The following is a 72,089-nucleotide window of genomic DNA, read 5'->3' on the forward strand; positions in this document are numbered from 1 at the left end:
TAAGGCACTTAAATGTAATTATATATGTATACAAATACTTAATATCAAGTTTAATATTAATACTCTCCCGTACGATCTGTGTATAATTTAAAATTAATTTACTCGGAGTTAACATGTATAATGCCAAAGCAAATTGAAATGAAGTGCATTACAGCAAGGATTACTAATTATATAAAATTATGGTTGACAAGGCAGAATACATTTCCATACAATATAATTTGCTCGTTCAAAGTACCAAGTAGCATGGAAGCAGACGTTATTTATTGGCCCCGTAATTTGGCGCGACCCGTTTTTAAGGAATACTGTAAACATATTGAATGTTGCTAATATGCATAATAATATCCGATTATTAGTAACGGCAATTTACTCGTAAATAAAAACAAGTGAATGTTAAACTAAAAATAGTTACTCTTTTAATTACTTATTTTTTACTTTAAAATATATTAAACTAATTCAAAGCAAGCAAATTTTCCTAAAACTCTCATCAGGTGGAGTCACATATGCTATATGATACCAACTTTGTGTGTGTAACTTTAAAGACAATTAATGAATTAATATTTATCAAAATTAAAAAATTATCTATACTATACTCTAAATATTACTGCAAAATACGCATATATGACATATTTGAAAGATTTCAAGGAAAATGCATTTATGTTTTTATCACCAATTCTGTGACAAATGTTTGAAAAAAGGATTACCTGCACTTATTTTTTAGAATACCTGCGAGACGATCGATGAAGAGTGATAAAACTTGAATTAAAGTTAATGATCTAGGGAATTTGATGTGCTTGTACAGGATCTAAGAAGTTTGACTGCCATTACTTCAGCATCAGTTTTCAAAATACAGCGAGTATTAATATTGGGGAGATTCATCACAACGTGACAACGGCGCTACACAGCTGATGCACACTACGTGTGCACGCGGAGGCTTGTCCTACGGAAAAAATGTAAACAACTACTATTGTGAAACATTTAGTAAATTTCAAGACAATTGTTTTCTAGTTTTTAAATAAATTAAATAAAATGTATCGATTTTGTAGTACGAAGTGCTTCACTTTTAATCAAATTATGTACATCAAGTTGGAGATTTTGATAATTTTTTTCTCCGAAATGGTTAAGTTTAGGGCCCATGTCTTATAAGTTTTTTTTTGTTTATTTTAATGTATTCTATCGTCTGTTAAAATTAAGACCGACAAACTTCTAATACCCTGTGTTTTCTTATTTTATTGTAAATAAGTTCAAAAAATTTTTCCAAAAAAATCCTACCAAATGAAGCCACACAGTGTTCTTTGGTACCAAAACTCTAGGTAGACTAACCCTACAGACAAAATTCCTAACTGTTGATATAACAGGAAACAATTGCTATGGGCATGTAACCCATCATCCCCCAACTAGCATTGATTTGCACTAGCAACATTCAGTAAATAATTATCCAAAATAAAAGTTAACATTTTAATTACATCATCGAAAACATATATCTGACATAGTTAAAGAATACAATATTTCTTACTTCCACATTTTATCAGGATTGTTTCTTCAGGTGGTCTCCTCAATATTAATACTATTAATAAAACGAAATTAGATGTAAAAAACACGTTTAGAAAAAAGGACATTTTTGAAACGGCACTGTCAAAAGTGTCCGTTCATGATAAAAGGAACAAATTCGTTTAAAATTCAGATAATTATTTTGTGGAGAAACGTCCGGATACGTCGATTAGTATTTTTAGTACGTAATATACAGGGTGTTCCATTAAAAAAATCAATGATGACTGCGTATGTTCTTCTTGAGACACCCTAAATACAATTTTCTTATGTCAAAAAATAATTACCTGAATTTTATACGAATTTTTTCCTTTTATCATGAACGCACTGTATAACTAGATTAATGTGAATTGTTGCTACCAACAAAATAAACAATTTCAATGACAGTGATTAATTTCCATGATTAAATTATATTTAGAACCTTACTTTTAGAAAAAAAAATATGAATTTTTATTGAAGAAGAATTTGCTTGCGGACGTTAATATTTGTTTAGTAAAACAACTCAAAGTACAGGGTGTTAAAAAAGAGTGTAAAATATCTAAGGAGATAATAGTATGAACCAAAATAAGCAGAAAAGTCTCAATAAATATGGGTCCGCAATGTAACGGTTGTGGAGATATGGAATGTTTTATGTTTTTTAGCCCCTTTTTTATTTTGCAGAAACGTTGTGTATTTTCTTATAATAGTTGGTTGATGTTTAGTGAAATAAACAGTACGTATTTGACAGTTGTTCTCAGTGCACAAGTTTTCTTTCGCTATGGCTGGTTACTCTAACGCAGAATTAACAGACATGCATTTCATGTATGGTCGTGCTAATGGGAACGCCACCGAAGCGCGACGTCTTTATGTTGACGCTTATCCAAATCGCCAGATTCCTTCACAACGCATGTTTGGAAGAATTCACCAAAGATTGCGTGATACCGGTTCCTTGAGCAAACAGTGCCATTTATCCGGAAGACCAAGGTCGGTATCCACTCCTAGAGCAGAAGAAGAAATTCTAGCACTGGTAGAGCAGAATCCAGGTACGAGTGTGCGGAGAATATCAGCCGAGGTAGGAATTAGTGGTCCTCTTGTTTGGAGAATCCTTCACGAGCAACTGCTTTATCCATACCATGTGCAACGAGTACAGGCCTTAAATCCAATAAATGATCATCAAGCACGTTTGGTTTTTTGCCGCTGGTTTCTACGTCATGATGCTGAAGACCCTCGTTTTCTTGCAAACATTCTTTTTACTGATGAGGCCGGGTTCACAAGAAATGGAGTGTTTAATTTTCACAATACGCATATTTGGGCCGACGAAAATCCTCATGCTCTAATAGAATCTGGACATCAGGCACGTTTTTCATTAAACATTTGGATGGGTATTGTAGGTGACAGGTTTCTAGGTCCTGTTGTTTTACCAAACCGATTAACAGGCGCTGCTTACCTCAACTTTCTGCAGAACACACTGTATGAGTTTTTGGAAGACATTCCTTTGAATCAGAGGCAACAAATGTGGTTCCAGCATGATGGTGCTCCAGCTCATTTTTCCATGGCCGTTAGAGAGCATTTACACCAAACTTTTCCACATAGATGGGTAGGAAGGGCCGGACCTGTTTTATGGCCTCCAAGATCGCCTGATCTGAACCCTCTAGATTTCTTTGTTTGGGGATATTTGAAGACATTAGTGTATGGTACTCCTGTAAATAGCCTGGAAGAGCTGCAGCTACGGATTAATCAAAAGTGTCAAGAAATCCAAACCAAGGAGGGTGTTTTCGAAAGAGTTCGAATATCGTTGAGACGAAGATGTCGTGCCTGCTTGGAAATGGACGGAGGGCACTTTGAACATCTTCTGTAACTTTGTTTTTTGTTTGTTAAAAGCTTCCTTTGTCGGTTTATTCCTAATAAAATAAAATGTTTGAAAAACGAATAGTGGTCCATATCTCCGCAACCGTTACTTTGCGGACCCATGTTTATTAAGACTTTTCTGCTTATTTTGGTTCATACTATTACCTCCTGAAATATTTTACACTCTTTTTTTAACACCCTGTATAGCCAGTGGCGACGAATTTCTATGTTGTTGAATACTAACGCATCCTGATTAGAGTTAGTTTAAAACAGAAAAGAAATAGAACACTAATTTTTTCACGCTTAAACATTGACAAGAGATAAACCATCAGTTCTCAATATCTAAAACAACAAAAGCACAAAATTGTTCAACTAAATTTTAACAAAAAAAACGAACTAAGGGAAACAATATTATGCTAATTCAATTAAACAAAATCCATAGATATGAGTCTTCTGATGCTTCTGATGACCCTGAACATATTCAAAATGTTTATGTTTCTTCTAAATGTGGAGATTGTCAATGATTTTTTAAATTAAAATGACTTCTAAATGTTATTTTACATTTAATATATAACAATGTTTATACTGGCAAACACAGTAACAACAAAAATCGTTTATATACTGGATTGCAACAAAAGTTTTCTACTTTTTTTTTAAATTTCAGTTTATGTTAGCAGTATTAAATTAATTCATATAAATTCAAAAAATTGGTTTCTTAAAAAATCCCAGCAAGTCAAATAATGTTCTTCTATACCAAACATCTAGGTATGCAAAAGATCTCTAACTCCTTGTCAAGATTTATGGCAGAATATTAAATTTAAAAAATAATTATCTACCTACCAATGTTACTAAAAATAAATTCTTTTTCTCTGCCCTTTTAAAGGTTGCAGGTCCCTAACAAAGCATTTTAGGGCATAAGAACTTGTATTATTTTAACCAGAACTATCAACTTTAAAGTCCCATACACCATTTTTTTTTCACTTTGTATGGGGTTGCTCACATAACATTCTAACCCTTTATTTTTGTCGATTTCGCGTTTAGAAAAAAATTATAAGGGCCAAACTTGTGGGAAACTTTCTTGTGATTTCAAAACTATATTTAAAAAAAAAACAATTTAATGTTACTAAACCTGTGTTTTCCTTTAAAGAACGCACTGTAGATATTTACAAATTTAGATAGAACGCTTGCTTCTAATGAATACCGCAAAAAGTCCCCATATTCGGTTTTGATGCAATGTTTTATTTATTTTTTTTTATTTTACATATCCAGTATATTTACCCTGAAAGAGCAAACTAGGTTGGTTTTACTCACAAAAATATCTCTTGAACCATTTTTATATGTGTCTCTCATCGATCTACTTAAACCACATTGTTATTTACGTCTCGGACATGATATGTAGGGCATAAAAACGACTTTCATTTTTTATTTAATTTTCTGGAGTTTGACGACTCAGCCAACAACTAATCTCGGGCATATGTCGCTCCCTAGATGCAAAGGTTGCGGTTAGCTAACAAGGCTCTCTGCTTGCTTTACCCATTATACTAAGACGCAAGCAATTTATGTTAACAGAAGCGCAATTATCCAGGAAATCGTTATTATAAGCACCGACATAACTGAACCAATTCTCGTTGCTAATTGTCCCCATTTACCTGAGCAACCTTTGCCTTACGAAGAAACAAGTTTCCAAAGAATATCTAGATAGCGACAGCGTAATTATCATAAATGCAGGATGCTCATTACGATTGTTTTCTCCGTGAAACTGTGTACTTACAAAATTACTGTTAATTTAATTTTTACGGGGCGAATGTAAGAGAAAAACTCCAGTACAGGGCGCCTCAATCTCGATAGTATGGATCTACTGTGAGGATACAAAAAATTTTAATAAAATTTGGGACACGCGGTGTTAAATGGGATGAGGTAAGCTCCATTTTCAATCGAAAGTATTTTGGGATTTGGCAGAAACGACTAATGACGTCATAAATTATATTTTTTCCAGAAACATACCACATTTTTTTCCTGTTAAAAAGCCCTTTTTGCTAATAAACTTTTATTCTAGAAATTATTCAGTATTACTCCCTGTTTAAAAGTTATAAGCAATATCGTCCTAAAGAGTCTCAAAGGAAATACCACCTAAAAATCACATCAGCGATGGAAGGATCAAATAGTCGTTGGAAAATAATTGAATCTTTGTTGTTTAAAGTGCATAAATGTCACAAAATACTTGTCTTTACTCAATACGAACGTCAAACGTATAACTTTTGTGCTTACAAAATGTTTTCTCATTCAGAAAAAGTTGATATGTTGCTAATTTACGGCAAGTCACAAAAAATTCAGGAAGAGCTGTAGAGTTATGGCGAGAAAGGTATACAGGGTGGTCCGAATTTTATGCAGGAAACTTCTAGGGCAGATAGATCTCTTTAAAATAATGTGTTTTCCTTATAAACATTGGTCTGGAACAGCCCCGTTTTAAAGATACAGGGTGTTGAAGTTGTTAAAAAAAATTGACTTTTTTTGTGTATATCTCCGGAATCTATTAACCGATCTCAATAAAATTTGGTACAGATAATGTATGATAGTAGGCCTTACATTCCATAAAATATGAGCTTTAAAGATTCAACCAGTGGTGTACAACTGGACAGGGGTCACCCTTTTCTTTACAAAAAAACTACGCCACTGCATTTTGTACAAGTTATTGTAACGGATTTATATTCTAATGCACAAAATACGTAAAAAAGATAACTTGAATTTTTTCCCTAAGATTCGCCGTTTTCAAGTTATTCATACCAATACAATCCCCTTGTGTAGACATATCTAACCATAATATTACAAGAATATTTATGTTTATTGTATAAAGTGCAATTTGTAAGCACATCAACAAAATTAATTACACTTGTTTCCACACCACCTTAGTTCCTTACGCATTTTAATTTAATTTTAATTTAATAATAATAATTAATAATAATTACAAATAAGGACAACTTAAATCAATATTGCATATTTGGAAGAAAGAAGAAAACGAAACAAGAAAATCCTCATGAAATTTGGACAAGATCTTTTCAACGCGAATTTTCTGTGAACGTGTGGCTTGGAATAATTCGCAATAAAGTTTGTGGACCTAAACCCGTCCAAATTTCCAGTCATTTCTATACTTTCTAGAAAACCATCTATTTGAATTATTAGAGGATGTTCCATTAAAACTGGATACAATGGATAGTGCTCCTGCGCATTCTGGGAGAATAATATATGAATGACTTAATTAAAATTATTTGGGTCGATGGATAGGTAGAAGACTAAATGCCAATGTCAATCACAATTATGCAGAGGGTTCAGTGTCTTGACCAGCCAGATTGACATATCTAAACCCCCTGGACTTCTGTGTTAGGTTGGTTATCTGAAAAGTAAAGTTTATTCTACTCCAACAGATACAAGACCACAACTACTGCAACGAATAGAAGACGAGTGTAATACAATTGTTGTAAATACGTAACGTTAATTTTGTTTCTTGTTTAGTCGCTGCTGCTTGGTAAATATATTTTTATTATTATTTTGATTTATTTGTAGAGTATTAAGCCTCCAGGGAAAACTAAAACACGCCAGGAACACTACCTCACAGGTTGTGTAGAAAGGAGTGTAAATAATTTTGTTGATGTGCTTACAAATTGCACTTACTTTTAAGCATAAGCATAAATATTCTTGGTAATATTATGGTTAGAAGTGTCAGCCACAAGGCAAGCATTGGTTTGAATAACTTGAGAACGGCAAATCTTGGAGAAAAAATTAAAGTTACCTTTTTTACGTAATTTGTGCATTAGAATATAAATACGTTACAATAACTTGTAAAAAATGCAGTGGCGTAGGTTTTTTTGTAAAAAAGGGGGTGACCCCTGTCCAGTTGTATACCACTGGTTGAACCTTTAAAGCTCATATTTTATGGAATGTAAGGCCTACTATCATACATTATCTGTACCAAATTTTATGTAGATCGGTTAATAGATTCCGGAGATATAAACAAAAAATCTATTTTTTTTAACAACTTCAACACCCTGTATCTCTAAAACGGCGCTGTTCCAGACCAATGTTTATAAGGCAAACACATATTATTTTAAAGAGATCTATCTACCCTCGAAGTTTCCTACATAAAATTCGGACCACCCTGTATAGAGCGCCTCATTCCTAATCACAGAACCTGTACAAGATTGGAGGCGACCTTGCGACGAAATGAAGATGCATTTTCTATTCGGAAAAATCAAATAATTGACCGAAGTGTAAGAAACAAAATTTTACAATTTGGAGTATTTGCCTGTAGTCCACAGTACAGGCCCCCTCTGGAAAGTTGATCACCACATACTATATAACTCCTGAGGCGCATCCTTTTGATGAGTCTACCACATTTTTCCTCTGCGACTCCGCTTTTCCACTCGAAAAAGTCCAAAAACATGGAAATTTCCCGGGGTCTTGAAAAGTCAAGACCACATCTTTTATTTTTAGCTTAAGTAACTGGAAATTTTGTTGCAAATGCCGATTTAAATTTGTCCGACAGAAATTCTTCCGACAGTGACGTATCTACCGGTCGAAACATGCCAAAATTGCCACATAGGTAATTTTTAGTAAAATTAATTGTAAATAATTAATTAAGTCAAAAAGTACTGTTGTTCGACAAATTTCAAGCCGCGTTTTTTCAGTCCGACAGCTGGAAATCAGAATTTTCACGGGGTATGAAAAATCGATTACCTCATCCTAATTTTCATTTTTTCCACTTTTAAATTTACAAAATAGTGATATAAGTGTCCGACGATTTAATGTCCGCAAATTATTAAAAAATCAATAAATCAATAAACGTGATGAAATTTAATTTTTTCACTCCAAAAATTTCATTTTTATAAATTATTATTTATTATTATGTAAATTATTATTTGTTTCAAACAAATAATTATAATACTGCTTATTTTATGCTCAAAAATTTAAAGTTATAAACAAATGAAGTTATTTTTGAGGCGATTAATACTATCTTAGTGCATAATGCATTATTTCTAAATAAATTAATATTATATTTGATATAAAAAATCTTTTTTTTTCTTTCAAGTTTTCATTCGCGTTTGTTATTTTTCTTTACAAAAATTTTCCTATTTTTCTAAAAGAAAATCCCAAAACTTTTGTGCATAATTTTTTTACACCATACATACTTTTTTGAAATCGTTTATTTATTTTCTCTATATTTATTTGGCTAAATTAAGCATAAGAGATTTACAATTACAAGAATAAAACGAAAAATATATACAGGCTGTTTCAGAAAGACCTCCCGTAAATAAAGGGGGTGATAGTACGATAAAAAATGAGATTTTTTTGTCTTATGAACTATATGTCTACCTCCTCTCGTTTTCGAGATACAGAGACAAAATAAAATTTTTTAAATAGAATTTTTACGAAATATTTTTATCAAATTTGGTAGTCCGGGGTTTTTAAGGGTGCTAAATACGCTAGTCTAATTATTTTTTGTATATTTCATAGAGGGCGCTAGTTATGCTACATTCTTATTATATTTTAAGTTCTATTTTTTTAAGGTTAGGTTTTTTACCAATCGAGCCCCAATTTCTATTGTACAATTTTATTTTCTAAAAATAATGTACTCTTGTTAGAACTTCCTAATGTGGATGATTTTCGAGAAAAAAGGCTTTCAATTAAACTCTTACAATAATACACTATAAAATAAGTGACTTTTCTCAAAGTAAGCTTGAGCTTTGAGAAAAGTCACTTATTTTATACACAGTAATATTGTAAGAGTTTAATTAAAAGCCTTTGTTCTCCACATTAGGAAGTTCTAACAAGAGTATATTGTTTTTAGAAAATAAAATTGTACATTAGAAATTGGAGCCCGAATGGTAAAAACACCTAATCTTAAAAAAAGTAGAACTGTAATGTAATAGGAATGTAGCATAACTAGCGCCCTCTACGAAATATACAAAAAATAATTAGACCAGTGTATTTGGCATCCTTAAAAACCTCGGAATACCAAATTTCATAAAAATATTTCGCACCGTTTGGAAATTTTCATAAAAATGTTATTTAAAAAATTTTATTTTGTCGCTTTGTATCTCGAAAGCAAGAGGAGATAGACAAAAAATTCTTATTTTTAGTCGTCCTGGCCCATTTACGGGAGGTCTTTCTGAAACACCCTGTATTGTATAATTATATGGAATTTTGCTTCATACATGAAAATACCTTATTAGAAATTATAAATATATGTGCACATTTTTTAAGAAATTTTTTTCATCATTTTTTGTCAGACTGACGATTTGCGGATATATTATTTTTGTCGGACATTACAATTTTTACTTATAAAAAAACACTTTTCGATCGTGTGTTATTTTTGTCCGACATATTATCATACCCCGTGAAAATTCCGATTTCCAGCTGTCGGACTGAAAAAACGCGGCTTGAAATTTGTCGGAAAACAATATTTTTGACTGAATTAATTATTTACAATTAATTTTACTAAAAATTACCTATGTGAAAATACTGATCAGAACCTTTTCGGGCACGTTCTTTGAACGAACGAAAGGCAGTTTTACAGTAATGGTTTACCAAACAAGCGTAACGAACACTACTGGTCCATTGAAAATCCCCACATTGTAAATCCAGTCCAAAACCAAGGCCATTTTGGAGTAAATGTATGGTGCGGCATCATCGGTAGGCATTTAACGGGCCTTATTTTAATGAACATACATTGAACAGCGTGAGTTACCTAAATTTTCTACAAGAAAAACTTCCTGCACATCTGGAGAATGTGCCTTTTCAGCTAAGGAGAATCCTATGGTTTCAGCACAACGCGACGGGGCTCAGCCCCACCAGGCCAGGATTGTGCAGCAATATTTAGATAACACTGTTCCTGAAAAATGGATTGGGCTTGGTGGACCTATTTAGTGGACCGGAAAGTCACCAAATCTAACACCCCTCGATTTTTTTATGGGGGGTTTTAAAAATAAGGTTTACAAAACATCTTCGCGAGATATTAATCATTTGAAAGAAAAAAATCACAAACGCTTATAATGAGTTAAATATATAAATAATAAACGTAGCCTACAAAGAAGTCAGGCAAAGATTGGATATGTGTATTGAAATAAGAGGTCATATAGAGAATAGATTGTAATATGTATGTAGTATGAAAGGGTCTGTCCCATTTTTAAGTATAGTTATTGTTATCATTACATTTTGTTTTAACTGTATTAAAGAATTATCGAGTTTAATCCTTTTATTTATTCTTAATGACATTTATGCACTTTAAACAACGAACAACGACTACTTGATCCTTCCACCGCTAATGCCAATTTTAGGTGGTATTTCTTTTGAGCCTCATTGCGACGATATTACTTATAACTTTTAAACGGAAAGTAATGCATAAAAATTTCTCTAAGAAAAGTTTATCAGAAAAAAGAGATTTTTAGCAGGAAAGAAATTGGGTATGTTTCTGGAAAAAATATAATTCATGACGTCATTAGTTGTTTCTGTCAAATTCCGAAGATAATATTTTCAAAACTTATTTAATTTTTCTAGTTCCACATCTTGGTTATATTTTTGTAGAAAACGTTTCGTTTTGTGGCTATATTCATCATTTAAAAAAAAATCGTTCACCTGAAAATTGTTCCCAATGTTTCTTGTAACGCACGTACTACGACCACGAGACAATTCAATCAACTTTAATCATAACAAGCGTTCGTGAAAAACAGAACACGTCGTTGCACAATAAAGGACATCAGTTGACTTTGAAAACGACGACAGATGCTGTAAATAAGTATACAAAGTGCTTCAACTTGATTGACGTATTTTCCCATAGGCCCTTTACGGATACCATTCAGTCCCTAAGAGGCTGCCCTGATTCAACGTTGCGTTGTCCTCGCCGCTGCTGTCAATCAAAATCCGCAATCAGAATGCTACTTATTCGAACTCATAGAGGCGAGCGGCGGCGTTTGCCTTTTAGCGCGCATTAACCAACCCCGTATGTTGCTCGATTGATCTGTCAGAGTTGTTATTAAATTTCGCTCACCGGGAATGTAAATATTAAGCCGGTGTGGGTATTGGCGTAGGTATTTTTGGAATAAAGGGACAACTGGATTACAACAGATGTTAACGAGGTGGGACATTACTTTTTCATGTAACAGAAATATTTTTAGTGGTCCAGATGTAGCGCAGAAACGGTCAATTGGATTTTGGAAAACATTCCAATTTATCTAGATCAAATTAGTTAGTCATTAGTAGAGAGCGGACAATGTGTGTCTTTAACCCGAAGAATAGGTCAAATTTTTGTAGAGATGTGTACGCGTTCAAAAATGTATTGTGTATAAACTATGCAAAATATAATTATTATGTATAGCAAATATATCGTATTATCCTCGCGAAGATTTGTACCCTTTATTTGAAATCCATAAATCATGTGAACAGGTTAAATAACGAGAAAATAATTAAGTTAATTTAGTTCTAAAGAAATGAAATGACGAGCGAAAGAAGAAAATCTTTCGAAACGTCAACAAGATGCATTGTGAAAGTCTTTGTATATTATAATATGCGAACATTTATCTCCTTCCGTGATGAGATTAAAAAATTATAGGCAACAATACGTTTGTTAGGAAACTACCCCTGACTATTAAAATATTACATGGGGCAAAATGCAAAAGACAAAATAATGCTGTCAATAGGATTTACGATTTTATTTTGTACCCACCCCCACCATACAAATATGTTTTAATCCTTGCTTTACCGTCTTTTTGAATAACAACGATTTTTGTAGGAACAGATTGCCAGACATGCTTTATCCTTTCATAATGCATACAAAAATTATTCAATTTCTATACCCCTTAAAACCGTACTGCACTGGATCCCTTGACATGCAGGTTGCTGAGAGTATAGGAACGTCAATTCGGTACCCTGGTCAAGAATTGAGCATTTCGAGAATCTCTCTATAGCGTATAATCTGCGTTTTCTATTAAAATTACTTCTGGCTTGAATGTTGAGACGCCCTTTAAAGCAGAAATATTACAAGGCGAGTAACATAAAAAACATTTCATTATGCAAATTTTGCATCTGCGTTGATTGCAGAGACGCCCTTTATATTCCGAAATTAATTTACATTCGCATCTTAGGGCTTTACTAGTAATCTCTAGATACTCCATATAAATGACGTGTATATTGGAAAAATGGATTAACTCTATATATGCAGTTAGGCCCAAGGGAGGAACTATCGCCTACAACACTCGGTTCGCCCGGGGGAGTTATCCCCCTCGCCAAAGGATTTACTGTTCTGTTTTACACTATCCTATCTTTCACATACATGCGTATTACATTTTTCCGTGCGCACACTGCATCTGCGTTTTTCATTTAAAAATGCTTTCCGAATGCTGGACCCTATAGTTCACTTTGTATCAAACAATTGAACACGTAAACCAACATTTGGAATACAAATGTACGTACAGTCGTGGTAAAAAAATTGCATCTAAAATGTTACCGATAAAAAGTACAAAATGGATAGGTAATAAATTTCTATAAAAAAAACAAGTTGATAGACAACAGATGTCAAGAGTGATATACAGTTATCCCTTTCTATTGCAATTTACTTCCTTTTTATTAAGATAATTAATTTGTTATTAAAAAATAAACAGGGTGGGCCCTTGGTGTGAGAAAGTAAAATAACTTGTTATTCATAATACAGAAAAAAAGTTTATATAAAAGTTGTACAGAATCGAAAAACCTAAAGGACAAAATTAATTTGAAACACACAGGGCGATGAGTAAAAACGAGACACGCCAAATATTACATTTTTTAAATAGAACACCCTGTATATTTTTAAACATATTGATTTCTGAGAAAATTCTATATATGGCAATATAAGCAGTTTAACATTTTAGTGCGGGGTTGCCAAGTTACGTAGGATATTCTTCGTATTTTTGAAAAAACATGACCTCGAAGAAGTTATATTAGCTTTGTTCCTAGTAGAATCCAAAACAGTTTCCAACAGTCAGACGCATGCGCATATGGATATAATGCTTACATAAGGTTCAAAATTCATTGTTTTGAATCAAATGCGATTGCGTTGGACTGTTGGAAACTAATTCTAATGCACTTGGAACAAAGCTATTAACTTTCAACTACTAACACTTGGAGCAAAAATATTTTACAGAGTTATAAGCAAATGTTAAGCAAATACTACTATGTTAGCTAATATCGATATTTTATTCAGGGCATTTTTATAATACGATCATTTTAAAAAAGTTCAAACTTGATTTTCTAAAATTTTCCAAATGGAGCACCCTGTATTTTATTGTTCTATTTTGTTCACATATCGGTCCACTTCAACTTTTATTATGTTCTACACCTAAAGATGTTAGTTTTTAAGATACAGTAACATTTCTGGAAAAACCTAATTTTTATTTTCGGTAGCACGAAATGGCTTTGGAAAAAAGTGTCACATTGTGACAACTTGTCAGTTCATAATTTAACATTCCATTTTGAGTTAGTTTCATTAGTTTAATTTATTTGTGGTATTCTATAAAATAATAAAAATTAAGTTTTTTCAGAAATGTTGCTATAAAAACTAACATTTTAGGTACAGAACATTCTTAATAAAAGTTGAAGTGGACCGATGTATGAAACAAATAGAACAATAAAATACAGGGTGTTCCATTTGAAAAAATTTAGAAAATCAAGTTTAACTTTCTAAAAATGATCGTATTATAAAAAATGCCGTGTATAAAATATCGATATTAGCTAATATAGGAGCCTTTGTCTAACATTTGCCTATAACCTTATCTAATTATTTTGTTCTAAGTGTTAGTGTCTGAAACTTAATACAACTTCTTTGAGGTCATGTTTTTTCCAAAATTCGACGAATTTTCTACATAACGTGGTACTAAAATGATAAACTGTTTATATTGCCATATATATCGAATTTTCTCTGAAATCCATATGTTTAAAAATATACAGGGCGTTCCATTTAAAAAATGTAATATTTGGCGTGTCCCGTTTTTACTCATGGCCCTGTATGCATCAAATTAATTTTGTAGTTTAGGTTTTCTGATTCAGTGTAACTTTTGTATATACTTTTTTTCGTATTATGAATAACAAGGGAATTATTTTGCTTTCTCACACTAATGGCCCACCCTGTATATTCAGTTATTACCTCCCGTTTTTTACTCTATTCAAACTATCTAGTCCAGATAGAAACATTTGGCTTGCAAAGGGGTCCTTTATACTCACTGGTAACAATTTTTTAAAAAGCTTTATAAAACATGTTTCCAATGTAATTAAATAAGGTAACTCCAATGTTATGTCTTTATTTTTAACGTTATTGTTATCCTCACTGCATTTGTTGTTGTCGTCTTTGTCGTTGTCTTTGTTGTTGCCGTTGTTGTTATCTATGTTGTTGTCGTCGTCGTTGTTGCTGTCGTTGTTATCGCTGTTATTGTCGTTGCTGTCGTCGTTGCTGCCGTCGTCGTTGTTGTCGTCGTTGTTGTTGCTGTCGTCGTTGTTGTTGCTGTTGTTGTATTTGTTGTTATTGTTGTTTTTGTCGCTACTGCCGTCATCGTTGTTGTTGCTGTCGTTGTATTTGTTGGTATAGCTGTTGTCGGTATTGTCGTTGTTGTATTTCTTGTTATCGATGTTGTCTTTGTTGATATCATTGATACTTCTCTTGTTGTCGTTGTTGTCTTTGTTACCGTCGTTGTTGTCTTCGATGTTATCGTTATTACTGTCATCGTTGTCGTTGCGGTTGTCATTGTGGTTGCCGCAAAATAAAAGATCATATCTGCTTAGAAGTGGTGGTTATGTTTCTCATTTCGATAAATGCATACGACTTTCACTTAAATCGTAAACAGTGTTTCAGAGCTGCCTAAAGAATTAAAATTGTTTTCCAACTTTGATGTCCTCTAGTGGCTAAACGAAGCAACTTTACTCCAAAAGGATGTGGTAGTTCCATTTATTCAGAGTATAGGAACACCTCATTATACGACTATGTTTTTTTCACAGTTCACTTGATTTAACTTGAAATAAAGACAAGTTCAAGTCAAATCAAGTAGGTCTTCAAGATAATGCAGTTGTTAATTTACTAATGGTTGACATTAATTTAATATATTTTTTATTTTGATACTTGGTGTTGCTTGTTTTGAACAAATTATAAAAATGTTCCGTGATTTTATTGAACTTTGACATTTTAATAACACTTTTTGGTTAGTCGTAAATGCATTGTAATACTGAATGACGCTAAGCGTAATGGGGTACACTAAAATCCTTCTTAATGCAGTATACAAATATTTGACTAGTTTCGTCTATTATACCACCATCAGGGAAAAAGAAAATACAAAAGACATTGTTTGTCCTCAATTTGTCACAATGAGTTAAAATTTTTTTTATATACCTACTGATATTGTCAAAAATTATGCAAAATTTTTATACGAGAATCATCTAGAGAGTCTAGTACCCTATTCCATGGATTACTTTCTTTTATGGTGGAGTTTCCAAAAGGTGATATTTAATATTTAATATTTAATATTTAATATTTAATATTTAATATAAACTTCACTAAAAATCCATCCAAGTTTTTATGAACCCAAAACTACAAGCTTTAAATGCGTTCTTTGTTTGGAATACCTACTGGTGTTATACATTCAGGATTGAAAGCAAATGTCAAGTTTACAAGTTTTATAAAGTATTCATTAAATTCACTTTTATTTTACTCGAATAAAATCTCGGATACGTGGTATTCCTTCGATATTAACTACATATTTGTACTTGAAGACGTACAAAGAAAAATATATATGGTGTTATGGTAAGTGGTATATACATTCCTTTTAAAGCATAAAACGTTCTAATTGGAGGTTTATCTGAAATTCTTGCTGTTTTTGCCGGCAAGGTAAGGTGAAACATTCTAAGTATATAATATTTTATCACACAAGTATAATGCTTAATGTAAAATGCTTTCAGATTCAATCTCGCCTAAGATACGACTGGTTAACAATTACAGTACCATTTAAATTACCCAGATATACTCGAATGAGAGGTTTTATATTAAAGTAATTTAAATAATAGGTACATTAATGCTGAATAGTTTAGATAGGTACTTACAAAAAAATGTATAACTTATACCAGTAATTATAAAAATATTTAATGTTACATTTTTATGTCGCGTTGTCATACAATTTATAAAACGCAACCAATTACTGCATCAGTTAATAATGTGGTTTTAAGATTTGGTATCAATATAATTAATATAATTCCATATATTCAAACATTGTCTCCTCGCACGCATGCATTATACAGGGTGTCTCGTTCATGTTTCAAAAAAACTTTTTTTCCTCATGGGAAAATAATGGGGGTAGTTCATGTAAAGTTTTTTTCTAAGACGCCCTGTTTTCGAGATACAGTCTTTTGAATTTGTTCTTTCCAAATGGTTTTCCTTAATTATCTTTAAATCGGCTAAAGATAAAAATGTCAAAATTTGTACGCTACTAAACATCAACTGTGCGTTAAGGATACTGTGCAAATGGTTTCTTTCTGAAAAGCAGTATCGGCGATACATTGGAGAGGTACAATCGAAAAAAAATATGTTAAAAGTCAAAATTTGTTACTTTTCTAAACGGTTCTGTAAACTCTGAAACATACTAAAAAAAGGTCTACTTGTCGAAATACGGTAGCATGTACCATTTTCGAGAAAAATGAAGTTGCATAGAAGGAAATGGGGGAAATTTCAGTATCTACTGTAGTATTTCGAGTATGCACATTTATTTAATTGTGCAGCTGTTTTGTTCTGTATGTCTCCGAGTCTGTTTCTTAGTATTTTTCTGTTTTTATCACTTTTTTAAGCATTCATGTCCATCAACAATTCAGTCCATTCGATAGTGTAGTAGTTTACAAAATCTAAAATTAGTTAATAATAGATAATTAATTAGCATAATCTGTTTATTTTGATTTACTTTTTTTAATGAAATGATGATTTTAAATGACTATAAAAAAGAATAATGGGCACCCCATACAATTGCAGAATTCAATTGTTTATTTACTTTATTGTAGACAAGTGGTTTACAGAAAACCTAATTGCATATTTCTGCTTTAAAAATATAGGAACATATTTATTAATATGAAAAAGGAAAAAAATGCTTATATATGGATCGAAAAATAAGTTGTTTTTAATTACCAACATAGATCAAGCATCCTGTATAAATATGATGCGAAAAATTATTACATGGTCTCTTACGCAATCAGAATGCAATTTAGATAATGGTATGTCATGATTAACACCATCAAAGGCTTTGGCGAAGTCCATATTACAGTGCCGACCTACTTTCCAATATTAAAAACTGATCTGCTTAATGTAACGAGTTAAATTTATTTCTATAAATTTGCAACGAAAAAAACTGTGTTGTTTACAATAAACACTTATGATACAAACCATATTTTTCACAAAATAAATATATACAAAATAGAAAAAAACAGAAAAGCCCTCACTTTCAAGATGATATAAGATTTTAACATGAAAGGTTACTTGCAAGGCATCTACAGGGTGTAAGAATTTTGACTGCCATAACGTCAGAATGAGGTAGGGTAATCATAAATGAACAAAAAAGTTGTATATTACAGGGGCGTACGATTAACAGTTTTCAAAATACAGCGAGTATTAATATTGGGGAATTTCATCACAACGTGACAACAGCGCTTAACCTAACGCTACACAGCTGGTTCATACCACAGGTGTACGCGGCAGACTGGTCCTACGGAAAAAATGTAAACAACTATTATTGCGAAATATTTAGTAAATTGTATCGATTTTGTAATACGAAGATAGTATTGTGCTTAAACTTTTGCTCGAATTTTAGTAATTATGAATCTCTTAAAAAGGGAACTTAAGTATTTACCAAAAAGGAAAATTCAATAATTTTTAAACGCGCAAATACAAAACAAACTACAACATATCCTCAAAATGTCCACCACCATTTTTGATGCACGCACGCAAAAACACCTCAAGAAAAGAAAATAGTAGTACGCAAAAAACACTCAGATACGGTCCAATTCCTGATACCAACTGAATTGCGTATTGCTGAACAGCTTAGTACCTCGTGTTATCCGCCTCGCTGTTGTCATATTGCTCGATATGAATTTTATTACAATGCTAATTATTTTTTAGAATTAATCATAAAGAAGTTAAAAAAATGACAAACATTGTATTTTATGGTATTCTATGCACGCAGTTATGTCAACATTCCTTAATTAATCGAACTTTTGTACATCAAGTTTAGTTTAGATTTTAATAATTTCTTTCTCCGAAATAGTTGAGTTCAGAACCTATGTCATATTTTTGTATGAACGAAGTTATTATATTACTATAGTATTTATTTTTTGTTTACTTTAATTTTCCGCTGGACTTGGGCAGAATTTCGTCGCAATATATTTAATCATAGTTACAAGTCATAAAATTTTCTGGCTAATGGAGATTACGATCAATATATGTTTGGGTTTGTGAGTACGAAGCGAACATTGAGCCGTTTACGTCCCCCCTGCGACATCAGCGACACCAATCAGCGCTTATAGCGACGGATTAGCTGACTAATGTGATTTATTGCTGAGATATTGAGAGGACCCGTGCATTAGCAACCCTCGCAACTAATTAATGCGTTCTTACTAACCTTTTAATCATAATTGGATAACTATTCGGAGCTACTAAATCGGGATCACATCTGCAGGGTTGTTTTAAAGTTATAATGTCTTGTTAATTAAGTTTCCTCTGTTTCAAAGGGAATTACTTTATCCGAGATTTTGTTTGCTTATTTGTTTCCAACTTTCTTATCGAACAAGTTGAACATTTAATTATAACAGATTTATGGTATTTACTGGCTTAATTCTAAATTAAATTCATTTTCAAATTATTGTTTACAATGCGAACTTGACAATTTAGTCTTAATTTACTGCCGCTTTTATAATCTCGCAGTTTGTTACAAGGAAGCTTATACATACAAAATTTGTATTCCAAATAAATGCTGAAATTAAACTCTCTTGATAACAAAATCATCTCAATTTATGATTCTTTGCTAATAAAAATTAATAAGTTAAATGCCAGTTTGGCAGAGAAGTAAATAATGATATAAAATTTTAAAAGGACAACATACAAAGGTACAGGACGTTAACAGGGGCAATATTTAAATCTTCCTTACTTGAAAATTACCTAAACCTTTACTTTTTAACTACAAAACTTTCTAAAAATTTTTAATTTCTTCGTATTATAAAGTGGAAACGTTGATAAAAAGAAGGGGCAATAGAATCGTAAACAAATAGCAATTCTATGTTCTTTATTTATTTAACACTTGTTAAGCAAAAATTAATATAAAAAAATAGAAGTCCATAAGTATATCTGGAATCGTTTTGTTTCCATGATACTGCTGACAAAATATTATTTTTCTTTAGTTCTTTCAAACAGGTTGTGCCAATTGCTACTAATGTTGCCATCTTTGCTATATACAGGGTGTTATTGAACTTATGTCAAAAATTTAAGGGGTTGAAAAAGCAGCAAAACTTGAGTTAATTGATGTCACAAACTTGTATCGGAAGTTTAAGGTTATAGAGAAAAGATGTGGTTAAAACTGTTTTGGAACTGCTGAAATACATGTATTTTATCGCGGCGAGACTTACAAAAAATTATGTAACACTTTTTACGAGTTCGTAGGTTTCTTATTAAGCCGGACTGTATTCAAAAGTCATACATTGTTGTATTGATTGCTGTGCTGTTTTTCGAGAGTACATTTAATAGCCATAGTTCCAACCTTTCTTTTGATAATGGCGCATTTATTTAGCAATAGCGAATATTATGATATGCTCCGCGAACTTTTGTTGCTGTAGCGCAAAGAGTTTTGGACACCGGTAAAGTACAACCCGGCGACCATTAAAAATCTTAAGTGTCGAGGAGGTGATTGATGATTTTAGATCTCGTCGAAGAAGACCCGCAACGTAGCACCTAAAATATCGCTCTCCGGTACCCGGACCTCACCCCCTTTAGACTTCTTTTTGTGGGGATATGTAAAAATGTTGTGTATTCCATGGAAGTTCGTGACATCGACCAACTGCGACATCGCATTGCCGAAACTTGTAATACGATTAGAAAGGACGTGGCAATGTTGCTCACGTTTGCGTGAGAGCGAATTGAATACGTCGCGCTGAAGCTTGTGTGCAAGCAAATGGTGGATACATCGAACATCTTCTATGAAAATCAGCAGGTTTCAAAAGATGGCTCCTTGCAGTGTTGAGGTAATTAGATTTTAAAATTACGTTTTAACACAAATCCGTGTATTTACTTCATTTTGACATAACGGACATGTGCTAAAAATATTTGACATAAGTTCATTAACACCCTGTATACGACCTTATGTGACAATAAGTAAAGACGTAACTCAGTTTTGTCATTTTTATTAGACAATTCTGTCTGTACGATAAAAAAATTGATCAAATACAGAACATTATACCAATTTTTACTTAAACTTGAGACTTACTGTGGCAATTTAAGCCTTTTAAGTAATATTTTTCGAGCCGCCTGCATTACGTCGCTTATAATACATCTAGTTGTTACCTTATTGATTCTGGAGTGCCCCAGGGTTCTATTCTGGACCCTCTTCCTTTTTTCTACTTTTATTAACGACATTACTGCCTTTCTCAGTTACCATAAATTAATACATACAGGCGACTTTAAACTATTTTCTTCTATGACTACTTAAGTGTTGATGATTGTGTTCATCTCCAGTGTCAGTTAAATAGGTAAAGTAGCAGTGATTTAAAACATTTGAGTTTGGATATACAAATACCATGCCTTTCAACTGTAAGACTGATTAAGCTATTTTGTCAAAGACTTACTCTTTACAGGATTTAGGAGTTTATTTTGGCTGTAAGGCGTAGAAAAAAATGTGTTGGTGTTGTTAAATCATAAAAATTAATTATTAAAAAATTTAAATTGAAACTTTTTATTAAAAATTAAAAAAATATATCTATTTCTCTGAAAAGGTTTACATTTTTTAGAGCAGATTGAAAAAAATAATAATAAATAAATTCATTTTCTGCTTGTTATGATCTTTTTTAAATTTCTGAAATCATCCCTTAACTTCTAGCCTCCCCAACTCTGTTAATTTTAATAGTACAAGAAAAACTCAATTGACCATTTTTATGTAGAATTTTTTTTCTAGCTCTTACCCTTTTTGAGTTATCTTGAAAAACTCCTTTACTTAATTTTTTTCTTTTTCTTATTGTTATTATATACCTCAAACTAACTTATATAAAAAATTAAAGCAAGTTGAAAACTGCGATTTAAAGGTCCATTTGGACTATAAGGTGCCAATTAAAAATATTGTTTTTGAAAACATCTTCGGAACACGTGATCGTTTAAGCGCACAAATAACATACGTTAGGGCTTTCAATAATGCTGTCGGAACTGAGAGGTATATTGGCGTGTAAATACAGCCCATTATCCACCAATTTCAGGTATTAAATCATTCTGAATAATTGCCGAGTTCCAGGCCACAATTTCGACCCGGTCTAGTGCTGCCCCCGCCGTTGCAGTTGTTCACAGTGCACTTGATTGTGCCTAGTAACGTTTTGATTATGACCCACGTCTAATTCGAACTGTCTACCGGTATTTATTACCCCGCGCTAGTTAATTAGATAATTGTGTTATTTTACACTTCTCAACAAGCTGAAACATCACGTCTAACTTCCTGTATCGTACTGGTTCATCCCTTCTTCGATACGCGAAGGGCTTTATTTTTATTGACGTTTCAAAATTACAGACCAAGAATTACGAGACGTAACATGGAAACTATGAAATCCTAAACGCCTGCATTGCTTCTAAATGTGCATAGTAAATGAAGATATTCTTCAGAGTGTCCCGTAATGAATTGTATACAGAGTAACAGGTGATTTGTGATGTCATAAAAATGTGATCTGGCCAAACTTACCTTCAATGAGTGAACCAAGGATCGTTAGACATATTCAGAAATACTTCAAGAAATGTGTTCTAAATTTAACACCTTTGATTATCGAAAACGAAAAAGAACGCACTTATTTCAAAAATACCCGGTATAGTATGGTAGTTTTTAAAATACGGTACGCGCCTAAAGTATGGAATAAATTCAGTAAAAACGAAACAAATTTTTTTTGGGAAAAATCCTCGAACAGATCGATTTTTAATTTAAAAACTACATATTTTAGCATAAAAGGCGATTTTCAACTGTCATTTATTTTCGAGTAATGACGTCATCGACATTTTTTTTAAATAGCAACCACCTATTTTTTTTCTTGATTCTGAAAGATCATTTTTTTGTCGATCCGACAGTATTAAATTGTTGCCATCTTACATAGGAAAGTTTTCGAGTAAATGACGATTGAATGTTAGAAAACCCAAATCAATTAAAATAATGTAAAAAAGTTATCAAATTTAGTTTTTCGAAATGCCTGAAGTTTTTTATGGATCACGTAGGTGTAAATCTTTACAAAGTGTCACTGTCATACCGACTTTCTAAGTATTGTAAACGATATAAAAAATTGTTGAATTTAAAGTATTATGGCACATTTAACTGTCACACAAAGAATTTAAATTTTAATTCTTATTGGATGCGGGGATAAGACTAGAACACAGCAGGAAGTTTGCGATTTATTTAATGAAAAACATCCAGATCGCCGTATCAGCCAATCAACAGTCAGTAGATAGAATCTAAATTTAGAGAAACTGGCAATGTTGTAGATATTCCAAAACCTGGACGTCCAAACGTTAGTGAAGATCACAAACAGAACATTTTAATAAGTATGGTAGATAATCCTCATAATACTTCACGATTGGTTGCATTAATCAATGAAATTAGTCAGACCACAGTGCTACGTATCCTGAGGCAGGAAAAATACCATCCCTACAAAATTCAACTTGCAGGAACTCAATGAAGACGATCCCGACCGCCGCTTACACTTTTGTGAAATTATGATGGATTTATGTCAAGTAAATAGAGATTTACACCGGCAAATACTTTTTTCAGACGAGGCCACGTTTTGTCTCAATGGTACAGTGAACCGTCAAACTTGCAGGTATTGGAGTCGGGAAAATCCTCATTGGATGGCAAAGTCACATACCCAACACCCACAGAAATAAAGTGTGTGGGCTGGAATAGTTGACAACAGAACAGTAGGGCCTTTCGTTTTTGAAGGAACCCTTACAGGAGAATGATATTTAGAGTTTTTACAAAATGACCTTGTTCCAGCGCTTGCAGTACTTTTTTTTAAACGATAATGACCCTGATATTCCTGATGACAACATATGGTTTCAGCAAGACGGTGCATCTCCGCACCTATGCGCGCCTTGTTCGAGATTTTCTGGACAATTGTTTTCCCAGGAGGTGGATCGGCAGACGAGGACCGATGGAATGGCCCGCGAGATCCCCAGATCTTACACCTCTGGACTATTTCTTATGGGGCTACTTAAAGTCCAAAGTGTACGTTAATAGACCACATAATTTAGAAGAACTCCAACATTGCATTATAGATGAAATACACAGAGTTACCCCAGAAATAATTCTAAATGTGCAAGAAGAATTTCTACACAGACTTGCGTATTGTCAAGAAGTCGGTGGGTGGCAATTCGAACACTTAATTTAGATAGAAAACTTAATGAATTGTATTTGCTTGACATATGAATTGTTATTTTTTTAATGAATAAAATTTACGTTTTCTAGCATTCGATCGTCGTTTACTCGAAAACTTTCGTAAGATGGCAACATTTTAATACTGTCGGATCGACAATGAAACGATCTTTTAGAATCAAGAAAAAAATAGGGGGTTGCTATTTAAAAAAATGTCGATGACTTCATTACTCGAAAACAAATGACGGTTGAAAATCGCCTTTTATGCTAAAATATGTATATTTTAAATTAAAAATCGACCTGTTCGAGGATTTTTCCCAAAAAAAATTTGTTTCGTTTATACTGAATTTATGCCATACTTTAGGCGCGTACTGTATAATTAAAACTGCTTGTAGCATTACAATTACAAGGCAATACATCTGAGTAAATTAAAAGTGCACAGTTATATGTCAGTTTAATGGAAATTTTGGAGTTGAACCAAACAAAAGTGAAAATACCATAAATCATTAGTGATACATTCCCTCGACCCTCATTAAATGTAATTACTTTCTCGTATGTCTAGATAAGCATTTTTTAAATCATTGATGGTTGCCGCTTTCGGCAATAACGATATATGAAATATCAAGGATATTCATGTAATATGATGCTCATTATTGAAATTTATTAGCATATTAAAGTAAAATTTTTATGTTTCTAATTTTATATCAATTCAAATACCTCTCTACAGTGACAAAAACATTTCCTATAATGTTGCTATTTGCATAATCTTAAAATATAGATTTAAGAAAAACATATTTCATCTGTAGTGATACTTGATGGTTATACTATTTTTTGTATAGTTCACTTTCTAATGTTTTATTCCATTATATCCGAAATGGTGTTACCAGTACTAAATATAAGTGTGTATCAGCAAAATGGAATAATTTCAGTAATAAATAAATGGGGGCGTGTTCGAAAAAACACTCGGAAACGTCAATTGGTATTTTCAGTTGCGGATTTTTTTTCAACAAAATCTTTTTGTACAGAAATTCGCTACGCCACACTCAAAAATAAGTAATAGGCACTGTTTATTTATTCATAATGTAAAAAATCAAAAAAGCATTAATGTCAATGTAGGAGATGTTCAAAATGCTCGCCGAGAACGTCTTGGCAACATCCAAATCTTAAATAGAAATTTCTTCTAACGTTACTCAACATCACAGGCGTGACTGATCTAATAGCAAACGTTATTCGTCTTCTCAAGTCGGCGAAGTCGAGGGGTTTAGTTTTGTATACAATACTTTTGACATATCCACATAAGAAGAAATCTAATGGTGTCAGATCAGGGGATCGTGCTGGCTATTCCATCGATCCTCGCCTCCCTATCCACCGATTTGAAAATATTTGGTTGAGGTTATGCCGGACATTGATTTGGTAATGGGACGGTGCTCCATCTTGTTGAAACCATATCAAATTCTCTGGAACTTGCGGGTTTGCTGGATCAGGATATAAATTTGTCAAAGTTGGCACGACATTATTTTGGAGCAGTGCTAAATAATTATCGCCATTCAAATTGCCATCAATGAAAAAGGGACCTATGATATGATCTCCAATAATTCCTGCCCAAACATTAACCTTTTCGTGTACTGCGTTTTGACAATTATTATGACCGTGAAGTGTAAAGGTGCACTCATCAGAAAACAAAACATGTTCTAATTAGACCACATTGTTATCTAACACTGCCATCATTTGTTCACAAAAATATATTCTCCTATCAAAACCGTCTTCCATTAGCTCCTGGGTTGGTTTCATTTTATATGGATGCATTTTATTTTCTTTTAATATTCGAATAATCGATGAATGGCTAACATCGAACATTGGGGATGCTTTTCGATAGAAGTATGTGGGTTTACCTCAAACTCAAGCATAATATCCAATTTGGTATCATCACTTATTGCATTGTCAGCTGCTTTTTTTATCTGCCTCATATGTCCAAGATCGCGAAACTGCTTTTCTATTTTACTAATTGTTCATTGGGCAAATTTGGAAATCTTTCATTAAATAAGTGAGCAACTTCCATTTGTGTGCGTGTGTTATCTCTATAACCAATCATCTGTAGAATTATTATTTTGTGCATTTCTGTTAAATGAACCATTTTTTCTGATATCCAGTTAACGAAATTCAAACGACTATAACACTGACAACTACTGTCATGCAGGCAGACAACACGTTGTTGCTAAGGCCAGGCGTTTTAAACAAAAGTAAACAAAACTATTTATAGTTTTTTTTTTTTCATTTCATGTCAGTAAAAAGGAACGCTGAAATGGTTTTTGCTTACTATTTAATTATCAAGAGCTATACGGGAAATAAGTCTTTTGTCTTGTGAATTTTTGCAATAATTCTGGAAACACTTAACATTTCCGAAACAGTTGAAGATAGGTATAGGACATTGTAGGTACATGAAATATGTCTAGAATTTTCTGAATAATCCAAAAATTTAATAATATACACGGTGGTTGCATTTTAAATAAGAAGGTTGGTATTGACCACTCTGTATAAAATGTGTTTGTTGAAAAAAATGTGCAACTAGAAATAAATATCGAAGTAACCGAGCGTTTTTTCGAACACGCCTCCATTTATTTATTATTGAATTTATTCCATTTGGCTGATACACACTGTATGTATAAATGATGTGATTACATATAATTTTGTTACTTGCTAATGTGTTATTTCTATTATCATCATCCAGGCAACTCTTTAAAAATTAAATGAGTGAATCAAATAAAATATATTTTTTTATTAGCTTTATATCTCTTTATTTTAAAATAAACTTGTAACAGAGTTGAATGAATCGAAAATATCCGTAAAACTAAGATTCACAGATATTGTACAAAATGTTCTATAGTCTATAGTCAATAATATGATGGATACTGTGGTACTTGCGACATACAATGCAGAAAAAACAATTTTTCTTATTCATGCACTAAGTTACTCTACGTATAGTCTTCTTTTTAATATAGGTTGTTTGATATAATTGATTTTCTATGGTAGAACCAAATCCCGAAACTAGAAGCTCTTGTTTTACATTGTTCTTTCGTTGTATATTATTATTTAAATAACAACAATAGTTACCTAAGTACTGTTACAGTACGTACAATATTTGTTGAGAATTCCAAGAAAAGAATAAGCCAATAAAGTTCTGTTATCGGAACTGCTGTAACAATTTATCAGGCAGGGGTGTGCCTTGAAATTTTCCCCGTTATTTTCAGAATATAAAGTTGATTTTTTTCGATTAAAATGTGTTTGTATTTCTTTTACAGTACAGTAAGTTAGTAAATATGACAATATGTTAGTTGTACAGACCATCAGGAGTTTGGTTGTAATTTTTTTAACATACAGTATCAAACCGTCTATTTATTGGTATAAATAAAATATTTATAATAATCTCCAATAACTCTCAAGATGATACCTACGTTCAAGACTGTATAGTGTTAGTATTTCAAAAAAGTGTTTACTTAAATTGAGTATAAAAGCTAAGATATTTAGAGTGTACAGTACTAAATAATTACTTTAAGATTTATTATGGAAATAACAGACTTAAAGATACTACAGCAGAGCATCAGTGCTACTTACGCAATACGGCAATACATATGGTGACATCTACTGGGAATCGAATGAACTGCATTGTACAAACCCCCCTAAATGTGGAAACAATTCGCCTTATTTTAATACCAACCGAATGTAAATCAGTGAAAAAAAGCATCTGCCTAATACGTGATGTACAAGTAAAACGGATCCCGAACTTACCTCCCGAATAAGGTATGAGGAGCATTCCGCAAAAACCACCGCACTTAAACGTTTAATTAAACAAAAAGTATTGTTGTAGTTTTAAGCCTAATTGGACGGGGCATTCCAGTTGACGAAAAAACACGGCACAAAGAGTGTCAGTAGGATGGATGGCTGTGATATGAAACTCCGCGGGCAAGATTAAAATTCTCGGTCGCTGTGTTATTTTACCCACTTTTCCGTCGGCAAAAGAGTTGGCCGAACGCGAAGAGCAGTCATCTCAAAACCACGCTAGGACAACGAGTGTTGTATAATCGCTTGTTTTTTATTGTGATTTTTTTCATAAGCAGTATTTTTAAATATACTGCGTGTACAATTAATTTGGAAAAAAGTATAGATAATATCTATCACGTTTTAATTCAGAATTAAAAATGTAGTCAAAAAATTTGTCATAACAAATTTTTATTGCCCGTACTTTAAAGGTACAGGGAACATCGTCATGAAAATTATTATTTTTACAATTATGGAATTATTGCTGACAAATAGTAGAATTTCTCAAATTTTCAAACAGTATTGTGTGGAAGTTTGATACAATTCATTCCTGTCACTATTTTAGGATAGTGTTTTCAGTGTTTATAGAACTAATTGATACCCAAAAAGTTCCTATACTAAGGTTGCATACTTTCTTTGATACCAAATATTTGGAATGCTAAAGAAATATCTTCACAGAAAAACTTTCTGATTATCTAACTAAAACTATTCCATTCAAATAGTCTAAAAATTGAAAAATATACTAGACAAGAAAACCTCGCATTCGTGGGAGAAATTTTCCGACTCGATTTTTTTGCATATTCAGATTGTTGAGATGTTCCTTAACATGAATCAAGATGATGCCGGCCGGAAATCTGGTGCCCATTCGTTTAAACAAACTTTTTTAAAACAAATTGTAAAAATTGTTTTTTCACTCCGGAATTTTTTTTTGTTTAGGTTTTCTTGGCAAATTATAAACAAAAAAGTTCCTATGCACTATGCCCCTAAAATTGATATTTTAAAAGATTATAAACAAAGTCGCTAAAAATACGAAAATGACGATTTTCAACGGCCGATCTCCGGGTTAAAAATTTTTATTTTTGATGTTGCCAGGTACCTAAATTAAAGTTTAAACATCCCCCTACAAGATGCTTAAGAGTTTTTGGGACTCGCATTATTCTAAAGCCTTGTTTTTTAATTGTTAATAAAGCGCTATGAGCCGCGCGCGCCTCTCTCATACGTGGATTCGCTATTTCGTCTAGCGGCTTCAGCTTTGTTCTATGAGTTTAGCATTCTAAAATTGATTATTTAAATTTCATAATTCATAATAATTTTATTTAATTAATTCAAAATTGTACGAATAGAGTGCAGAAAAAAATAAAAGGGTAATAGGATCAAATACATTTGATTTTTATTAAAGAACATTTATTTAATACTGCATATTATTATTATTATTATCATCACACATTTATTCAATCATAAGAATTCCCACACTGTTCTGTTACAACCACAAGAAGGTACACAAGTGACATAGTTTTTCCTACAAGAACAAGCTTTTAGTCTTACAGTTTTTTGTACATTTACATTGTTTAACGTGGTTTAACTAAGTCTTTGGGTAATGGATCTTTGGTAATAAATTTACGCGGCTCATACCGCATTATTCACAATTAAAAAACTAGGCTTTAAAATAATGAGAGTCCCAAAAACTTTTCAGTATCTTGTAGGGGGATGTTTAAACTTTAATTTAGGTACTTAGCAACATCAAAAATAACAATTTTAACCCGGAAATCGGCCGTTGAAAATCGTCATTTTCGCATTTTTATCGGTGGAAGGGTTAAGTAATCGTTGGAAAATAATTGAATGTTCGTAGTTTAAAGTGCATAAATGGCATTTAATAATAAATAAAAGGATTAAACTCGATAATTCTTGAATACAGTTAAAACAAAAGGTGATGTCAACAATAACTAAACTTAAAAAATAAGGCAAATGCTTTCATACTACATACATATTACAATCTATCCTCTATATGACTACCTCTTATTTCAAGACACATATCCAATCTTCGCCTGACTTCTTTGTGAGCTGCGTTTATTAACATTTCGCCGTTTAACTCATTACAAGCGTTTGTGATTTTTTCTTTTAAATGATTAACATCTCGCAAAGGTGTTTTGTAAACCTTTATTTTTTAAAATCCCCCATAAAAAAAACGAAGGGTGTTAGATCTGGTCACTTTCCGGGACACTGAATAGGTCCATTAAGCCCAATCCATTTTTCTGGGAAAGCGTTATCTAAATATTGCTGTACAGTCCTGGCCTTGTGGGATGAAGCCCCGTCGTGCTGAAACCATAGGTTTCTTATAAGCTGCGAAGGCACATTCTCCAGAAGTGCAGGAAATTGCAATAAACCCAATTAAATGAATATACTTAGATGATGCCGCACCATATATTTACTCCAAAATGGCCTTGATTTTGTACTGGATTTACAATGTGAGGATTTACAATGGACCAGTAGTGTTCGTTGTTCCTGTTTGGCAAACCATTACTGACAAACCGACTTTCGTCCGTCCAAAGAACGTGCCGAAAAAGGTTCTTAACAACAATTTCTACATTTACTACAATTTGAGCTATAAAATTAAGTCTGTTTTCAATGTGACGCTCAGGCAAATACTCCAAATTATCAATTTTGTAGTCATGATACCCATTGGTCTTTAAAATTCGTTGAACGGCTGATTTATCCAAACCCAATTCTCGGCTAGCCTGCTGTGGATTTTGTTCGAAATACTGTAACAGTGTAGCTGTATTAACATTGTTTCTTACCCTTCGGTCAATTATTGAAAATGCATCTTCATTTCGTCGCAAGGTCGCCTCCAATCTTGTAAAGGTTTGTGATCAGGAATGAGGCGCTACCTTTCTCGATATAACTCAACAGCTCTTCTTGAATTTTTTTGTGACTCGCCGAAAATTAGCAACATATCAAATTTTTCTGAATGAGAAAACAATTTGTAAGCACAAAAGTTATACGTTTGACGTTCGTATTGAGCAATGGCATGTATTTTATGACACAGATGTAACGAACATTCAATTATTCAATTATCCAACGACTACTTGATCCTGCCACCGCTAATGTGATTTTTAGGTGGTATTTCTTTTGAGACTCTTTAGGAAGATATTGCTAATAACTTTTAAACGGAAAGTAACACAGAAAAAATTCTCTAATAAAAGTTTATTAGAAAAAAAAGAGATCTTTTTAACAGGAACAAAATTTGGGTATGTTTCTTGAAAAAATATTTTTGATGACGTCATTAGTGGTTTCTGTCAAATCCCAAAATAATACTTTCTATTTAAAATGGAGCTTACCTCATCCCATTCAACACCACGTGTCCCAAATTTTATTTAAATTTTTTGTATCCTCACGTAGGCCCATACTATCGAGTTTTATTAAAAGGTTTTCTTAACATGAGTTTCAACTCTGTCGGTATTATTATACAGAGAGTAAAAATTTCATAAGTTTTTAATCTTTAATAATAATTTCCCTAATTCTCTTAATCTTTATTTATGTAATGAATATTATCATAAATAATAATTTTTAGTTACTTATTTTTTCCCAAAAATAAAAGTTAGACTTTCAGTTTTCACACAAACACGTCTATCTGGAAACGCGATACCTGAATCGAACATATGCCGTGCATCGAATGATACAATATGCGCGTTTCACACATCAACAGATTTATAAAATACCCACAATATTGCAAGCCAAACATTTCAATTTGGCATGCTTTTTTATTAAACGAAAAGTCGACAGGTATTAGTTCCGAACATGATCAAGAAGAATGGCGACATGAAGAACCCATGTCTGGTTGTGTCCTGTAGGAGGACAATAAGGATTCGGATAGTGTTACAATTGCATACGAGCGGACCGCCGAACCACTTACCCAAAAGATGTCATTTGGGCCTTATGTTTATTCGTCTAGAAAAATGTCAAGTTGGAGCTGCGATGTAGGGTGGCTAACACAGAGATTCCAACTATAAAAAAGTGACCCAGATAAAAGTACTAAAAAAAGGTTTATAGTAACTTTAATCCAAGATAAAAGGCTTACTCAGGAGACCGTACAAGAATGCTTTTGTGTGAGTTTGATGCATAGAATTCTTATATTCACGGAGGGATTAATGGTTTAGGTAGTTTGGTCGTATGTTTATTTTTAATTGAGAGAAGTGCCAACGTATCTTAATCATGACGAATTGAAATATCCTTGTAATCCTGTGGTTGTTTGCCGTTATTTGTTTATTTATTTGTTTATTTGAGAAATTTGAGGAAATAATACTCTAAACCCAAGAAAAATATAAATGACTAATTACATAAAATCAAATCACCGTACAAAGTATAGATGGACGAGATTCATTTCCTGAGGGTCGATTCATTGATTCGATTTGATTTGACTTTAAAATTATCGACAATGTTTGAGGCATTTTATGCCAAATCAGTGAGGTCGTGACCGAACCATTTTTCCAGACTTTTTGGTTTTGATTTTTGTTTTCTTCCAGATTTTTTTTTTCATTTTGTTCCTTTTGATATGTGGTTTTATTTAAAAAATGTTAAAATAAGACATTTTTAATGCTTTGAGATTTTTTTTGATATTTAAACTAAAAAATTAATAAATGAAAAAGAGTGGCGTTTTTTTTCTTCGATAATTTCTCAAATAAATTGTCTTTCAATATGTAAATTTATGGGACAAGTTCCAGAGTTGGATCTCTTTTTGTACATTATCCATTATATCAAATTACAATTTATTTTTGGCTTGGATTATGTCAATGTTATTTAGAGAACTAAATAAAGGAGGATGTCCTAGCACAACTTCACTATTTTAGCAATAACTTGAAAACGAAAAAAGATATCGACCTCTGGCTTGTGTATTTGTTTTCCTTAATGAATGGTCTATCGAGTCATGAAAAAATAATTATACCGTTGCATTTAATTTTTTTAGTAAACGGAGACAATTACAAAACTTTTCTCATTAGCGTCGTCTACCATTGCGCAGGAAAATAATATTTTTATTCCATTATCATAAATATAAATTTTATTAATAGTTCCATAAAATGAGCCATCATTTATTGAAATCGATTAAGGCATTCAGAAGTTATGACAATTTAAAAATTTCAAGATGGCGTCCTTCATACTGGCGTTGCTATGGTAACAACAAAAAAAAGTTCAAACAAAATTTGTGAAGGGCTTAACAGTGTATCTAAAAAATGTATTTTCAACTTAGGTTATATAAGTGAAATTTCGAAAAACCGACAATTCTCTGTAACACTATAGCAGTTGAGCCCCCTAGCGGTGAAGTTACAAACTTGAAAATATTTTAAATCAATTTCTTTTGGCCATATTTGTTGATAGAATTTTTACCCCATAATCGTAGCACGTCTAGATTCCAATATACAGCCGCTCGATATCGTTAATGTATCACCCTGTATTTTACAAATAATTAAGTCCAGGTATTCAATAAAGGATATTCTGTACGTGAATAAATTATAATTATTTTTTAGGAATTAGTTCTGTTACATACGTCATAAATGATTGCTTGTCACTCATTTTACTCTGTATGAAGTACATAGTAGGCAAAATGAACTAAATATGATTATTATTACTTGGAATATCATGGTTTATATGAGGATCGTTTTTACCTGAATAATTAGACCTTTTCATTTTCATTATTTATTACTTAAATGTAATTTATTATGTATATATTTTCAACGTGAGTTATTCAAATTCAAGAAATACTGTGACATTAGGTTTCCACTGTTGACATATTTTCGGTAATATTTAAGTAGCCAACTGTTCCCTTATCTAGTAATTTGTGGTTTAATGCACACTCAAGTTAGTCACTCATTTATACACATTTCTGAATACCAGAATTGAGAATGAAATAGGGGCACCCTAAGTTGAGTGAAGCATAAGTTTGAGTGAAAGGTTAGAACAGATTTAGGGAAGTCTCTGAATTTGGCCCTAAATTATTATTAACTAAATATTCATTCACTAAATAATAGTGGCTATTCCTTATGTGAGTAGGTATGTAAGCCCTTTATTCTACTTTTAGTCCGGTCACATTAGTCATAAAAATAGTGGTCAAATAACAAAAATTTCGACAGGGCTAAATTTTGGTGGAGACCTTGGGTACACCATTAGAAATAAAGTGTCAAAAGTCCCCACCGATCCCATGTGTGCTAAAAAAATTATTCGAGGTCAAAGGTCAAAATTTGAGTTTTTTTGAATTTTTTCGAAAACGGTAAGTTTTATCAAAAAAGTAGTTCAGACAAAAATTATAGATCTGAAAATTGTCTACAAAAATCTTCCTTGTATTTTTTTCCTAAGAACCACAATTCCTGACATATCGCGATTCTAAAAGTTGAAGGAGTCACGTTCTACATGATATGCACATATATGCAACGTATATACATAGTTAGGCACTTAATATAAGTAAAAATGCCTATTTGTGTCTCTTATATGTATAAACTATACTATTCTGAGAATATACACTCAAAAGGAACTCAGTCCCTTAGTCAAAATGACGCAGATGTCCTTATAATTGAAACAGCAATAGAACAATTTAATGCAACAAATACAACTATTGTAGTTGGTGAAGATATTGACTTATTAATACTACTCACTGCAAGGACTCCAATTGAAAAAATTATATACTTTTTAAAACCTGGAAAGACTCAACAGCGAACAGAAATATATTCCTCAAAAAGTTTATCTGCTTATCCAAAATGTCAAAACCATATCTTATTCTTACATGCGATAACCGGCTGCGATACTACATCAGCAATGTTCAGAAGGGGTAAAACATCAGTATTAAAATTATTTGGAAAAAAATATTTGATTGATTGTAGAAATTGATTCTTCACCTCAAACAATAATCACAAAAGGAATTTGCTTTCTCCTTGCTGTTAAGGAGCTCCAAAAAAATTGATTGTATAGATAAATATAGATATTTAATTTCTTTAAAAAATACACGAAACAAGTACAACTATCTTATCTTCCTCCAACATCGGCTTCTGCCAGTCAACACTTGTATCGAGTATACTATCAAGTTCAGACATGGCTAGGCAATCAACTGAACCCAGAAGACTGGGGTTGGAAATTAACAGATAATACTTTGGAACCGATTCAAACTTTACTTCCATCTGCTCTGGAAAAACTCCTAAACACTATTTTTTGCAATTGCAAAAAAGGTTGTAGTGCTAAATGTGGCTGTAGAAGAGTAGGGTTACTGTGTTCTCCAGCGTGTACTAATTGTCAAAGCCAGTCTTGCTCAAATGTCCAATTGAATACAACAGACGAAGATTCATGTGATTTCGATGTATGATTAGATGATTCATCTTCATTTGAACAATTTATGAACATCCAGCAAGAAGAAGAGGAAGAAAAATAAGAAGAAGACATGACTGTTGAAGTCGACTTTGAAGAGTATGAATCAGATTAAAATATCAAAAGAAATCAGAACTACAGTTAAAGTCAATAACCCATATCAATATCAATAATCATCGTATAGTTAAAAGAGTATTGTCCCTGAAAATTCCGTCATAACAGTTCGTGGAGTAGGCCTACCGGGAAAACCACGTTAAAAAAAGCATCAAAGTACACTACCTCACAGGTGGTGTGGAAATGTGGGCATATCATGTAGAACGTGACTCCTTCAACTATTAGAATCGCGATATCTCAGGAATGATCATTCTTAAAAAAAAAGTATAAGGACCATTTTTGTAGATCCTATAATTTTTGTCAGGGCTACTTTTTTGATTTTCGAAAAAAATCCAAAAAACCTCAAATTTTGACCTTTGACCCCGAATAACATTTTTAGCACACATGGGATCGATGGGGACTTTTGACACTTTATTTCTAATGGTGTACCCAATGTCTCCACCAAAATTTAGCTCTGCCGGAATTTTCGTTATTTGACCGGGCTATTTGGTTAAATTTCACTATTTTCTATACAACTACTAATAAAGTGAAAGGCAATTTAAATCATTATTAGACATAACTACGCGGCGAACTCCGATTAATTGTAATAAAGTACGGGATATTGATATAAATTTTATAGCTCAGTAGGTTGTCTATTTGCATTGTACTTATGAATAGACGAAGGCGATTAGATTCGGTACGCAAGTTATAATCAGAGGCAATATACATATCAAGACGCAGAAATGATTAATAGGCAACCAACGGCCGATCATTACTGCACACTATGGTTATTCACGCTGCAATCACTTTTTCAACCTGTTTAACGCGGTCTCGAACAAGCCATCATTAATACCATCTGCCTAAACTTATTAGAGCAGTTCTCAATATACTACAATAGTATTATGTACGCGGTACACGTATTTCTTTAAAGACTAAAAAAATAATTTAGGTGAATCTTATTTTATGTAAGGGGTGTTTTTAAAAGATCATAACTCCAAAATTGATGATCAGTTTCAAATGAAACTCGATACAAATCTCTAAATTACAGCTTTTTCTAGTAGGCCTTAGATATGACATTAAATGCCCCTATTGCGAATACTCTTAATAACTTCTTTTTATTTTAATTAAATTAATTAATCAATAATTTTTAAACAATTTATAATTGACTTAATTGTAATATGAACCATCAAAGTGCACAAAAATATTTATTGACAGTTTTCTCGACATATAACCAATATCGAACCAGAGCACCGTTTTTGTGTCTTTTAAGGTGTTCTTCACGAATTGTCTCTAAAATCCCGGTCCGATATGTCCAATGGTTAATTAACAATTAACTTAACAAAAAACTCCCTTGGGAACAAAGAGGCGTAATGATTTTTTTTAAATTACCGTAAAAATAAACTCTATTTAATTAAAAAAGAGCAAGTTCCCGAGCATCTTTTGCCTGACCCTGGGACAATTTATTTATAGCGCTGTTTTGCACATGCAAATTTGTTACTTGTACACAGCAACTTAATTTCAACTTTTTGAAATTTTTGGTGAAGGGTATGTCACCATCATAAAGTGTAATAAAATGTCTACTAATATATATTTTTAATTATTCAGGTTTTATGTTCGGGTTCGACTGGACTAATATCGAAATTGTTAAATAAAGTAATCGTTCAAAGAAATATCTCGTATTCTTGTTGTCATGACATGTTCCTTGACAACAACTAATAAATGAAAGTAACTACAATAGAAAAATCTTTTCAAATGGCTTTGCAAATAAAATTGATAAATGTTGATAGAACAAAATTAAACATAAAACAAAACTTTTACAAAAATGAAATTTTGAAACGACAATGGTAAGTGTTGTCAAAAGTATGCAGATGAGTTTCTTTTAATAAAAGTTGCATATTTGTTACAAAAGTTCGAATTTGTTCTGGAGAGAGCATAAGATTATTTTGAAAAAAGTTCTCAAAATTTGAAAAACGTTATTTAATAAACTTTTCCATCTGCTACTTGTACACGAAATTTTTAATAACATTTAATATTACTGAGTACCTTGGTATTAAAATAATGGATGCTCAGACAGAGATAATAAACAATTTACAACAATTATAAAAAATTTAATGGCCGAGACCGTTCAAGTAAATTATTGTCTGTTTACATCGTTCTGACCAACAGCAACATTATCATTAGTTATTAAATTACCTGGTAACTTCGTCCCAATCACCCTGAAAGCCAATTACGAACAGACTAAATTTGGTTGTAACTTGACGTAACTCAGACGATAATTTATCAGTTGACTTGATTCATTACATAAAATGTTTATTTTCACTGTAAAACGTATTACCCAAAATGTAACAAAATACTAGATAATTAATCCATAGTGTTAGTAATGTTTTTCTTGCGTGAAAGGGAAGTTTTTTTGCTTATCTTACATAACATTTTGGTATATTTTGGTTGGTTTATAAACAACTATCCAAAATTAGTCGATATCCTTTTTTATTTTCACTAAATGTATATTTTCTGCTAAGGTAGCAGCAAGTGAATATTTTTAATGTAAAATCAAATTTTATAAGAGACATACAATGTAGAGAACTTAACATTAGAAAAAGAATTGTTAAAAAACTGTCGTGTCATAGCAGAACCATGTAAAAAAATGCATTTTGAGAACTGACTTTAAAAAACCACCCAGTAACCAACTTACCAAAAAAAAGCCTGATCAAGATATTGATCTAAATCTATAATAGCAACTTCTCAAGAAGTCAGTCTGCATACAGTCCGTACAATATTTGTTATAGATAGAATTTTATACAAAATACAAAATGTTCAAATATAACGTAAATACAGTCTGTTTGATTATAAAGCTGCAGTATATCAACTAATTTATGAAAGTAATTCATTTTGTTACAAGATGAAAGATGACAACAATTACAATCAAACCGATATGTGACAGATATAACGGTATGCAAAATTGTTCTTCCAGCGCCTTCTATTTGATATGATTTGAAAAGAGAGCACCGTAAGCTGAAAGTCTTCTCATTTCTTTCTCAAAAATTTCGTTATGCAAAGGCATACAAATTTTTTATGGTTTCAAAGAAAATAACAAAAATCAAACAAAACGTGCAAAGACTTTATATAATCCCATTTAAAAAATATCGATGATGTCACCACTCATCTACAGTGTGACGAAAAAAAAATGTGTGCGTCAGTATAACGAAAATAACATCCCATTAAAAAATATACAGGGTGTTCCACCTAAGAGGTGTTCTGTAACTCTGTAACTCTAAAATTTATGAAAAAATGGTTTTTATAAAAGTGCGCTACATAACTTTGTTATTTTATATAGAACACCCTGTATATTATTGCGTTTTTGTATTTCTTGGTTAATATTAAGTAGAGTTTATTAAATGTACATCAGTTGTTCTTGAAAAAAATCACGACTTCAGCTCTCTAAATGAGGCTAGATAGCGTCTAAACCGAAAGAGTTAGAAACCTGCAATTTTCACAGTTCGTTTTGGCATAAATTACTCTATCTTGTCATCTGTGAGCAAAACGTGTACGTAGACTCGGTAATACTGAGACCTACATTTAATAACCTTACGAGTTGAAAAACTTTTTTTTTTAATGGAATGACCCATATTAATTGTCATGTGTGAATGAAAAGATATAAGATTGTCCATATCTTTAACAGTTTTCCAGAAAAATAAGCTTCTTTTTTAATGTCCGAAAAAGTAGCTAGTAACATCTCAAGAAGGCCTTGCAAAACCACTTTTCTCTCACATTTTATCAGGCCTGGGACTGACAGTGGTTTGATAAACTTCACTTTTCCCTCCAACTAATAGTTTTTAATGTACATTATGTTACTATTTACAAATAGTTATTTAAATACACACATGGAATACAATTTACAGCAGACGTAAAAAAGAAAGGTGTCGACGCGACAACAACTACAAGGTTCCGTAAATAACTGAATAGTTCAAATCGCGAGTCAGCTTTGAAGGCCACCGATCCCTGCGCCGGCTCTGTTAGACTCTGCATGTGCACTAAGCCTAGTTATTACTCAAATATTGACTTTTTCACAATTTCTCACACTGCAATAAATAACTGTATTAATGGGAAATCTATTTTTATTAATTTCAAGATCATGTGATTTTGAAACCGTTAATAGTAATTTTACATATTTGTTGGTCCATTTTCCCGATTTTTTTTAGTCATGCTTTCATTCAGCCTGTTTCTAATTCTTAACAAAATTCCGCATAGACAAATAAACAACATAGATTGACACATTCGTCAATAAAACAGTCACTGAATACGTGTATTTCGTAGAATTTATATTTACGACGGAACCTCTAAGTAAACTCCTACATCAGACTTTTCAAATAAATAAGTCGTCTGGCTGTTCGGGTAAGAGTTTCATTTACAGATTTCAACGTGTCTAACGCCGTTCACCTGGCGGTAACAATAGATCCCATTCCTCTTACGTACAAAGTCATTTTACGACTGATATCTGATGGTGGGAGCTTTTCCACCTCGAACGACTCGAAGTAAAAGCCCGGTCCTCTCTTTTCATCGCTCGCCCAGAGCCGCCTCCGGTAGAGGACGGAAAATTAGCGTAATGTGGAATTTTCAGAGAAAATTCATCGAGCTGGAGGACAAAGCCGCCGCGACTGGATTTGTTGGCACCCGTGTCGAACAAATGACTGCAGAAAAGTTGATCAAACTGTGCCCGGGGGTGGGTCGATTTTGTGCTTACTGCTATAGCGGAATTCGTCTGTTTCTGTGTTGCGATTTAACACGGCCATGTCGAAATCAACCGTGCTTTGGGAAATCGTTAGACATAAATGAGAGCTTTGTTAAATCTCTTCCATCGAAATTCAATACCTATTGTCTGATAGTTCGGCTGAGAGCGGAGTTTGTTTTCATAGTTATTTTTGCGGACCGATTGCACCCATTCCAAATTTAATTGGTAGACTAAATGAACGCTCCTCGTCGAATGTCTTCAAATCAGATCTACTTTTGAAATGTTACTTAAACTGTCAATTAAATTTGCCATAAGCTGCTTATGTTAACTTATAAATTATATTACTGCAATAGAATTAGAAACCCACATAAAACTAATGACAATTTACTTTAATAATATGTGTATGGACAGATGCATAAGGAATCCTCCATTATTATTATCCTTCATCTGTCAGTATATTTTAACAAGCAATAAAAGTTTCGAAAAATAACATGAATTCTTTCCCAGAACTAGGAATGATGTTTCTTTTTTAAATATGTTTGACAGTTCAAATTTTGTTTCTTTATCTACTTCCATAGCTAGACATTGTAATATTTATTATATTGTTACTTTTAATATTTGTAGCCATACAACAAAGTATCACTGCTTGAAATCGACGGTAATAACTAGGCTTAGTGCGGCGCGGAGCTTAACAGGACCGGAGTCAGATTACGAATGAAAATATTAGTATATTTACAGAAAATATGTCACGGCTAAATAAAGGATAAAATACCTATATAGGGTGTAAGAAGTTTGACTGCTATTACCTCAGCATGAGATAGAGTAATCATAAATGAACAAAAAAATTGCATATTACAGGGGCGTAAGATTAACAGTTTTCAAAATTAATATTGGGGAGTTTCATTACAACGTGACAACAGCGCTTCACCTAACGCTACACAGCTGAATCATACCACGTGTGCACGCGGCAGGCAGACTCGTCCTTCGGAATAAATGTAAACAACTATTATTGTGAAACATTTAGTAAATTTCACGACAATTGTTTTCCAGTTTTTAAATAAATAAAATAAAAATATATCGATTTTGTAGTACGAAGATAGTGTTGTGCTTAAATTTTAGTATGTGTTTTAAGTAGCATTTTATCCACGCAAGAATACAACTATACTAGAAAAAGAAGTCAGTCATAATAAATATGATATCATATTTCTACCTATCGAAGCGGATAAACAAAATTTATCAAAAAGAAGTTTTATTTCATCATTTATAAAAAGCAAAGTTTACGTTACACCACCAACTACCGCAGAAGATATGTGGCAGAGCATTAGCACTTCAAGACATTACGCCAGACATGCTGACCAATGTAGAACAGACTTTTAAAAACCGAATTCGTTTGTGTATTAATCAAAATGGAGGATAATTCCAGCGATTGATGTAAATCAGCGATCTAAGTATTCTTCTCCTCATTGTGTTCCGAGTTTCAGTTTGTTTCGTTTTGCGTTTTGTTTTAGTTGTTGTTAGTGGTTTACTTTTGTTTGCCAAACCACTTTTTAAACATGCCAGTAAATATTGAAACTGTCAGTCTTAGACCTGATAAAATATGAGGGAAAAGTGGTTTTGCAAGGCCTTCTTGACATAGCTACTTTTTCGAACTTTACAAAAGAACCTGATATTTCTGGAAAACTGTTAATGGTCAGTATGGACAACCTTATATCAGTCGAAAGGGCATTCAGTTTTGCATTCACCTAATTAATACGAGTCACTCCATTTGACAAAAAAAATTCAACTCGTAAGATTATTAAATGTAGGTCTCATTATTTCCAAGCCTGAATAACGTAGGTAAGCGTTTTGCTCACAAATGATAAGATAGGGTAATTTATGCCAAAACGAACTTTGAAATCTGTTGATTTATAACTCTTACGGTTTAGAGGCTATCTAGCCTCATTTAGAGAGCTAAATTGTATTTTTTTCAAAAACAGCTGATTATCTCGAAAACGGTAAGTTTTCAACACCATGTACATTTCACAAACTCTACCTAATATTAACCAAGGAATTCAAGAACTCAATAATATACCGGGCGTTCCATTTAAAATAACAAAGTTATGTAGCGCCCATGCGAAATGGAACACCCTGTGAAGCTAAAAATATATTCTTTACATGGCCCACATAATTCCAGACAAGTTTTATTAAAACCATTTTTTATAGAGATAAAAAAACTAAAATTGTGCCAGAAATAAAAAACTTTACACGATTTCATCGATCATTATCAGAATATAGTATAGCTAGTACAGGAGTAGTTGAAAAATTATCTAAATATTAAGCAATCTTATCCGATAGCATTATTTCTGTTATATAAATTCAAATTTCCAAAGATGGAACTGTTTTTATGGCCAACCAATTCCTGTCTGACTTGATCCTGAGAGAATTTCTCTAATTTGTTCGATTTCTGTTGATCTCTGTATCTCGGTTGTTATAATAGGTATCAGGACTATATTCAATGATTTCTGACATGATTTTTTCTATAGAACTCAGTGGTGCACTCAGTTTTTCTCTTAATGTTATATTTTCGGAGAAATATCCTGAAGATTGTGATTTCCAACGGAAGATCTTGAACAGTTTTATATCACTGATATTTTTGTGATTACCTTTCCAACTATATTGTTATTACCTTTTCAACAATATAATAATTGTTAATTAATAATAACTAATAACTTAACTAATAATATTAAATTATAAACTAATGGTTTTAAGACTTTCACGGTCCACACTAATATTTAAAGTACAATGGTTTTTCGGGTTGTTATGCCTTAGCTAGCAACTTGACCTGCCCTTGTTGTTCTCGGGCTAGGTTCTGTAACTGACGCTAACGACCAGGTTCCTGGGTCATGGCATACAACCTGAAAAATCATCGTACACAATTTCTAAACTTTTATATGATTTGGTTTAAACAAACAATTAAAGAAAAGTTAAATTATTAAAATAAATCTGCACATTTTTATAAAAATAGCAAATTACGATATCATTTTTATTGTATTCAAGAATTTTTGGATGCATTTTTAGTAATATATCCTTCGTAAAGTAAGTTTCTTATCGAAAAAAGAAAACAGATTTCATTATAGTCTCTCTTTTATTTCAAATCTTTCTCAAATATATGTATATATCAACAGCACTGTAATTATAATTAATATTCTCAAATTAAAATTTCGGAAGCCTAAGTGTTGGAGGGCCTTCTTGATTTAAAAGGGAAATTAAATGAAATATTCGAATATTTTATTGCAAATTTGAAAATATTAATAAATTAAATAAATTATTGTCAATTTACATATTCAGAGAGTTTAGGCATGCAATGTTAGTAATAATTTCTCTCTTAAAATTGTAAATTTTGAAAATGTATAAGTTCTTCTTCGCAACACAAAAAAATAACGTGTATATCGATTTTATACATTATATCCTCCGAAATGTGATAAAAAAATTAAAACAAAGGCTTAAAATTATTTTATCAACCTTAGACTTAGGACTTTTATCCACACATATGAACCGTCTAAAATGATACTTTATCCACTAGTGGAATAAAGTAACTTTATTTCACTAGTAGAATAATGAAAAAATAATAAATCAAAATTTAATTTATATACTTAACATTTACATTTATAGTAATAGACATTTCGTTTTTTTATTTTATCAGATTTAATTTACTTTCCATTATTAACAACCCTTGTAGCATTGTTGCCATCATTTTCGGAACGCATAACATCTGCCGAAGTTTGTGAAGAATTTGCACAAGTTACGAATGTCTCTTCTTGTAAGGAACTGCTAAATTTTCCTTGGATTTTCCTTGCAACAACAAGTGTTGGATATCCTCAAAATAACTTTCTGCTATACAGGAACGCTTCCATCCATCATGCCGTTTGATGGTTGTAAGATCAGCACTTTTATTGGCCAATAAAGTGTTGAAGTGCGCCTCATACAATGGCCAGTATATTCTTCTGGATTTACGATATTCAGAAATTAAGCAACTATTGAGGATACTTTCGCCAATGTGTTAATTCCAAAATAGGGAAGAGGTACATTTTTGATTGATGTATCTTAAAAAAAATCTGTCTTGTGTGGCAAATTAGGCGCATAAAAATATATTATTTTCTGCATATTTCCACAACATTCATGCAAAATCCTTCTTCCATAATTGTAAATTTTCTTGAAATCCCGTCTTGGTGTCAAGTATTGAAACAAGTAGGTAACTGCCAACGTCTTGTACGTCACTAATTTTCAAATTTGACAATTCGCAGCATCGATAGGCACCAGAAACCCCCATTACTAGTGCAATTTAAAATTATTCAAAGTTCACTATATACCTAATAATATGTAAAAGGTAAAGACCTTAACCATTACATATTATTTCTGGGAAACCCCAGTCAAAAATTCTTCAATATGTGCTCTTTCCAGTACTGCAGCTTTTTTGCTTTGTATCTTCTCGATTCTCTTCAAATAAGCAGTAAGCTCCTTATATTTTCCAATATCTATATTTTTGTAGACCTGCAACATCGAATACTTCGACCACATAGATGAAATTGCATATTATTTCTTCAAATTTAAAAAATACGATAGCATGACTTCTTCATTTATTGTCATTACTCTCCGTTTTCCCTCCATTCGTTAAAATCGGCGAACACATTTTAGTAATGTTCCTTGGATTTCGCAGGCAATAAATGGAATATTGTTTCTTAGGCTTCTTCAAAAACAGCCACAGGAACACAATTACTTTCTTGCAGTTTTACCAAATTCAGATAGAACTGTTTATTAAATAATTCATAATAAACAACGTACCATAGCAACCGTATAGATATAATAAATATAATAAAACCTACCACGTTTCATTGAGTACCTACTAATAAGAAATATCAAGTCGTGCGAATATTTTTTTATTAAATTCCAATAATTCTGACTCCACAAATATGACTGTGATGTGGTAATGGATAAAACATTGTATTGCATTCGTGTTTTATTTAATTGCCTTTTATCCACTTAAGAATAATAATAGCTCGAACTGCGTTCTCGCGTTTATGCATTTAATTTTTTTTGCATATCTTACCGGAGCCAATAGAGTTCGGTCAACTTCGAAAACATCTTTCTGTACAAAAAATCATTCATCTGAACTTTTCTATGTCTCTGTGTAGCCTTGCAATCTCAATATGTTCAATATGCGCCACGCTATACAATTGTCATGTAGTTTTTTATCTCAATTCCAGTGACGTTAATTACATTTTAGCATAATACAAAAAATATGTAATTGGTTTTTTAACATACGCGAACTTAAAATTATACGATCTTTCACCATAATAAAGTGGCATATGGCCTGAAGATTGAAAAAAATAATTTTTAGTTAAGTATATCTCCAAACGACTTTTTAATGACACTAATATGAGCGTAAGAAATATAATTTAATAAATATGTCCCAATAGATGCATTTTTAATATCTCCTGTGATATAAGCTGTAATATAAGCACGTGCTACAGTAACCATCAATTTGACAAGTAATTATAGAAAGATCGTCTTGACCCAGACGTGTTTGAACTTAATTAATACTGATTGCAGTAATTCTACGTAATTAACGATTTTTACATAAGGATTACTTTGTATTTAAGTACCTATATAATGTTTGTAAAGCTTTTGTAACAATTTTATAAAGTAATGTGTTTTGCTACTTCAAACGAAAATATTAATTTTATTACAGCTTAGCAAATTCTTTCACCTGTAGTCATGAAAATTAGAATTTTAAATTAATGATTTTCTTGTTTAAAACAGTAAATTAGCTCTATTTGCATGAAGCTTCTTAACAATGGGTTCAATTTAAATGAAAAGTGTTTGTACAAATTTAAAAATATGTAGAAATCTAAAATAAGGTAAGAATGGTTGGGAAATCTCGAAGCTGACGATGCTGGTGGCGAAAATAAGTCGATTGAGCCAAATATATGTTATGCAAATGTTGCTGGTTTCAAAGATACATGGCGTTCAATGTTTGGCGTTGCTGGTATATGGCGTCAGTTATATCCTTCCTTATATGGGATTTTTTTGCCTTTAGAATTACGGACATTGTGTATTGAAAATATGAAAGAACGTCCTTTGTTTCATAAAAAAGTTACTCTTGTTCGTTCTATCTTATATATCTCCCTTGGTTATCTAGATATTTGCATATGCAAATTTCAATGCATTTCGTGTTTAACCAACTTTTAATCCTTAAAAGAAACTAATGCGACTTGAAAACTAGTATATGAACCAAATTATTTACAGTTTTCTAAAAAACAACTTAAAGGAAAAGTAAACCATAAACCGTTTAAAGAGAAAATAACAAACGAAACAGAAAAATTGGAAATATTGTTAATGCTGCTCGCAAAGTAGTTGTTTCCTATAATGTCATTAGTTATTAGTTAGTTTCTTACCTTTGATACCTAGATGTTGGTGTCAAAAAGCAATATTAATCTCATTAGTCAACATTTTTACACCTGCTCTAATTTAACTTAATACCTAGTATTTTAATAATTTTAATTAAAGTACATGGTGCATTTTATTTACAGTTTAACAAGTAACAGTTACACATTGTATCACTTATGTATTAAAAGTCAGCTTAAAATTCTCTTAAACCGTTACATTTTCCAGTCATGGCCATTTAAAAGGGCTACAACTTTATATATCAATTAATCCTGATTTATGGGATACAAAATAAAATAATTGGGTGTGAAATCATCATCTTCCTCTGGGTAATACGATAATTAAGGTGATCCATTTTATGAGGCGTTTGATCGAGATCAGATACAGCTTAACATATGTTTCCGGTTTTAACTTTTCTAAGGGATCTGAGTCTTCCATGTAAAATTTTAATTAATTAGAAACAATTATAGTACTTTTTTACTTTTTATTCTTTTGTATATAAAAAAATTCCCATGCCAACGAAAATATGTACAAAATATCGGTAAACTTTTAAGTTTTATATTTACACACATTGTTTTTATATACACTGAGCTCGTAAAGTTTGGAATAAATTCGAAAAATCGTTACTGAAGGGTTTTGACAGGAAATGCTCGGACACGTCAACTTTAGTTTATAAAATGTCACTTTTTTTAGCAATCGACTTTTTTTTTGTTTTGTTTGTTTTTGATCTATGACGTCATCGGCAATTTTTTTAAATGGCAACCCATATTTTTTTCCACGGATTTCGATAGAGCACATTTTTCTGAGTACGAATATGTCAAAAACGCATGACCTTCAAGATGGAAGTTTTCGAGATATTCGGTTCCAAAGTTTCAAGAATGCATTATACAAGCGATGACAAAATACTAATCATTTATCAAGGAAGCGCTGGAAAAATTACAGTTTTGATAGTTGAAGTTTGTTCTCGCAAGTTTGTGTTTTAAACTGTCTATTATCTCGAAAACTTCCATCTTGAAGGTCGTACGTTTTTGACATAATATTCATGCTCCGTAACTGATCATAAAAATTTCGATTCTTTCCCTTTCACTCAAACGACGGACCATTTTCAAATAAAATGAATTCTGATAGAATAATGATTAATCAACTTAAAATAAAACACAAACTTGCGAGGACAAACTTCAACTATCAAAACTGTAATTTTTCCAGCGCTTCCTTGATAAATGATTAGTATTTTGTCATCGCTTGTATAATGCATTCTTGAAACTTTGGAACCGAATATCTCGAAAACTTCCATCTTGAAGGTCATACGTTTTTGACATATTCGTACTCAGAAAAATGTGCTCTATCGAAATCCGTGGAAAAAAATATGGGTTGCCATTTAAAAAAATTGCCGATGACGTCATAGATCAAAAACAAACAAAACAAAAAAAAAGTCGATTGCTAAAAAAAGTGACATTTTATAAACTAAAGTTGACGTGTCCGAGCATTTCCTGTCAAAACCCTTCAGTAACGATTTTTCGAATTTATTCCAAACTTTACGAGCTCTGTGTATAGTCCAGTTGATAGAGGTTCGGCGTGTGTCAAACCTTGATAACCCGGAAATAATTACACAGGTCTACTTTAAATGATGAGTACAATAACTGGCTAATTTGCTGACAATGTATTTTATCAGGAAAAAAAGTTATTAACAATTTAATCGTGAAAAAAAATTTTTTTAGTACTTTTCCTTAACTTTTCATTTTCGAGCGCGAGCTCCGGTCTTCGGCGCTTGTATACTATTAGAAATATGCAACAGTAAATTTAAACAATTGTTTACTTAAAGTTAAAGGTTTACCCCACACGTACGATTTTGTTTTATGTCAATATGTTGAATAATGTACGACTAACAGGCGCAAAATGTTAAGTAGCTTAGGATCTAAACTATGAAAATATATATTTTTTTAAATTGTAGGTAATTATGCTGGCTAATCTACCGTAATGGAATATTTTATAAATATACATAAATATACGTCCAAGAATTAAAAAAACTGTGACATATAAAACTAGGGTGACGTACAAAACCTTACCAAAATGCAAAAATGAAGATACTTGAATTTTGCAAATTGCTTTTAGTTTCTGCATATTTACACTATGTGTATACCAAATTTCAAATGTCAGCAAAGCTTCGAACAAATTTGGCAAAGTTTCGAGTTTCAGATGCCGATGAATGTATAACACCTTATAGAACAAAAAGTTTTGCTCTCCTGATTTTCGGCTTTAGCGTCATTATTGCATATATATTGAACTATAGTTATCGAAAGTTTTATCACTTTTTGTTTATAATTGACATTTTTACAGCAAATTAAAAAAATTGGCGTTTTAAATCGTTTTTTCAATCTCACGGCTTTGTTATTGCAAATTTCGTAATCGGACCACCGCCATTTTGTTGCTATTTTTATTACGAACAAAATCATGTCTCAATCATTTTTTCGTACAAAGTCATCCCGCTGAGTTATTTAAAGAAAACTACTAAAAAAAATGTTTTTCACGATTAAATTGTTAATAAGTTTTTTCCTGATAAAATACTTTGTCAGCAAATTAGCCTGTTATTATACTCATCATTTAAAGTAGACCTGTGTAGTTATTTCCGAGTTATCAAGAAAATGTCACCAACAGTAACTTTTCGGCCTCTGCCGACTGGAGTAATAACAAAATAACCACTACCGTGTTATTCTGTTATTACTTATGAGACTGGTACAGTAGTTGTAATAGTAAAACAACCTGTTGCTGCATAAAAATCTAATATTAAAATGAATACTAATACTTTTAGTGTGTTCTTTTAATTTTTGACTCTTATTGATAATTTTATTACGTTTAACTAAATATGTAGGAATTTTTTTCCTCCGCAGCACCAGCAAATTCTCTACATGTTCTTGAAATTTAGTATAGTTTAAACGATTCCCATCAGGCATGTTTATTTAAATTTTAGGTAAAAACTATTCAGACAGAACAATAATTTGACAAATATATGGACAAATGTCAAGTTATTTCAATTGTTTTTGAAGTATCTCTGATCATGGCCAATTTGACAACAGGTCTGTAACGAGAAAATCTGTCAAAAAAATAGAAAATGGCAAATATCTCTAAAAGTAGTAACGACAACTCTAACAATGCTTATATGGCTTGAAAGGAAATTTAAATCTGTATACGGCACAGTAAAAAACACGGGGTGTTACATTTAAGTTAACCAATTTATAGCTGTTTGAAGATATCAAAATGTAACAGCAAAAATGAAACACCTAGTATTAAATTTTTTAATTTGTTGGTATGCCACGATTTAGGGTTACCTACGCCCTTTACAGGTACCAAAAATCCACTTGATATCACGCTCCTGAAAAGAGTTACTAGCATCTCCGCAGACCCTTGCATCTGTCAATTTTTTTTCTTTAAAAATTAATATCTCAAAATCTATAACTCCTAAAGTGACCCTCGAATTTTACGTAGAATCCGAAAATAGGAACGAGAGTACCTATAAACCTATGTCCGAAAACGCTTCGTTTCGGAAATACAGGGCGTTGAAATTTGTTACAGAAACAGTTACAGGAACAGAAGTAGCCACCCGGTATTTTTCTTTCAACACAGCAAACCTGGACAACTTTCTTCTATTCAACTTACACGCGGTATTTAACATTCGGAAAAATCAAACGGCCTGTTGCATTAAAAGAAACAAATATAAATTCACACATAATTTGCTACCCACACGCCTTGTTATGATGCACAGAGGTCGTGACATACAAAGTGAAGGGATGTTATAAGTTCGTTGCCATTACTATATTCAAACAGGAATTATAATTTCATGAAAGGAATGGATATGGTGAACGTCGGAGGCGAGAACAAGACGTTGTGTGTCCAACACATGCCAATTAGTGGCAGGATAGATGGAGAATACGGGGCAGGTGAACCATGTTATCTTCACATGTGTATGGAACCTGCTCGTTCATTTTTATGTACATGTGTAGCATTTAGGACGTCGTACAATGATTACCGATTTAAAGTAATTAATACCTCGGATATGTTTAATTTATTATAAATTAGCAGAGATACATCATCTGCAATTATTATTATAACTGTGCTAGCTGCAGTTACTTAGGTATTAGTCGTAATTGTATAAATCACAATAAAGAAGGTATGAAATTAAATATAAGCGGTAATGATTTCACTAATACAATGGGAAATATCGCCTTACTGTTAAAAATATTCCTTTACTTGCTTAATGTCTTCAGGACTTACTCATCTCTTAACCCAGTAAAATTATTTTACAGTTTGAAGTGTCACTGTTGCGGTCAGTTTGTCGGTTGTCGCACCTATGACACACTGATAAGTCCGAAACCGGTTTGTGCCTGGTGGGTTAAACTGACAAACGATCCTAGCTGTTGCACTAGGTATTGCGAGTATAATTCAATGCCGGTAGGGGCATATAGCTCTCGGAGTAGTTGTTTCTCGCAACACTGACACTTCAAACATTGTTTACGCCCTCTGTGGGTGGCAGCCATGCAACAAAGTACCTGCAGTTAGCAGGTCGCTTCCTACTGTAGCCATTTGAATGGCACAGTTGGGGGTCCGCACGACAGATGGAGCCATTTGCGCTCCCGCGTACAATCAATTTTCCAGTTTTCCTAACTCTATTATTAATTTATGTACTCTATCTAACGATTATCGACGATGCTGAGGTTCTTTTTTAATATTACCTTCAAAACTCCTTAACTGTTCGTATAAGTGGATGAACTGTTGCAACTCCTTGACACTTCACGAAAAAAAAAAAGATATTTGAGCAAACTCAACGGCATTCGAAGGAGGGAGCCTTGTACTCTTAGATTCAATGTATTAGTTTTTTGAAAAAGAATAGATGGCATAACTACATAACCTCAAATATGACGAAAAATAGCGTTTTTTGCACTTTTAGGTTAGGATATCTCAAAAACCTGACGTGATAGAGCAATTCTGCTGCCAGATTCGGATTCAGCGCACCTATATCCTTCGGAAATATATATTCAAGTTTCTGCTTCCAAAAAAAATTAAATTTTGTTGGTCTGTGAATTAATTCCGAAAAGCTTAATGTGATAACTTATATTCCCCTATTGACAGTTGTTTTGAAAGTAGGTACTTTGCTTGTAATTATGAATTAAAAACGGCTTACCAAGACGTTCCAAAATTTTAAATGTGGATTGTTTCATGAAACTTATCTTAGTGGTATTTTTCCCTTTTATCATTCACCATTTTTTACGCTGCATTTTTTTATATTTTTAATACCATTCCCTTTACATGAACAACATTTTCGAACAGCCTGTATATCAATCCTAAGTGATTACATTTACCCAATAAAAATGCTATACCAATAATTAATGGGTACATAAATATGAAAATTGATTACAGATTCTCACTATTATAAATGATCAGTATCAATTATATTGCAATGTGATTCTAGTAACTGTCCACTAATGAGCTGTTCGTAGGAGAACAAGGACAGGTGTGCTATTCACACCTGTTCCGACACGTACATGTGTCAAACAAGTAGCAATTGCATATTAATTTTTTGTCTAATTTGCTGCATGCAACATCTCCGCGAATTATTTTACGTTTTTCTTAATTCATGCAAATTACCTTTAAGACAATTAGTGTCAGGCTTTAACATTAATATTTATATAAGTATAATTAGGCTACAAACAGCAGATAATTTCAATTTTATGCACTTTTACTAAATGTTTATAAGAATAGTTCGATATAAAATGTTACAATATATTCTTATAGTTAAATATGATTGTATAAACTTTAACTAAAATTTAAACATCATAATTATTGAAACACAAACCATTCAGCTGTAACACCATTTTACTATTTGCCCAGTAAATCCGATTTACATCTGTAGGCTGGTGCCAAAGCGGATTTTGAAGGCTAAAAAAAAGTTATTATCAGGCAAGGACCAGTGGGAAAATTTAGTTTGGGTTATAAGTACTAGAAAAAACAAACAACTCCAAATTTTACCAAAAGGCAATTAACAAATCAGAAAAACTTCCACCAAGTCACAATTTGTAAATAAAAAATCAATGAATTTTTATAAATTAATTATTATGTATTAAAATTATTTTATTCAAATATACAGAATACTTCTTATCGTTATACTATTTGGTAAGGGTACGGTCCCTTGTCACTTAAATTTTTCAATTAAATTTATTAAACTGTAGTACCTAATATTACTTTGTAGTAAATTATTTTATTGAAATTTAATATATGATTTACATAAATAAAGACAAAATTGAAAATAATTAGAATACTGAAAAATTCGTTATCCAAAATGTCCTTTTTTGGTTTTTCTCAATTTTAACCGGTTTAATGAGAAATAAAACCATAAACATACATAGACCACTTTAAAACAGACATTTCAAAGTATTAAAATCGAAAAAAAACTCATGTAAATTTTTCGTGGAAAATTGTGTAATTTTTTGGAAGTTTTATTTGTTTTCCAGTTTCCAAAAAAATCATGTTTATTTAGTGTAAAAGACACTTTTACAAAGTCTCGTGTAAATTGCATTATTTTTGCTAGAGAAAAAAAATATAAAAACGATTTTTCCGCGATTTTCTCCTAAAATTTACGGTTATGTTGAAAAGTATCCTGCATAAAAGTTTTAAATTTTTTTATTATCTACAACTTGTGTGGAACCCTTTACGTTAGGAAGTCATATTTTGCTAAAAATCGCAAAAATTCATTTTCACCCTCTAAACACCATCCCCATTTCACAATTTCCCTTTATCTCGAGTCTAATTTTTGTTTTTTCGATTACTTATAATCCAAACTAACTTTTCCCACTGGCTCTTGCCTATTAATATATTTTTTTTTCAATAAGGTATTGGCACTATCCTCTAAATATTTACAATTTATCAAGAAATTAGTCGAATTATATTTTTTTACGTAATACAAACGGAGCAAGTTTCACAATTTCAATTAATTCGCCAACAAATTGAAAATAGTGGCATATTTCTAAACTGATATTTATTCAGTAATACTAATTCCATATTTGAGAACAAACGTTTAAAGAATAGTTTATTATTAGATATACAGGGTAGCCAATCGAAAACGTACCGCAAGGCATTACAGGGTAGTAAAGAACTTTTCGGCAAAATCCAAAAACAGGCCAAATTTGTTTCTGAGGGGGACAACTTTTGGCGCAAAAAGCATAGCAAAATCTTCAACCCCTAAGTGGGGGTGCCATCCCCCAAATTTTTTTAAATGGCAATGGGCGTCAAGTGGGGGGTCATTAGAAAGGGCTTTTAATTCTCTATACATCGATTCTTACTTTTTGAAAATCGATCCATTATTTTAGAAAATATGCAGCTTTGAAAATACGAACAATATTTTTGACGAGAAATGCGAAAATCGATTTAATTTTACTTCAAAACTTACGGTATTAGCTTGGTAAATTCCTTCAAAAGAATTCGCTGTTTTTTTTTTTGATTTGCGAATTCTTTAGCCTGATTTTGGTGAGCAAAAAATTGTCCGCTTTTTGTTTCGTATTTAGATAGGCCACAAGAAGTTGCTAGATAACTGTCTTGTGACTTGTAGTTGAAGAGTACCAATACTGCCGAGTCTTTTAAATTGATTAATTATGGTGTACTCAATTCCAGAAAGAGTAGAAATTATTGAGCTTTTTTTCAAAAACAATGAATGCGGAAATCGGGTCGCCGAACTGTTCAACCAACGGCATCCTGAGAAACATGCGTCTGGAAAAATTGTTCGCGAATTGGTGGCCAAATTTCGCGAAACTGGCTCCGTTCATAACAAAAAGAGGCAGGTTGAAAATCCGGTACTAAATGAACCTACGGAAATAGCGGTATTGGGGCAAGTGGCAATGGATAGTACGCTGAGTACAATGCAATTGGCTACTGCGACAGGAGTGAGTCGTACAAGTGTCCAACGAATATTAAAAAAATACAAATTCCATCCTTATAAGATTCGGCTAGTGCAAGAGCTAAATGAAGACGATTTTGATCGTCGTTTGCAATTTTGCGAAATAATGACTGAACGAGCGATAAACGATAATTTCCTCTTTAATGTGTGTTTTTCGGACGAGTGTACGTTCTTCTTGAATGGTTTAGTGAATCGCCATAATTGTCGTTACTGGGCTGATACCAATCCAAGGATTTTCCATGAGACACACTCCCAACACCCCCAGAAGTTGAATGTATGGGCAGGTATTTTTGGAAATTCCATTGTAGGTCCTTTTTTCCTTCCTGGAAATTTGACAGGCGATATGTACTTGGATTTACTACAAAATGTCATCGACCCAGCTCTAACAAATATCATAGAGGACGACCCTGCTTACAATGAACACGAACTGATTTTCCAGCAAGACGGAGCTCCTCCACATTACTCGCTCAATGTGCGCAATTACCTAAATGAGACGTTTCCAGGACGCTGGATAGGACGAAGAGGTGCAATTGAGTGGCCCCCTCGGTCACCCGACTTAAATCCTTTAGATTTCTTTCTCTGGGGGCACATTAAAAGCAAAGTTTACAGCACTCCACCTGATACCTTGGAAGATCTGCGAGGACGAATCATTAATGTATGTCGCGAAGTAACACCGCAAGTGCTCCAGAATGTTCGACAACGGTTTGAAGACAACCTGTATCATTGTATGCAAGTTGGCGGACAACATTTTCAGCATTTACTTGACTAATACCGTAAGTTTTGAAGTAAAATTAAATCGATTTTCGCATTTCTCGTCAAAAATATTGTTCGTATTTTCAAAGCTGCATATTTTCTAAAATAATGAATCGATTTTCAAAAAGTAAGAATCGATGTATAGAGAATTAAAAGCCCTTTCTAATGACCCCCCACTTGACCCCCATTCCCATTTGAAAAAATTTAGGGGATAGCACCCCCACTTAGGGGGTTGAAGATGTTGGTATGCTTTTTGAGCCAAAAGCTGTCCCCCTCAGAAACAAATCTGACCTGTTTTTGGATTTTGCGGAAAAGTTCTTTACTACCCTGTAATGCCTTGCGGTACGTTTTCGATGGGCTACCCTGTATTTATGGCACACTAAGAATCAGAACACTACTTTATTTTTTCTTTGGGTTGCACAATTCGAATTTTTTTTTATCATGGTGACCTTATTCGATATACTTGTTCAGTTAATTGCTATAACTCGTTTGGAAATTATGGGATTCTCTTTTATATTGGAGTGGTGTTCCAGAAAATTACCTGAGCAATTTTTTTCCAAAAATCTAGTTATGTGACGTTCAAGCATCAACTAAAACCCCAGATTGTCCAATTTCATCCTTAAATAACGGATAATAATTTAAAAATGTAAACCGTGCTAAAAAAATATTCTGCTTTATAAGTTCTTGAAATTTGAGATATTAGGATTTTAAGTCATGCTGATTATGACTAACTGGTCAGATTTTCAATAAAAAAAAATCCGAGAAATTACTTTGCAAAAAGTTGCAGCACTAACTGATCTTCCTTGATTTGACGAGTACATCTAAAGAGTCATACACATACATAAATAAAATTAATACCATTTGTGACAAAAAACATGTCGAGTGTCCTGATGAGCCGCAGTCTATTATTGGGTTTAAAATTTTTTATTATTATTGAAGTTTGTTCCATAAACTGGTACTGCTAATGTTAACTAATAGGTTTTCCAATCTAAGATGTAAAAATTGTTACAAATACTGTAACAATTTATTAACAAATTTTATAGAGTTAAGAATTGTTAAACGTAAGTTCAGTTTCGGCCCATTTACTAAATTCAATCAACAATTAGGCCAACTTAAGGACAACTAACTGAAAATTTTTAATCCGCGTCCTTAAAATCAGCAGCTGCATCGAGAATATTTCATTAAAAAGCGTAACACAGGCTTATTTATCTCGGAATACCTGTATCCGACTAATAAATGTCAACGGCATCCATCCTATTAATTTAATCCTTAAAAAAACAATATAGCTTCTGACATATGGAATGGTTGTAATACAAAACCAGCCAAGTGTAATTCTTAAATAAAGCTCTCGGACTTAATAAAAACCCGGTATTTTCATCCTGACACTTGTAATCTGTGCCGTCTGCTGGCCCTGTACGAGTGAGCGCCTCTTACGGGGTCTAATTTTACTAAATGCGGTTCCGGCCATGGACACTTGATTGACGTTAAGCCCTTAACGAAACGAAACCGTTCGCCAAAGGCATAAATATTCATTATTTAAACAGTAGCTTGCTTTCGATATAATACGAAAAGTATGTAACACTTTCCATATGTCTGAAAACAACGAATTTCAATCGCATGACAGGCGCTGCCTAATGTAAAATGTTGTTACTATTTATCCTAGCAAACAGTCAAATGTTTTCATAGCAATTAACAAAATGTGTTCTCGATATGACAGTATCTTATCCTATTTGAACATATGTTATTTTTTGTTATTTATTTTCAAACAAAAGCAAAACAATGGCACATTTTCGATGGGCATACAGGCACCAGTTGCACAAATATTACATTGTTTCATTGAATAAATAATAGTAGCTTATATATTTTTTTAAATGCGACTGTAACATCTTCAAGTTACACGAACTACGCTTACTATCCTAAAATCACCATCTCTTACATTCATTTATATACAAACACACCAAGCACTTTATTGTAACATTACCACATATGTTATATTGTCTAAGTATAGTGCTTTTATTTATATCAAATAATATAAAATGTAGAATATTTAGGCTAGTTCAAATTTTATTGTATGCACGAGGATACGACGTATATTCTTCCATACTGTAAAGATAATAAGCTTATTTGAAATCCAAAAATTTTGTCAATTTTGTGTTTAACTAAAGGTATTTGAAAACAAAGGTCTAAGTATGCTAAAGTATTAATGCCATGGGCAAGAATTAGAGTCATTTTTTATATTTTGAAATATTATTGATAATTTGAATTTAATACACTTACCTACTTCATTAATATATTAAAAACTAGAACATTTCCAAATCGCTGGAAAGAGGCCAGAGTTTGTCTTGTATATAAAAATTTAGACAAGTATCTATCTTTCTGTTCATAACCTAATTTTTCCATACCAGCATGGATTTGTTAATGGTAGGTCAACTGTTTAGCTGTCTTTGCTGAATATGTCACCCAAATTTCAGATAATAGAGGACAGGTAGATGTGCTTTATACATACTTTTCGAAGGCTGATCACAAGGTTTTACTTTATAAACTTGCGAACTTTGATTTTTCTAACGATTTTATTGATTTTATTAAGTCCTACTTATACAAGAGAATGTAATATGTTGATTACAATGATTTTGATTCTAACTCTTATGTAGCAACCTCTGGAGTACCTCAGGATTCTACGCTTGGTCCGTTACTGTTTGTTTTGTCCATTAATGATATAAATGAAGTAATCAGCTGTCGCAAGTTATTGTGTGCAGATGATTTAAAAATATTTTCATCCGTAACTAGTCTTGAAGACTGTAATAATTTTGCAGTAAGAACTTGACAATATACAATCCTGCTGTGTTGAAAATAGATTACATCTTAACCCATCCAAATGCAAGATCTTAAGTTTTTCCAGAAAATTATGTGTCCATAAATTTAGTTATAGTATTGATAATATTGTATTATCCCGGTGTGAGTCTTGCAAGGATTTGGGTGTACTGTTTGACGCAAAATTTTATTTTACTGATCATTTAGTTCTTAAAATAAATGAAGCGTTCAAATTTTATGGATTTATATTAAGAAACTGTAAGCAATTCACATACATAAACGCTATTAAAACTTTGTATTTTGCGTATGTACATACGTTGTAGATTGTAGTATGCAGTGCTTGTTTGGTATCCTCTTTATAATATACAAAAGACTCTTGTTGAACGTGTTCAGAGGAAGTTTTTGAAGTATCTGGCATTTCAAGATGTTGGTATTTACCCTGAAAGGGGTATAAGTTACAGTGTGTTAACTAGTCGATTTGATATTACCAGTTTAGAGACCAGAAGAATTTGTATTTCAGTAACTTTTTTATATAAGATTTTACACAATCTTATTGATTGCTCTGAATTATTTTCTGCTATAAATTTTTATGTGCCTGGGGTAAATTCAAGAAATAATGTTAGCTTTAGATGTAATCCGGCTAGATCTAACATTTTAACGAGATCACCAGTGCACGTCATGTGTGACAACTTTAATAAATTACAGCAACCATGTGATATTTTCTATTGTTCGTTAAATATCCTTACGAATTTAGTCATTGAAGAGTATGGTAATTAGCTTTTAGTTATATTTATCTTTATTATTATTATTTTTATTATTATTATTATTATTATTATTATTATTATTATTATTATTATTATTATTATTATTATTATTATTATTATTATTATTATTATTATTATTATTATTATTATTAAGAATTTTGTATGCCTAGATAATTGTTTAACAACAATCTGTGTAGTTATTTCTTTAGCATACTTAAATATTTGATATCAAGGAATATACCTGTGTCTGCAACTTCTTTTGATGAGAGTTTAGGAAAATTATTAGAAATTTATTTCAATTAACTATAATATAACGTAAAAGAACAGCGTAAAATGTAAGATAGAGAAACACTATAATTTTATATCAAAATATATTATGATATTTTGATTTGAAACGATAAATGAACTTAATTAAACTAAAATTTTGAATTTTGACATATTCATAGAAAATAAACAGAGAAAACTGACAGCAGGGATGTGGAATACTGAGAATAAGAAAATGAAGGATAAAATTTAGATATAGAATAAATATAGCATTATAAGACAAAATCGTTAAATAAAATAAATCAATATATCAAAATAATGCAAAGAATGTAAATTTTGGTCTAAATAGATTGAAAAATACACCAATATATCATAGAAAAGTTAGAAAGTACAATAAAGTACATTTTGTTAAGTCATTTGTCATATTGGAGCATAGGTTTGCGGAAATTTGAAAAATGTTCGAAAAAAATTACTTTACTGTTTTCTCGTGGAAATGAACGGAAAAAAATTATAAGCGAGAAAACGTGAATTTACGTAAAAATTACACAATTAACCACCCTGTAAACAATCTTCCCCCCATTTTTATGACAGTGGAAACTAATATGTTATTGTACATAATATTTAGCATCTACAGGGTGTCCCGTTTAAAACTCCCAGCTGGATATCTCAAAAACAGAAAAAGATAAATGATTTCTGAAAAATCCACTGTATAGTTTCAATAAATGGCTTTACTTGGTGAGTACAAATCTCGTTCGTCTCAGTGCAGGTATAGATGTCGCTACAATCCGAAAACATATTTTGTTGACAGTAGTTTTGAAAAGTGATGCACATGAAAGATCTCTAAATTATAAGCAACTTTTGTCATATAAACAATTTTCGAAAAGCCACTAGTTTCCGAGATACTTTGATTTGAGGTAATTTTTTCCAGCAGGAAGATTTTTTAAAGTTAAGTTTTCAGGCATAACTACTGCAGATTTTCGTCGTATTAGATTACTTTGTATAAAACAGTGATGAATTAATTTTATTTAACTAATAGATATCACAGGAGATCATAGCCTTTTCGATGAAGATAAAGTAATATTTATTTAACAAAAACTGATGCAAAATTAACAAAAATTACAAATAATATCCATAGTCAGGCCATATAATGTTACTTAAAAACTGGTCGTTTTCTTGAACTATCTTTTGATTTCTTGAAATGTCAACTTTGACACATTTGACATTTATTCAGTATGGTCCAGTACACGAATGAAGAAAAGTTCGACATAATTTTAATATTCGGTTAATGCCGTAGAAATTCCAGAGAAGCAGAAAGACTTTATCAGGTACGTTACCCAAACCGTCGACATCCCGATCACAAAACCTTTTTGTCTTTATCGACGAATTTGCTTCATTGTGGTTTTTTTAACAAAAAGAAGCATCGTAGAAATACTGTTACAAATGATAGAAACACTGCCGTGGTATTAGGTAAGGTTGAAACTGATCCACATACCTCGGTGCGAGCTATACGATAAGAAACGGGGATTTCCGGAACATCGGTCCATAATATCTTGAAGCGAAATACGTATCATCCATACAAAGTGCATCTTTTACATAATTTACGTCCTGGTGATACGCTACGAAGACTAAAATTTTATTGCAGAAAGGCTCAAGAAAATGACCAGTTTTTAAATAACATTATATGGACTGACAAGAGTCGATTTACAAAAAATGGCATTTTGAATAGACATAATAGCCATTTCTGGCATGACAGTAACCCTAGATGGACCGAAGACAGACATTTCCAAACCACGTTTTCTATAAATGTATAGTCTGGTATTATTAATGGCATATTAATTGGGCCCTATTTATATGAGGAAAATTTGAACGGGCCCAATTATTTACAATTCCTTCAGACCCAACTAAATGTTCTTTTGGAAGAAGTTCCTTTAGTTATGAGACAAAATATCTAGTTCCAACAAGACGGGGCACCAGCTCATAACGAAAGGAGGGTGCAAAATTTTCTTCATGAATATTTTCAGGGGCAATGGCTAGGCACTAATGGTCCAATAAGGTGGCCTGTCCGCATCCCTGATTTAACCCCACTCGATTTTCTCTTGTGGGCTTACCTAAAGAACCTAATTTACCAAACGGAAATTGAAGACTCGGCTGACTTGTGCAATAAAATTTATGCGAGCTGTGCATCTATTCCTCAAATGTTTTATTACGGGCAACTGATACCGAACTTAGAAAAAGATATGAATTATGTATTCATGAGAATGGCGACAATTTTGAACACTTATTGTGACTCGTGTATTATGTTAATTTAGTATCGTTTATTTGTAATTTTTGTTATTTTGCATCAGTTTTTGTTAAATAAATATTACTTTATCTTGATCGAAAAGACTATGATTTGCGTAAACAATTAAATGAAGTAATTTCCTGTGATATATATTAGTTAAATAAAATCAATTCATCACTGTTTTATTCAAAGCAATCTAATACGACGAAAATCTGCAGTAGTTTTGCCTGAAAACTTAACTTAAAAAAAATCTTCCTCCTGGAAAAAAAATTACCTCAAATCCAAGTATCTCGGAAACTAGTGGGTTTTCAAAAATTGTTTATATCACAAAAGTTGCTTATAATTTAGAGATCTTTCATGTGCGCCTCTTTTCAAAACTGCTGTCAACAAAATATGTTTTCGGATTACAGCGACATATACCTGCACTGAGAGGAACGGGATTTGTATTCACAAGTAAAACCATTTATTGAAACTATACAGCGGATTTTTCAGAAATCATTTATATTTTTCCGTTTTCGAGATATCCAGTTGGGGAGTTTTAAACGAAACACCCTATATAGTGATAAATTCAGCTTGCCGAAACAGAAAGTCGCGTCCAACTCTATATTTTCTGGCCTATTCGCTGAACTGGTCCTTGTTGTTAATCAGATGATCTGAACAGCCCGAATCAATGCACCACTCCACAATATTTTGGTACCTACCTCTACATCCGGACTTTTCCACGTAATTCCAAAAAAATGAAATATGTAGTTGTATACAGAACATATTCAAAAACAATGAACGTCCAAAACGAATATCCCTCTCTCGCAGGAATAAAATATCGGAACATATTTTTATAATATCGAATACAAAAGGAAGTTGTAGATTTTTTAAATAAAACCATTTCAGTGGGAAACAATGCCGTGCATTAAACAAGTACCCGGGGAACAGCGATCCATAAATTTCCTGTAATTATCGAAAAATATTTCAGAGCCGTAAACGAGTTTTATTTTATTTATAAAATATATAATACAAATTTTTAGAATGCAAAGTACATGCATAAAAAGTGATCACCGCCGCCGGCCAACACCACTAACGATCCATCATGTTTTCAGAGTATTGATAAACAAACTGGCCCCGGGGCCAAATTAAATGTGCGCCATGTTTCGAGTGGATCACAAAAACGATGAACAGCCAGAATGTTTCTACACAATGTAGATAAAATTCGACATCTTATGTGCGGAACAACTGAAGCACGGCGCTGAACTCTCAAAGAGAGCCTCATTAATATGCGGCCGGAGGCGGGATTCGTTCACGTGGCCCTTATTGCTTTAACGTTCCACTGTTTTCTTTATATTAATCAGTCACTTAACCTCATTTAAAGAAAATATTTCATGTTAAACGACATACAAAGGCTCCTCCAACTAATGATTACGCTGTCGTGCGTAAAATTATACTTCAGCGTTTCAGTTTTTGTTTCACCGACTCATTTGCGAGTTATAGAACATTTTCTTTTTTTCCATCAATATTCAGGGTGATTCATAAATGGTGACCAAAAATGAAACCTCGTATTCTTTGTTGGATTTTAAAGGGAGTAATTCCTAGAAAGTTTTTATCTAGGACGCTTCGTTAAAAGGATACAGGGTGTTGAACTTCAAAAAGTATTTAAAAACTAATTAGTGAAATAATTTGAAATTGGGCACATGCATACATTGTCCAAAATCTGAGACCTTTTCCTAAAATTTAGATGCTTCGGTGGCGGAGATACAGGGAGTCGATGGCATATTTTTCTAAATAAAATAGTACGCCTTTTAGATTTTTATTAAAATTACACTCTCTCGTAATGTCTTTTTCTTACAACTTTTATTTTTTTATTTGACAACTGCTACACATAGATAACATGATCCACAATATTTTAATATATATAAAAAGACTACTTAGATCAGATATCTAACACTCCTCCTAAATTAAATATTTTTAATAAAATAATAAATTGTCTACACTACAATACTTTAGCCCTATCTCTTAATCTATAAAACACTTCATTACTCAGCGGCTTCGTTGACATATCGGCAACATTTTGAGATGAAGAAACATGTTCTATATCGATAACTTCGTTGCTTATTAGATTTCTTATGAAATGATTCCTAATATCAATGTTTCGTCCTTTTCGAGTTTTCAAAAGTTTTTGACATTTTGACTTTGATTAACATTGGTTTACAGTTTACTTTAAAACCACACATGATTCCTTTTATATTCACTAACTCCTGAGCTACGGCTGCAGCGGACTTGTACCCATTTTCTGCTGTCGAGAGATCTACACAGCTTTGCCTCTTGGAGAACCAACTTACTGGATTATCATAGCAAAATACAGTGTAGGAAAGTACCGATGGTCTATCAGAAGTTACGTGAGAGCGATAAAGTAAGCCATAGAAATCCATGTGATAGACAAGGATGGCTATAATGAAGGCGTCTAATAGTCAACGCCCATTTCGAAACAGGCGGTGACTAAGAGACGCCTTCATTATAGCCATCCTTCTCTATCGCATGGATTTCTATGACTTACTTTATCGCTCTCACGTAACTTCAGATAGACCATCGGTACTTTCCTACCCTGTATAATACCTCCGCTAACACTCTTCCTGTCTATTACATCTGTTGCCCAATTGGTATCACAATATGCCACTACTGAATCTTCTCCATTTGCCTTCTTCTTATATACAAGACATTGATTCTTTGTTGCTTTTAAATACCTTATAATTCTTTTTCCAGCTTTCCATGTTTGTCTAGATTTCTACTTAGATATGATACACTGAAGGTAATATCTGGATGTGAGATTGTTGATATATATATATATAATAGACATCCTATCATTTGTCTAAATGGCACATCTATGACTTCTTCATTATTATCTACCTGGAATTATTTTTTCCATGGAACTACTTATGCCTTTACAATTTTCCATATTATATAGTTTCAAAACTTTTTCTATCATCTTTTCTTGTGATATAGAAATTGTGTCTTCAGTTCTAATAATTTTCTTACCCAGGAAATTTTGTACTTCACCCATATTTTTAGCTTTAAATTCTTTCTTCAACGGCTGTATGATTTGTTCAACATCTGCTTCAAGATCAGTTAATAAAATATCATCTATCCAAACTGCCATCAATACTACATCGTTGAAATAAAGACAAGAGTCGTAATCACACCTTCTTAGGTTATTTTCAATTGCAAATTCACTCAATCTATCATTCCATACTTTTGAAGACTCTTTTAATCTATAGAGCGCTCTTCTTAGTTTAAGAACCTTTGTTTCAGTTTTCAAACCTTCCGGAGTATATATACACATCATTTTTCAAAATTCCGTTTAAAAAAGCTGTGGGGATATCAAGTTGCTTTATAATCCACTTTTTCTGTAACGCATGAGGTATTATTATTCTTATAATCAATGAATAACAGCTTTCCTCTCCTCAACTTGAAATCCTTTATCTACCAGTCTAGCTTTCTTTGTTCCATCTTCTTTAGTTTTAAATATCCATTTAGTCTCTATTGGCTTTTTATCTTTCGTTATTTCCGCTTCTATCCAGGTTTCTTGAATTTTATGCGACTCTAACACTTTTTGTATTGTATCTTGCGATTCTTTTGACTTTACTGCTTCCTTATAAGTTTCTGGACTATATTCACTACTTAATAAACAGTATGCTGCATATACTTCATAATCGTTCAAATATCTAGGTACTTGAACACTTCTTCCTGATTTTGTATATCTTCTATTTTCTAACTTTTCTTCTTCTACATTTTCTGTTTCCGTATCTTTAGAATTTTCTTCTGTTCCTATATCTTTAGAATTTTCTCCCGGTATATACTTTAAACCGTTCATTTCTTCTCGACTTTCTTCTATATATTTCACATTATTCTCATCAAATTACTTCATTTTTCTTATGGTTCCAAACTCTATATCCTCCACCAGAATATCCTACCATTCTCACTTTTTCTGCTCTAGGCTCTAATTTTCCTTAATTTTGATAGATGATAGATAAATAAATAAATAAATAAATAAATATAAAATAAATATTTGGTATTTCCCAAACTGATTGGTTTAAGGCATACTTCGTTAATAATAGTATTCCAGTTGCGTTTAAAATGTCATATGCATTTTGTTGCCCTGAAGATGTCCACAATTTAGTAACAAGATCCGTTAATCAGATATTTCCAAAAGGATTATTTCATTTGTTTCTAATCATTTGATAATTGTAACTAGATATATAAAATTAGATACCGCACAATTATATATTTGATTGATTTTAATTTGGAATCGTAAAGCAATATACCCATTTAACAATAAGTTTGAATTAATGAACTTTTAATGAATCAACAAATAACGACCATAAAATTCACAATTGCTAGAATGAGAAACGCTTTAATGCACACTTTAATAGGCAGCAAATTAACCTTTTTCTCTGGCAAGACAAACTGAGTTTGCGAAAGGTATATATTACTTGTTCTACAGCCACCTAAGATGTTCTGATAAATCTGAACCGCTTTTTCCCTACATTTTTAGTGTTCATAAATATTTAGGCCCAACAACGGCAGTTTGATTTATGTAGCGAACTCACATATCCGGATATGCCTGACAGTGCGTTTTTGTAGTCGAGTTAGTTTATTAGGTGTCTCATAAATTGCCCACATACGTTTTATATGTATCTCTAAATCAGGACTCGCACATTTCATTGCGAAACTGATGTGAAAAAATCAGCTACACTTAGTGTATATTTGAGTACTACCACCATTGGTTTTATAAGCTACACCTCCATCGCATCGTGGTGACGTTAAAATATGATGTTTTAGTTAAATGCACTTACCTTTACAGAAGAAAATGTCTCAACGTATCAATTATATTTATTAATGATGAAGATGAATCTATGTACTTAAACATTAAGGTAAACATTGTAAATAGTTAAAATTTAATCTACTAATTACCAGGAAGTAGAGATTAACAGGAAGTAGAGATTGTAATAATTAACGTTTCTTATAAGCCGGCCGAGTCGTTTATGACTACAACCCTCGCTCTGACTATCAAAATGTTAAATATTTCATAAAAAAAATATGTAATAGAGCTTTAGAGTTTTGGAGATATTTTTGTAGCTTTTAACCTTTCATAATGTGTTACACAAAAGTTTGTTTGCCTAACAATTAGTGATAATCTCTTTCTGATATGTTAATGGGCACATTCCTTCCGCAATTTTTCCTTACTTTAAGGAAGAACTGTACTGAACAATATCCAGTAATTTTTGTCTCGTAGATATTAATAAATTAAAAAAAAATCCAACCACTTTTATTCATACCTACGTATTTTTATATCTCGTAAATTTATTGGCTGACATACATATAAGGTGTAGTGTGTAGTACTTTGTATTTAACTGGTTTTGATATATTAACATTGACGTACAAAGTTGTGAATTTCTTTTTTTCGTTGTTAATTTTGCAGTTCCTCTCCAACAGTATTGTGAATATATACGGGGTGTCACCTAACGAATGTTACATACTTCAAGGGTATAATCTAGAACCCAAATGGTGTCGACTTAACCAAACTTGCTTAAACGAAAAATGTTAAAAAGAGTTACAGGATGTTAAAGTTTCTTTTTTACTTCTTGTTTTCTCCTTAACTCTGAACCCAATTAACAAATTTGAGCAAAAAAACTGTTTCTTCTCATGCCAATGCATACCATATTACGTTGAATCAAAACGGCATTAAACACAAGCTACAATGAACGAACTTGAATTGTATTAAATTATTTTGACAGCTGTTTTTTAATTGATATAATTTGAATTGTGAATTCATTTTCATATTTCATATCATATTTCATAATATTAGCAGTTATTTTTGGTTTGTTGAAAGTTTAGTACATTGAAATAGAGAGAATCGACATTGATATCGAAATAACAACTTTCTTTGTAGTTTAAATGTCTGATGTGGCATTATTAATGGTCAATTAATTGAACCAGACACACAACAGTTAAATTTACTTGATTTCTTGAAAACCACAGCTATTTCCTTTATAATACCGATGTTATATTATTAGAACCAGGTAATAATGCGATTCTAAAAAAAAATGCCTTTCGAACGCTCTTGGAGAGCTGGGATTTCGAAGAAAGTAAATATACGTATCACCCTTGCTTCCCAATAAATTTTGCAACTTTTTGTAGCAATTTCATTCAAGCTATTATCTGTTTCCCTTAAAATAAAAACTGATATTTAATAAATACAACACAGATTTAAGATTTTTCAGATTAAAAAACGTTTCACTTTCACAAAGGTTTTGAAATTGACATAATGAAACTTTAAGCTCTGTTGCGGTATATTATTTTTCAATTTGTTTAATTGTGATTTGGATAAATCAGATATTTGTCGTGGTTTGCAGGCAGTTGCCAATGGCTTGATAATAATAACCGGACTGATTGCCACGTTATCGGTGTAGGATATATCTCGAAACATCAAGAAACCTAAATCGACGATGTGACAATCGGCAAAAATTTTATTCAGTGGCAGACATTGGTCGATTTCTTTTACTATTTTACTACCACTTTTACTCATCAAATGAATTATTCTTTATAATATAAATACACGCTATTCAAATTATAATTTCTATTTGAACGCTCCTTATATATTAATAAATCGTTTTTTATGTCTACTACATTGAAGCATATTCTGATTGGAAGATGACAAAACCCTTACGGAAACTAAGATCGAATATATATATATATATAGCTGGATATCTCAAANATGTATCATAGAAAGACTTGATTAGCTATATATATATATATATATATAAGTATATTTTCATAGATCTTCTTGTTATTCTAGTATACTACTGACTATTGTTAACAGGTAAACAATACTCTTGTTATGAAAGTTTACTTGCATCATTAGCGCACAATTTGAGGAAGCAATTATGGACTACGTTGAATTAAAATACGTTTCTCTGGTTTTGAAACGTGTTTTACAGGGCGACCATAGAAAATATCTGTGTAAAATGTACTTAATACTTGATTGATACCTATCTAGGTAACACTTTCATGAAATCAGTGATGATCAAATATACTCAATGTGTGTGAGTCAAAGACAGAGTCGGACTTGGGCAAAAAGTAATACTGATTCCTGAATATATAATTTTTTTTCGTAATCGCCATGCTGTAAATCCGTGAACATTGTTTTAATTTCTAATTATCTAGTCAAAGTTTCAGAATAGTTCTTGCCTTATTGTCGTATTTTATGGATTTTGAAATTCTGTTGCTATAAATGCTGGAATCCAGAATAACGAAAAAAATTTAATTTAAATCAGCAGCCTCATCAAATATTAACATTTCCTTTTTAATTTGAAAACTGATTTAGATATTACAGTTAATTAATGAAACTGATGACTTCATTTTGAAATAGATAAACGAAAATGACAAAAATATTTAACTGTATTCGAGCATCCTTAAATGAACTAAAAAAAATAATAGTCAAGATCCGAATGAGAGCATTATTGATTATTGGTAACTGATTCAGAAATTTTGACTATAGTTTCAGATTTAGTGGGTCAAAATACTTTTTTTGACATTGTGTAATTAGAAAGAAGTATTAAATGCAGAATATTTTCTTCAAAACATTGTGAAAAAAATTATTGTATTAAGAATATATTAAAAATTATGCCTCAGTATACAGGGTAACACCCTGTATATCACAAACTTGGAATTACAGCTATTAAATGTACTCTCGAAAAACAGCACAGCAATCACTACAACAACGTATAATTACAAACTGACTTTCGAACACAGTCCAGCTTCATAAGAAACTTACAAACTCATAAAAAGTATTGCAGAATTGTTTGTAAGTACTCGCCGCGATAAAATACATGTATTCCAGCAGTTCCAAAATAGTTTTAAACACATTTTTAATTAGCTTTTTTCTCTATGACCTTAAACTTCCGGTACAAGTATGTCCCATTAGTTAACTCAGTTTTTGCTCCTTTTTCACCCTCTTAAATTTTTGACATAAGTTCATTAACATCCTGTATTCTTCATATAAAGACCTACTAGTTAAACCAAACCTAGTCACAGCATCTTTTGTATAAAAAACCTGTATTTCATAGTAATTAATTTCATTCACCATTTCAGCATATGTTTACGGCGTTTAAAGAAGGATATTGAACTTTTTGTTTTCTTGCAACTCCATAGACTTTAGAATATTTTGTACTGGCTTGCTCAGAAAAACAGGGCGGTCATTGTATTATTTATTTGATCGCATACCAAAACAGTTTAAATTATGTTGAGTGCGTTTTCATCACTAGTTTCTTTTAATCATATTCTTCTCATAACATCGGCCGTTGATAAAAACTAGTATTCTCTCCGCCACCCAATTAGTTCAGCCCAACAGATTGTTGTTGCGAAACCTGTTAGGATAGCATAAATTCTCCTTATTTAATCCTCATTAAAATATTCCTTTTATTAAACGTATAGTACGAGGTGCGTTGGTTGGTAATCGGTACCAGTAGACGAGCACGATCACAATATTCATGATCTTCTGGTACTTCCAATTATTTCTGCGGTAAACACAAACTTTATTATTTTAAGTGGAATGCTACATTCTTTGTTTCGTTTTTCGAATCCACTTCTACTCTCTTTTCCAAATTCGATGATAAAGTCAAAGCAGACAGTCTTGGTGCAATTTACTGCTGCCTTTTGCAACCGCAGCAAGCTGTAAGGAAAGAAAAAAAATAATGAAGCGACTTCCATCGGAATGTATTTATATGTCAATAAATTATGATAAAGTTAAGAGACTGCAAGAACTGCAAGAGAGGCAGGAGCCAATTAGCTACTTAATTTAACTAATAGGCTAATTTTGGATAAAAAAATATACGCTGCTACCGGTTTTGGATAATTGTTTATGTTATTGAAAACGACAGGTGCATAATTAGACGAGGTTGATGTTAACTTGGCAGTCGTAATGTAAACATCGCTTTAGTGAATAGCGTGGAAAAGAGCAGAATATTGTGGGCAGATATTGTAATTATTCCATAATAAATAATTAACCATTTAAGTGATAATTTGAATTATTTGTAAATTTTGAGTAGGCGGCAGGTAAATGGATTCATCGAATTAAACTTTGTTTAGTATTTTATTCATTATTTCAAAGGGAAGAATCTGTAAAAAACATGTTTAGGTATTAACAAAAAAATTACTTGCTTTTCTGTTTTGTGAAACAGTTGTCGCAATAATGTAGGTAGAAACAGGGCTTTAGTCTGCAGAGTAGTTGCACAACATCATTAGTTAAATGAAGATTAGTCAAAAAGAAAGAAAAAATATCTTTAGATTCTACACCTCAGTCTTCTGAGTGCATATTTATTACTTCTGAATATTTTAATTCCAAAACAACATATTCTTTGTGTTCAAAATGTTTATCAACTTCTTAAATATAATAAATATATCATTGGTCGATTTCTTTTACTATTTTACTACCACTTTTACTCATCAAATGAATTATTCTTTATAATATAAATACACGCTATTCAAATTATANTATATATATATATAAATAATTCTAGTTCGACAGGGATGCAGTTATGGAAAAAAGTAATAATCTTTTTAGCTTTCAAATTTTCGAAACTTTTGTTTCTTTTTCAGGTAAATCTACAAGAGAGTATACACTGTGATTCATAAATGGTGACCTCGTATTCTTTGGTGAATTTTAAGGGGAGTCTTTCCTATAAAGTTTTTATCTAGGACGCTTCGTTAAAAAATACAGTGTTAAACTGCAAAAAGTATTTTTAATTTTTTAAAATAATTTAAAAACTAGTAAATGAAATAATTTTAAATTGGGCACATGTATTTATACAAACATTATACAAAATCTGAGGGGTTTTCCTAAAATTTACATGCTCCAGTGACAGAGCTACGGGTATAGGTGGAATATTTTTCTAAATAAAATAGTACGCTGCTGCTTTACGGTAACAACCATCATATTTTCGAAATTTTTTATTCAATGGAGTACTTACTAAATGATAATTATATCTGAAGTTAAAACATGAGTGGTGTCATCACATTGGTCATGAATTATAGTCTAAAAATTGTTGACACTTAAAATTATCATCTAGCACATATTTAAAAATTGTAAAGTTATTTGTTGAAGGCAGGACTAGAACTGAAATCAAACAAAATTAAATGATTGTGAAAAAGTTTTATACGTTGTTGTACAGGGTATTTTTCAAGTTCCGGTCCCTGTTATTGTTACAATGTCGCTCTAATAAAAATGTAGTTATACCAAAAACTATATTTTTCGTAAGTTTCTATGTTTTTATGTGGCAATTGAAGACTGTGGGTTCTGTATTCAACTTTAAATGTGTATGTGGGTCAAATACAACGTTGCCAAATTATGATTTTTTTTTCAAAAAATACTTTTTTAACTGTAATATCTCCGCCACTGTTTGTTAATTTTCCTTATAAATCTGCATGCAATCTAATATTAGCCTAGTTTATCCTAAACTATCGTTCCTTTGCGATTTAATTATACAGGGTGTCCAAAATATTTGTTCAAACTTCTCTATTTTCAATTCTACTTTATTTTAATTTCTTAAATACAATACCCTGTATATTATTTTGCCGTTAAAATACTGAAAGTGTGCTCTTTCAGAAAATATTATCTTTGCCCATATCTTTAACAACTAGTTGAATGGTATTTTTTGGTAGTCTTTTTTTTTCCTGGTTTATGTCTGAATGAAAGAAATTAGCACCCCTTGGTTTTATTTCTCTCACAACTTTTTTCTACGTTAGCCAATTCCAACAAGAAAAATAGCTTTTAATATTATATTTCATTTAGAAACTTTTGTTACTCTTCCCA

Source organism: Anoplophora glabripennis, unplaced genomic scaffold (genome assembly GCF_000390285.2).
Source record: "Anoplophora glabripennis isolate ALB-LARVAE unplaced genomic scaffold, Agla_2.0 scaffold663, whole genome shotgun sequence".
NCBI lineage: Eukaryota > Metazoa > Arthropoda > Insecta > Coleoptera > Cerambycidae > Anoplophora > Anoplophora glabripennis.